This window comes from Phoenix dactylifera, chromosome 14, assembly GCF_051530095.1.
Source record: "Phoenix dactylifera cultivar Ajwa chromosome 14, Ajwa_hap1_PhDact_Kaust_v1.1, whole genome shotgun sequence".
Classification (NCBI taxonomy): Eukaryota; Viridiplantae; Streptophyta; class Magnoliopsida; order Arecales; family Arecaceae; genus Phoenix; species Phoenix dactylifera.
This window is the reverse complement of record NC_143203.1, coordinates 6,125,758-6,197,846: the sequence shown is the minus strand read 5'-3', so window position 1 is coordinate 6,197,846 and position 72,089 is coordinate 6,125,758. Positions and strand designations below refer to the sequence as shown.

The window sequence follows — 72,089 nt, the reverse complement described above, 5'->3', positions numbered from 1 at the left end:
CTGCCCCTCACGCATCTTTGCTTTCAAGAGCCTCTTGGATACTTCAAAACGAGCTGTACGACTCTACTCACCATACAACTCTTGCAGGTGTGCCAGTATGTCCCTAGCAATCTTCATATTCTCTTGCTGGCATTTGAGTTCATTGGACATGGATGCCATGATGTAGCACTTGACCCTAATGTCATCGTCTGTCCACTTTTCATGCGTCGCACGCTGATCAGCGGTCGGACGTGCTGGTAATGTGGGGATATCATTGTCGAGCACATAGCCTATTTTCTCGCAACTTAGAATAATTTTGAGATTTTTAAGCCAGTCTCTGTAATTGGTACCGGTCAGTCTGTTGGTCACAAGAATACGGATCAAAGGGTTTGAGGCTGACATTGTGATCTGTAGAGAGTAAAGATTCTAGTTAGATTTTTGTACTTGATCCTAATTTGTTGTAGGGTCTTTTAGAACAAATATACCTCTCACTATTTTCTCGAATTCCTCACACTCCCCTGGTAAGAAAATGGAAATCCTACACGACTAGGATTTCTAGTAGGTACTGCGGTCCCACCGATTTATATGCCACCTCACCTAACAGTTATTGATGACATATAAGTGGATGAGTGTACAACTCTTATACAATGCTTCTCAAGCATGTTGCAGTGCTACTTGGTCTCTAAGTCATGTAGACCTCACCTAACAGTTATTAGTCCCATTCCTTAGTTAAGTCAGACCCACCGTATAACCGTAGAAATAAAGTTGTCATTGGATCCTCACCTAATAGTTATTGGTGCCCAACCCCATCTTTATCCCTACAATATCACATGTCTATAGAGAGGTCCAGCCCCCCGATGCAATTTGCCCACTGTGTCCAGCCGAGACAAGTCAACACCAGAAAGACCTTAGCAGCTCTACTACGGTGGAAGACCTATGGACTTAATATTGGTTAATCATGTCTTAGTGTTTGCAACTTGAGCTCTTTATAAGAGGTAATCGAACAATTGGCCAGGTAAGCAGGTGGGAGGCTCCTCTTACTCATAGAGTAAGGTCCTAATTAAGTAACCACCTTCCATGCTTTTCTAGACACCAATTAAATCAATTAATCTAATATGACTCGCTCATGTTGGTTCACTCTCGACTTGATTGAGGAGGTTTTAGTTTAGGTCTCATTGGGATTGCTCTATTAGTTTGCATCATATGTAAACCTATCTACCCCACTCACATTCGCATCAAATGCAAATGGCACATCGCAGGCAGTTATAATCGCAGCAATAAATAAAGTTAAACTTTAAATAGGTGATGATCATGGATTCTAATTAGATCATATTACAAGCACATGCACGTTAACCGATTAGTTGGTCTTCAATTCTTGAATTGGTCCCGAGCCTTCTTGATTCGATCCCTGATCAACTCTTGATCCAATCGCCATCAACCACTCAGATCGCCGTTCGTCTCATGTACTGTCTTCTACTTGATCGTTGACGTACATTACATCACAGAAATACAACCAGATATAAAATAATAAATTACATCCCCTTTTAGGAGGCACGCAGGCCTCTCAAAACATCAAATAAGATGCATGCAAGCATCTGAAAAATTACATGACATTACATATCACATCGCAGGTCATTACATTTGATACCAAAAGGGTTTGAATCCTATGATCATCACAGCATGTAACAATTATAATTTTCAGATCTGAAATCTAATTGATTATCTTATGACATAGGTTGCTGATCATGCTAAACACGAATCTAAATTTTGTAATTCCATTAACAATGTAATTAGAATCATCAATTTATCACATAAAAATCAGCATGCAAAAATCAGTAACCCTGAAAAATCTGCATGCAGAAAATTTTCAGCATGCATAACCTTTTAAATTTTAGATCTAAGATGCCTATTAATAATTAATCCTTATCTTAATCTACGAAGCCTAGGCTTTGATACCACTATTAGGAACCCGCCCATGCCGCAGAAATTAAAAAAATTTCAGATGCAGCGGAAGTAGCATACGCGGGATCAATCGTTCATCTCATAAACGTTATTCAAAAACCGTTCGTAGACAGATAAGGATTAAAACTTTTAAAACATTATGAAGATCAGATCTTCACCTTGTGCGGGTAGATGATCATCGCAAACTGAAGTTCGTGGTTTAGGATGAAGGTTCGCTTGAAGCCGTACACGCGTCCGGCCTCTACACGAAGAAAAAACCGATCCAACCTTCTTTGTCTCCCCGGGGTGCTAGCTCTCTTGCAAAGATAATTTTAATGGCTGATGTCTTCCCTTTGGATCAACTCTTGATTGTGCTTGGGAGGAGGAAGAAGAAGGATGAAGAAAGGAAGAGGAACGAAGCCCCTGCAGTCTTCTTTCTTTTCCCTGCATTGGAAGAAGGAGGGGAGGAGGAGGAGGCCGCCAAGGCCTTCTTCTTTTCTTCTCCTTGCTTGCGGCTGAACCAAGAGGTGGAAGAGAGGGGGGCGTACGGCTGAGGAGGAGAGGGCTTGAATGCCCTAGGTGCTGCCCCCTCTTCCCTTTAAATAGGATGTGGAGCTCCTAACTTTTAGGAGCTCCTTGACAAATTTCCAAGAGGGGCACCAGCCCCTCTTGTGTTGCCGCACCAAGGAGGAAAAGGAGGAGGGGCGTGCGCCCCTCCTTCTTGGTTAACCTAATCCTCCTCTAAGGGAGATTAGGAGGCCCTAATGTGGTTAAGTCCTAATCTAATTAGGCTTAGACCAAGGGTGAACCAATTTTGGGTTTAATCAATGCTAGTCCTAATCTAATTAGAACTCAAATGAATTATGACTCCATTGAACTCTTCAATCCTAATCCAATTAGGAGTCATGTTAATTCATTCGATTAATAATTAATTAGGACTTAAGAAATCCTAATCCAATTAGGACTTATTCAATTTTAGTTCTAATCCAATTAGGACTCTTATTTGAATCCGAAGTCCTAATCTAATTAGAACTTCTAGAAATTCTATTCTAAGTAGGAATCCATATTAAATTCAAAATCCTAATCTAATTAGGATTGTAGGAATCCTACTCCAAGTAGGACTTCCGGAATCCTATTCCAAGTAGGATTCCCAGTCCTAATCCAATTAGAACTTCCAGAATCCTATTCCAAGTAGGACTCGTGTTTAAGTCCAATTAATTAATTCTCATTGTTCCTTCTTCAACTGATCCTCGATCGAATTGATTACTTGTGATTCATAATCACGATTCAACCATCGGATCGGTCAATGCCTCTAATGTGTGTGACCCCATAGGTTCTATTCTGACTGGTAGTGAGATATATTGCAATCTCTATCACAATATCATTGAAAACTTCTTTCAATGGGTTGGAACGATTCCAACTCAACTCATTAGGGTTTATCGACCATCGAGATATTTTTTGTGAGTCTCACCATCCACCAGTGATACCTAGCAGCATGTAGTGGCTACCCAGTAGAATGGAATAATGAACCTCTTGGTGCAGTTATTGTGTGATACAGTCCTACTATCGTGGATCCCTATAGGACGGAGGTCATGGACAACTCGTCAAACACCATCGTCTGTCATATGTCAAGATTTATTCGACTTAAGTTCGAGAGTGGAAAACTCTTTCTCCACCATTTTTACTACCCCGGCCGAGGTCTTACGAACTCAGTCTTATAAATTACATAGGATCTCTCCTAATCTACCAAGGTCGATAGATTCCATATAGGTGCATGCCCTACTCTTACAGTGAACCTATTGCAGCCAATCTACACTGCATGGACCCTTATGTCTAGAGACCATGTATACATGCCGTCAAACTACAATAACCTCGCTGTGAGTAGCCGAAGCACCGTAGGTCAAAGGACCAGTCACACTACTGCAACATCAAGCAAATCACTGACGAGTGGATGTTCAAGTGACTTCTTGTCTTGGTCACGCTCTGTACCCTTATTCTTGAACAAGCACCTGCACTACTACTTCAGTGTCCCCACACCGTGGACTCGAGTCTCGTCCATTCTCAAGAAAAGTAGTATGTGCACTGATTTCATTGGATCGATCACCGTTCTCGCGATGATCCATCGATCAGGAGCATTTAAAAATTAATCACCAATAATACATGGCTTAAATTCTTAACTCTTAAGAATATGCATCATCATCTTATTAATTTTTTGGACGATTCATGGACACATAAAAAGTATGAATGAAAAATATCTTTTATTTATTCAATAATAAATAGTCAAGTACAAAATTATGTCCTAGAATTAACAATGTATTAGCCAAATTGGCTTCTATGGCATACATCAAACAGGATGTTGGTCCTACGCCAATCTTCTTGTTCTTTATCCTGGGTCAATATACATCTCACAACTCCTAAAAATTCAAACGTCTCAATGATTTCTTCCTCTTCTTCATATTCATCTATCAAATTGGTCTCTACTTCGTAGACTTTTTCTCCATAATTCAGGATCTTCTTCTTCTACTTCTCCTATGTGTAACGCTCTAGTGGGGCATTGGCTTGCATAATGTCCTATTTTATGACACCTAAAACAAGGGACATTGTTTTCCTTTCTACCTTCAGGGGCCTTTCCTTTGTCGTCCCTACGAGTCTGTGGAGTGATAGGATTGGGTCTGTGTGATGGGTTTGGACTTGGGTTTGGCCTGCTTCCAGGGTTGCTAATCCTATTGGGTTCAGGTCGTCGAAAAATGGGTCCCCTCTGGAATCGTTCGCAGTCTCTGACAATCTAGTAGGCTTGGTCTAAATCATGAATTTTTCTTAAGAACAATTCCCTTTGAATGTCCTCCTTAAGACCAGCTCTAAACCTAGATAGGGTTACGGCTTCTGACTCGACTATGTTGCACCTTATAGCGAACTCATTAAATTTGGCAATGTACTCAGATACAGTTTTTCCTCCTTGATTTAATCTTTGCCATTGATCTAGTAACCTCTGTTCGTAGGATAATGGGACGTATTTCTCTCTTAGCTTAATTTACATCTGTCTCCATATATTGTTAGGTAGTTCTTCTCTTTGTCTAGTGATCCTCTCAATATTTCCCCAGTATAACCTTGCATATCATGTCAACCTAAGCTTGGCAAATTTGAATTTTCTTTCTTCCGACATTTCATACCACTCAAAATATTGATCCATGTTATTTTTCCAATCAATGTATATCTTAGGGTCTAGACTTCCTTCGAAGGAGGGTGCATCAAGTCTGATACTCCTAAGGGCTCGTTCATCCTGGTCTACATGTTCCTGATGTGGTCGTCGCTGATTATGTTCAGGAGTGAAAAGGTGGTGATGGGGTTGGGGTGTCGATTCAGGTAGTTTAGGTTCCACGTGGGTCTGTTGATTTTTTTTCTAGGGTTCCTAGCCTCTCCTCAACTTGATCAAACCTATTGTTCAATTGTTTGAACTCCTCAATCATAGTCCTTAGGATGGTCTCAAGATTGGGGTCCATGGCTTCAATGGGTTGTGTATGTGATGGGTTGTAGGGTGTTCCTAATCTAGTTGTCATATAAGGCTCAAGACAAAACAAAATGACTAACCTATGCTAGGGTTTGCTAAATCTAAATCAAAGACTTATCTAATCAAAATTAGTTCACCACTTGCCCAGGCTAGTTGGACCAAGAGTTCGTGTAACCGCCATTAACCATACTTAGCTGACACCAACTGCTTAACGGGGCTGGGCAGATAAGATGGTAGCCACGACCCTGATCGGAACTTTTCTAGACAGCAAGGATTTAGCCAAATTCAATTAGCCTAAAGACTCGTTGTGGTTTCTAAGTTAAGTTGGCTAGTTGAGTTTTAAATTAGGCTTGGGTTCTAGATTTACGAGGGTGGTTGTTTTGGGCTAAGGAAAGGTGATGAAATCCTTCCTTTATGTTGTAATTAGAGTGCCCTTAATATGATTTATGATGGATGCAACTATATTAAATGTCCACACAAGTTGAGATTTAAAATTTCAAATTTCAAATTTCGAATTTAAACTTTTGAATTTTGAATTTCAGATTTGAATTTTAGTTTTCAGCTTTTGAATTTCAAATTTCAAATTTGAAGTTTAAATTTCAAATTTAAATTTTGAATCTTAGATTTTTTTGGTTTCAATTTAAGTCCTCATTTTTAATTTCGAATTTTGAATTTCATATTTGGAGCCCAAACCTAGAATTTCAAATTTAACTTTGAAATTGTTAACTTCAAATCCTAAATTTGTGGAGATCAGATCTCAACTTTAATAACTGAAATTTGGAATTAAAATTTGAAATATTCAGATTTAATTCATAAACTTAATAAGGCATGCAAACTAGGATTTTAGCATCAATGAATTTCAGCAAAGGGCAGAAATTTCAGGGTTAATCAATGTACATACCTAATTAACCGGCTCTGATACCAAAAATGATGCGGGATGAATGCGAGGGATTTAAATATAAGGATTATCAGTAAGTTATGTTGATTAACTAGCCTAATTGCAACAGGAAATTCAGTCACATATGAGCTAAGAATGCATTATCATGAGTATAGTAATTTCAGGACTAGTTACCCGCATGTACTAATTCATTTAGTATTTAGAGTAATGGACCGTTGTGGTTGAGAAACCACCAGATTATGATGCTTTCTTCAATAAATCAGACCTAAAGTTGAGGCTTACCAAACATTGAACTTCTAGAATTCTTCTGGAGGAGGATCCTTGATCTCACTCTCGAGGGTTGATGATTGGATAACCAAGCTTCATCTTCCGTTGCAACAGGGCCCCCTTGCTATTGGTTTGGAAGGATAATAGACCCAATGATATGGAATACTTTAAGGACCTGGAAAGAAGCAGGGATTAGAGGTTTGGCGTGAGAGAGGAATGGAAATCACAAAAGAAAAGGGAGGCGAGAGGAGATAAGGCTGTGGTGGATGTGGAAGTGGCTTTAGGGCCTCATGCCCAACTTGGAACAAGGGCCTCACGCCCAACCTTCTCTCAAGGTGACAAAGCAAGATTGCTAAGGAAGAAAGAAGCACTTTTTATTCATTCATCAACTGCCATTACAAGATGTCATGAGGAGGTATTTATAGACTTTCCTCATGATTTGAAATTTAAACACATAATGACTGGCGCCCCATATTTAAAGGCTTGATTGCTAGAGAAAAAGAAGGAAAGTTGACCGGCTTTAAGGGAAAGATTTGAAGAGTTGTTGGCTCCCATTTGAAATTTCCTTGCATTTGAATTGTGGCCGACCTCTTGGACTTTGAATTTGGGTAACATGTCAACTTGTATGAGGTGGCATGGTGATTGGTTCTTTTGATTTTGATTCTTCCATTTGGCATTATCCTCTTGGTTGAGATGATTGCTGATGTGGTATTGAGGTGGCATCTGGTTGAGATGATTGTTTATGTGGTGTTGAGGTGGCATCCCAATAGGTGGCATATAGCATGTTGTATAGGGATTGGTTCTTCTGATGAGGTGGCATGATGTTGCATTGGTTCCTTTGATAAGATGGCATGATGTGGTAGACTCCTTATGCTTGACTTCATCCTGGTTGGCGTGCTTCCATTGGTTGGAATGGTGATGAGGTGGCTAGCTGATGTTGATGTGGATGCCGAGGTGGTGCTCCAAGGGTGTGCAAAGGTGGTGGTAGAAACCTGACTTGGCTTTCTTTCTGACTCAATGATTTTATTTACAGGACTCGATCAAATTTAAGTTAGCCACAGTGACCTTGAGTTAATTGATTGGAATCTTTTTCGGATTCTGGTGCCCGCACCACTAGCATTTGTACTCATTGGCCCACATACATCAGAATGTACAAGGGTCAATAAATCACTAGCTCGTTCACCTTTTCCGGTAAAAGGTGATTTGGTCATTTCACCAAGAAGATATAATTCACAGGTTGTCAATGATTCACAATCATGAACATCGAGGATTCCCTCTTTACTTAACTTGTTCATCATGTTCTTGTTAATATGACCTAGCCTATGATGCCAAAGGTAGACATCCGTGCATTATCTATTTTATGGTGCTTATTGAATTTATACATTACATGAACAGGCTGTGACAAAATGTAAATGCCATTACTCAGAATTCCATTCATTACAACAACACCATTCCAAATGACATTCCAATAATTCTTTTTTATTGATATTTCATAACTATTTTTGGCCAAAAGGCCTACAGAAATGATATTCAATAGAAAACTTGGACAATAGTGACAATCACTAAGGACATTTACATGAGAGCTGAATTCAAGTTTAAGAATTCCTAAAGGTAGAACTGGAACTGGTCTTCCATCTCCAACATTTAGGAACCTTTCTCTTTCTTTAAACCTCTTATTGACTTGTAGTCCCTGCAACGAATTGCAAATATTAAAAGGACTACCGGTATCCAATATGTTGGGAATTATATCCTAAATCCAATCAATTAGTGATTGTGAATGTATTTGGATCAATTATAAATAATATGGTATTTATTCATCACCAGAACATCTTCACAAACTCCGATGTGATGAAGTCCTTAGGACTGCTTTGTGTAATGAAATATGATTTTGTCACACAAGTCCTTAATGTTCATGACCGTATGATATACTATTAATAGGACGATAGTATTATCGGGCATAGGTCATTGTGTATCATAATTGTTGGTTGTCTTCCAAACCATAGAGTATAGAGATACTAGTATGGTATATAGGTGAATGGTAGTGTACGTTCACTGAACGTGACCAATTGATGGACTCTCTCTTGTCAAGAGTTGTTCCGAGTGGATATGGGTATGTATCCTTTAGACCTGAGATTGCAACCGGTGGCTTGCAAGCAACTCACTGTACTTTGGTGCCGGACTACCTAGATTTCTAATCCAGCAATGAAAGGTTTCTGGGTCCAGTCAAGTACTTGTGGTAGTCAGTTGCAAATCAAGATGGGATTGACCTCCCTTAGGAATAAGGATGAATGCCTTGTGTTTTCAATTAAGTAGTACCCTGGCCAGAAAAAGTCAAATCTCTATCACTTGACTTATTGAATTGAAACATATTTCCGGATGAATCATTTCAGGGTAGACAGACTCTGAACCCACCCTGGGCATTTTTTGGTCAAGAGGATGAATTATGCGGTAACCATAGTCCATAGGTTCTAGAATGTTGCTTTGCATCTATTCGGCCTATCTGGTCGTCGGGTCCTATTGCTAGATGGTTACTTCGATTAGTGCAGGAAGTGTTCTTGTACTACCGGCTTAGGCTCGAACCTATGAGGTCACACGCTTAGAAGTTTCTGGATTGATCAAATGGCTGATTGACAATTGAGAATCGTCTAGAGGTAAAATAGTCAATGTGATTGACTGATTGCCTTAAGCAATTGTTGCTTGAAAAAGTTAATTGGTGATTGGATCACTGATTAGACTCAATTTGCCCCCAACCAAATTAGATTTGGCTTGAGTCAAATTGGACTAGAACTTCTTTGCCCATGTGGGACCCACATACTGTATGTGGGACCCACGTCCTGCATATGTGGGACCCACATACTGTATGTGGGACCCACATACTGTATGTGGGACCCACATACTGTATGTGGGACCCACGTCCTGCCTAGGTGGGACCCACATACTGTATGTGGGACCCACATCTTGATCGCCCTCTAGGCCACGTCATCCTTTTGGAAGAGTGACACGTGGCGGAGCAGGATACCTCTTTTGCTTGCATGTGTGACATGTGGCGGGCTTGGACACCTCACACTCCTCCTGATGTCATCCATGACCTCATCTGCCTCATAAGGTCATCCATGACATCGCCCTCCAGGCCATCATGAGGTCATCCATGATTCAAAGTTGTAATGCATGCAAAACCAAGATAAGACATGAATAATGCAATACACTTAATTGTGAATTAAGTATTGATGTAAATCTTAGATTTTAAATGTGATTTAAACATCTAAGACATTGCATAAATCATGGGGATAATGGGTTATCTAATCAAATCTGGTTGGGTTAGACTCAACAGTCAAAATCAAAATATGGAACAATAACTGGTCAAATCTAATTTAAAATGTTTACTTTGGATTCGATCAAGGTATCTCTTGATGTTTGCAATAGTTGTAGTTGATTAAGTCCATGTCTCTTGATAAGACCAAATGGATGTTGATTTGGGCTCCGCGGTTGAGCACTGAGTTTTGATATTGATCGAATTGAAATTGATGAACCAGTTGGTGTCTAAGGCAACTGTTATCAGTAGGTTTTTAATTGGGAGCTACTTGCTGGGTTTCGGTCCAGTCAAGTTAATGGCATACCCTTCCGTTGATTTCACTTACCTGGCCATCTAGGTGAATCTCTTTTGATCAGATCTTTGATTAACTCTTGTTGACCCATGCCAAATAAGGAAATCGGTCGGACCAATTTAGGTGCACTGACTCAAACCTGTTCTTATTAACCTCTGATTTGAAGAAGTCAGTGGGAGGATCAAGGTTAGTCAGCTTCTCTTGTTTCATAAAAATCCTCTAAATTATCAGGTTCTTAAAAATGGTGCGGTTAATGGAAGATGACCGTGTCATAGCCTCCCATTGCGTTGAAATGATAATGAGTCCAATATGTTTATGATCCTTGGAGGTGATACACGCCTGGTGCTCATCGGCTATTGGGATTGTCACTCAATTAATGTTGAATCGGTTGCATCCATTAAATAGGTGGTCAGGTGAGCCGAGCCACACTCGGGCTTGGTCATCTACTGATGTGATGAACTTATTGCAGCAAGTTGATGGTTGGACCGGACCAGATTTTTCAGTGGAGGTGACACACACCTGTTGAAGTGGCCTATGGCAAAAGGATATTACTGGGAGTTGTTTGGTGAAACAATTGGTTATGAACCTACCCTCAGAAACATATGGGTTAGACGAGACACACTCGGGCCCATCTGTAGTCTATGTGGATTCCGGTACCTACTAAAGAATTAGGAGTAATTCTTCGGATTAAAGTAGAGGCTATTGATTCGTACAAAATGGTGGAAGGATCTTTGGACTAAAATCCAAATTTTTTGATTATATTGATTCATTTACTGATTAGGCTTTGTTGTCATTCTTTGCAAAAATGGCCACTCAATTGTCACTTAGGTCATTATTAGATAATGATAAGTTGACCGGTCCTAACTTTTCAATCTGGCTTAGAAAGCTTAAGATTGTCCTGGAACACGAGAGGACCATGTATATAATTACTGATCTGGCACCTGAATTGCCTCCAGCTAATGCATGGGTAGCAGTCCGTGACGCTTACCAGAAATGGATGAGTGATTGGATCACTGTCCGGTGCATTATGCTAGCAGCAATGAGCGACGAATTCTTGTGGAGATTTGAGAGTGCTCAGCCGAACGAGATCATTCAAGTATTGAATGAATCGTTTGGCGTCCCTGATGACGATAAAAGGTATAGTACCAGTTGCTGTATCTTCAACGCCAAACTCAGGGAAGGGGCCTCTATTACGGACCATGTACTGTACATGATCGAGTTGATAGAGCGCCTGAGCAAACTCGGCTTTTTCCTGCATGAACAATTGGGAAAGGACATGATTTTGAATTCCCTGCCTGATTCCTACCGATCATTCCTCACTCATTATAGAATGACAAAGCCTGTACTCAACTTCCATAGTCTTTTGGGGTTGTTGCAGAACTTTGAGAAGGATAACCAGCTCAGGAAAGGGCCGGTTAATGTGGTTGGTGGTGGGGCAGGACGTCGTCCCTTTGGAAAAGGGAAAAACAAAAATAAAATTAAAAATAAAAATAAAAGGAAGAGAAAGGTGCTAAGTGTCGGGACATCTTATCAGATGATAAGAAAGCGGGCTGACCCTAGAAAGGCGGTGTGCTACCACTGTCAGAAACTGGGACACTGGAAAAGGAACTATCCTCTATATGTAGCCACCCTTGATCCAAACAGGCCCAGGAGAAATGAGCAAACAGTTGCTGGGCAAGGTACTTATATGATAACTCCTTGTAATTTCTCCATATGTGATAAATTGACCTGGGTATTGGATACCGGAATTCCTTATAATATTTGCAATTCATTATAGGGACTGCATGTCAATAAGAGATTTGAGGATAATGAGAGGTTCCTAAATGTTGGAGATGGAAGGACTGTTTCAGTTCTAGCATTGGAAGATCTTAAGTTAGTTTTCAATTCTCATGTAATCGCCTTAAGTGACTGTCACTTTTATCCGTCGTTCTTAATGAACGTCATTTCTATAGGGCTTTTACCCCAAAACGGTTATGAAATATCAATAAAGAATCATTCTTGTAATATCATTGTGAATGGTGTTATTATGATTGATGGACAATTAATAAATGGCATTTACACAATATCACATCCTGTTAGTGTAATGTACCCATCAAGTAAGCGACCTAGGATAGATAATATCTCTGATACCTACCTATGGCATTGTCGGCTAGGACATATTAACAAGAACAGGATCAACAAGTTGGCCAAGTTGGGTATTCTGAATATTAATGATCTTGAATCATTTCCAACTTATGCGTCTTGTCTTCTTGGTAAAATGACCAAATCACCCTTTACTGGAAAAGGTGAGAGAGCCATAGATATTCTAGGACTCGTACATACTGATGTATGTGGACCTATGAGTACAGGTGCCAGAGGAGGGTACAGCTATTTCATTACATTTATAGACGACCTATCAAGGTACGGGCATGTGTTTCTTATGAGGCATAAGTCCGAGTCCTTTGAAATATTCAAATTATACCGTAACGAAGTAGAGAAACAAACTGGAAAGTATATTAAAATTCTTCAATCTGATCGAGGAGGGGAATATCTCTCCAGTGATTTCTTGACTTATCTGGAAGAGAATGGAATTCTGTCTCAGTGGACCCCTCCTGGAACACCTCAACATAACGGTGTATCTGAAAGGAGGAACAGGACTCTGTTAGACATGGTCCGGTCCATGATAGGTTTCGCTAGCCTGCCTTTATTCTTTTGGGGATATGCTCTAGAATCTGCCTGCTATATCTTAAATAAGGTTCCTAGTAAATCTGTAATTAAAACTCCACATGAGATGTGGACTGGGCGTAAGCCAGTGATCACTCACCTAAGAGTTTGGGGGTGTAAGGCCTATGTCAAGCATTTGAAAGTAGATAAGCTGGAATCCAAGTCTGATAATTGTTTCTTCGTTGGATATCCAAAAGAAACCTTAGGGTATTACTTCTATAATACTGATACGCAAAAGTTGTTTGTCTGTAATCGGGCTGTTTTCCTTGAGAAGAAGTTCCTTGGTGAAGGAGCTAATAGCTCTGATGTTGCACTTAAGGAAGTTCAATGTATAGAAGAACCAGTACAGACTAAAGAACCGGATTTGATTAGATCAGATCCAGAACCCATTATAGAGACATCCGTGAGACGATCCGGTAGAGTACCGTATCAGCCGGACAGATACTATGGTTTTTTGGTCTAGGACGGCGAACCTGTTGGTCTCGATGAGAACACAGAGGATCCCGTCACCTACATGGATGCTATGCAAAGATCTGATTCTGAGAAATGGTTTAATGCCATGAAATCCGAAATGGAGTCCATTGAGGTCAATGATGTATGGACATTGGTTGACCCACCTGAAGGAATCAAACCCATTGGGTGTAAATAGATCTTCAAGAGGAAGAGAGGCGCAGACGAAAATGTGGAAACCTACAAAGCCCGTCTGGTTGCCAAGAGATTTCGCCAACGTTATGGCATAGACTATGACAAGACGTTTTCTCCTGTGGCAATACTGAAATCCATTCGGGTCATGCTTGCGATAGTTGCACATCTGGACTTAGAGATTTGGCAGATGGATGTTAAAACCGCTTTTCTGAATGGAGATTTAGAGGAGCAGGTGTATATGATACAGCCTGAAGGTTTTATTTCTACAGATGAATCTAAGGTATGCAAGCTTCAGAAGTCCTTATACGGACTGAAGCAGGCTTCTCGGAATTGGAACAAACGCTTTGATACGGTGATCAAGACGTATGGCTTCGTTAGGAATGGAGAGGAACCTTGCATATTGATAAGTGCTAAATAATACATAAATTAATATCTTACTCAAAGCACTTATCATTATTTTTACGCATATATTTTAAATTTAAACATAAGAAAATTCATTATTGCATTTTAATAAATTATTAGAAATAATTCGAGTTTGACTGATTTTATTGGTCGAATTTAATCTATGCAGGTCGAGTCGAACTCATTTGGGATAATTTCTGAATCCAAATCGCATGCACCCCGCGAATTAGATCTTCTCAGATTCAGCCATTCATCCCAACTCATCGGCACCACATCTTAGCCATTCACATCCAATTTCTTCACACATTCACCCATCAAAAATAGGTCTTCTCACGTGTCCAAAGTCCCCAAATTAGATCAAAAAGTATGTGGCCATCCCAAGTTCACATGACCGTATCCCCTGTTCCGCCGATTCCTTCCATATCCACGAACAAAGGCTAGATCACCTCCTAACCGTATCATTCTTCCTCGGATTTCCTCCCAGCAGCTTCATCCTCTCCACGTCCCAGCACCCCACGTATTATCTCCATCTTCTCTTCTTCCGGACATCTCCCAGCTTCTCCCGCGATGCAAATCTTTCCAGCAGCTCACATATCTTCTTCATCTTCATCTCCCATACTTCCGATTCTTCTTCCCAAACTTCACGGAAACAGAACACAGCAGCCAATGGATTAGACCTTCAGCCACCCACGTATCCCCTCTTCCAGCTTTCCGTGAGCCAATCCACATCTTTCCCAGCTCCTTTCAAAGCAACTCCCAGCTTCTTCCAAATCTCCTCCCAACCGAACTAGCCTTCCATCACCTACGGATAAGCCCAGATTAGCTCCACTTCCAGCCGTTCCTTCCATCTTCCCGGGATAAACTCAAATCCCATCCCCTAGCCGTGAGCATCACCCATGCATCCGAGATCTCCCCTCAGCGAAACAAATCTTAGGAGCTCGTCTTCATCACCTACCGAACTCAGGATCATTCTCCCAACGTCCAAATGCATCTTCCCCTGTTTCGGAACTAATCCCAGCACTCCTTCTCCCCGAGCATCACGGAAGAGCTCTCTCCCCTGCATCGTGGATATTCTTCTTCTTCCGCGATAAGATCCAGCTCCTCGCGGCCGTGTTCATCTTCCAGCCTTGCATGCGCTCCCAAGCCACGTCCACAAACAAACTCCTCTGTTCATACTCCTAGCTGTTCGACCCACCTCCTAGATTTCCCCAGCCGCATCTCAACCGGATCAGCTTCATCCACCCACGCCTCGTTTCACGAGCTTCATCTTCCAGCCTTGCACCCTTATCTCTTCTTCGGAACAGCATCCCAGCCGTCCGCCTTATTCAAACTTCTTCCCTGCTGCAGTATCAATTCGAATCCAGCATCAGAACCAAATCTTAGCATCCGGAGATCAAGCCTCATTCCGCTTTGACCCATCCTTATCTCAACGTGAAGTAGGGAAGAGGAGGAGGTATGCAGTCTATAAAAGGGCCACGCATGAAACAGAGAAGGCATTCCTCCTCTTCCCCACCGGGGGACTGCTCCCATTCCTCCTTCTTCCCCATCGAAGGATCAGCAATCTTTTCTTAGGTGACTTCCCACAGAGTGCATGAGAGAGATAATAGTTTGGGCATTTTGGGAATAACTTTCCATATAAAAAAATGAACTGCTGAGAGGGAGTTTTCTTCGATGGGAGTCGCCGGAGGAAGAAAGAAAGAAGAGCTGGTCGTGATGGAAGCCTTCTCCACCATTGCTGCTGTTGCCCACGACTCCATGGAAGGCTGATCTCCTCTCCAGGGCCGGATGCAGCCCTAACAAAGGGGTAAGGATTTTGTATTATTGATTTCTATCCTTGGAGTTGTATAAACTTTATTTTGTTCTTAATGAATATTTTATTTCATCTCATATTTAATTTCTGTGATTTTAAATATGACGTTTATACAACTGTTCTTCATGATCACTAAGTTAATAGAAGATCCCCATGCTTAGGGAAGATGCAGTGTCCTGCCACATTAGTTTAGGGTAGACATTTCATGCCAACCGAAGATAGATGTTCCTAAATTACTTTTGTGAGATTTTTATTTGAATGCTTATTAGGCTTGTAGTCAATTTGCATGTTAATCCAAGAATAAATTAAAATATAATTAACCCTTGTTCCGATGTTAGTGGTGAATTTCTTGCCCTAGGTTTCTCCCAAACTGATATCATTTTAATTGCATTTCTTATTAAATTGCTTAGTTTAATAGTCTTCACAAATTTTCCTTTTCAAATATTTTTTAAAAAGAAAAACAACTATATCCCAATCCCTGTGGATCGATACCCGTAATCACTATCCTACCAGATACGTGCTATTGCGTGGTCTTTAAAGTTGACTATCAATTTTTGGCGCCGTTGCCGGGGATTGTTAGCATAGTTATTTTTCTTTTCATATATATATATATAAACTCTTTAAAAAAATATATATATATACATATATATCTAAAATAAAATAAAAATATTTTCTATTTTTGTTACTTTACTTATCCCTTTTTTCTCTCTTACTAATTCTTGATTTTTCGTTTGGTATTATTCGATCAGGAATCAAAGAGGAAATTTGGGTTTTGGGACGATCAAAAAGAGAACTACTGGAAAAGAAATGCTGTAGAGGTTTGCTTTAAAAAAACTGCTGGAAAAATTCTCTTTGGTAACATCTGAATCTTTCTTATTTAAGTTGATTCCCAATTAGCTTAAAATTTTGTGGTGATTGTTTGATTTTAATTTCAGTAAAAGTATGAATGCATGCTTGATACACATACACCAATTAATCCGCACATAGTAAGGGCAATCACCCCAACAAGATAAGAACTGGATTTCATCACCAGATTGTCGCCCAAATTAGGTGAATCAATTCTCACATAGCTATCACTTTAATTAAAATCAATTAGATGTTGGCTCCTAGGGACATTCGAGCTCAATAGGACGAAGATCACTGAAAGTTGCACCAATTTCGCTCTGTGACTCAGTTGATATCTAGGCAAGCTTTGTCCCAAGGGAGACAGTTCATCTGTTCGAGGCAAGTGGTTTTTATGTGGGACCTTTGCGAACGCATCGTGACCCCCCCCCCACTTACCTAGGAGCTTACCTGGTTAACTCAGTCATTAGATCGGATTGGAGGCTTAGGTGCCCTCTTCAAACCAGTTAGGAGCTGTTTAGTGATTTTAGGGCAAACATATGGAATTGATGTGTTTTTCTTTTAATGCATGCTTGACCGCACTTGAATGATTAGAAAAGTATTAGTGTATGCTAGGGTGTCATTCCAGATCTCCTGAATTAGTACATTTTGATTCTGAGATAGAGCGTTCTATTAGGGCCCTTCGAGCTGAAATCCGCATCTATAGAACCATAGGATCTACACCACCTGTCGAGATGGCTGAAGAACAACCCAAGTTGTTAAAGGAGTACTTTACTCCTTCCATTCATACCTCTCCATCTTGTATTCGACTACCTGATACCACCGCTGCTGCACAATTTGAAATTAAGTCTAGTGTCATCCAAATGCTTCCCTCTTTTTATGGACTTAACAATGAAGATCCATACAAACATTTAGATGAGTTCCTTGAGATTTGCACTACTGTCAAAATTCAGAACTTCACTGATGATGCTCTGAAACTTAGGCTGTTTCCTTTCTCCCTTAAGGATAGAGCTAAGCAGTAGCTCCATTCATTAGAAGCTAATTCCATTCTTTCATGGGCTCAAATGCAACATGAATTTCTGAAAAAATATTTTTCCATAGGAAGAACGAACCAATTTAGGCGTGTGATCACGAGCTTCTCCCAATCTGACGGGAAAGAATTTCATGAAACTTGGAAAAAATTTAGAGATTTACTTCGAAAATGTCCGCATCACCAAATACCTAAATGGCAGCTAGTGAAGTGTTTCTATGATGGATTGACCGAACGAAACCGTCAGATGATCGATGCCGCATGCGGGGGAACTTTCATGCTTAAGAGTGAGCATGAGGCATGACAGTTGTTTGAAAACCTTAATAAAAATTTCCTCCACCATGCCTCCTCCGCTCGTCAAGCACCCTCGAGTTCTCAAAGAAAAGGAACCATTTATGAAGTTAGCCAGTCCATAGGTCTATCTGACAAAGTAGATGCACTATCCCGCAAGTTGGACCAGCTAATGTCTAGAGAACAGCTTCCAAACTTTTCCCAAGCACAAGTGTGTGCTCTCTGTTCTAGCCCGTCTCATCCTATTTTTGAGTGCCCTTCGGCAGCTCAATTCCCTGAATTTATACAAGAACAAGTTAATGTTGCCCAAACACAATCTCGACCGGGTAATGATCCATATTCCAATACATATAACCCGGGATGGCGTAACCATCCAAATTTTTCTTAGAAGCAGCAAGCTTCGAATACTGCCCAACCCTACTCCCAAAATTTTCAAAACCCTCAGAATTTTCAAACCCCACAAAATATTTATCCCTACCGTCCTTCGACTCAATTTCAACACACTCCTCCTCCATCCCATAGAAACACAGCCTTTGAGAAGAAAGTGTTGACCTCCCTTCAAAGTTTGGAAACTGTTGCCCAAGACGACAACCCAAGAGGGGGGGTGAATTGGGTTTGGATTAATTCTCGACCAATTAAAAACTATGATTAGTAATTAACTAAATCTATTGCAAGCAAATTAGTTAAGTTACTAGATGAAGTGAATGAAGAGAGAGGGAGGACAGTAGCCAATACAAACACAAACCAGTTTATAGTGGTTCGGAGCTAACCCTTGCTCCTACGTCCACTCCCCAAACTTCACTTGGGAGTTCACTATAATTTCTTGGATTACAGCCGGTTGTTTTACAAGTTCACAACTCAACTTGTTGTTTTCGCGAGATCACAACGAACTCGGTCGGTTTTCATAGGCTCACCGACTAGAACCACTTGATTGTTTTTCCGGGATCACAATCGAACCCTTACACCATTGGTTTTAACTTCAGCTCACCAACAAAGCTTACAACCCTTGATTCAATCCCCTGATTGAATCAAGTAAGAAAATAGTTTGGGAAAAGATACAAGGAAAGCTTCTTAACAAGCAAATATGAATCAATATGAATAGAGTAAAGTTAGAAGCCCTCAAACAGATTTTGGAAGAGGAAGAAAGGGCTTCTCGAACTCTGAGTCTCCTTTTTGAGTGCACTGAAGATCTGATGTCAGAGGAAGAGCCTTGAATGCAAAGGGAAGACTTCTAGGAATGTATTGATTGCGTTTCTTCCTTCTTTTACTTGTCTTTTCTGTCAATAGACTCTTGGTAGTTGGAAAACACTTAATGCACAGATGGAGTAACTCTCTTAATGTCTACTACTGTTCACTCTGGCTATTTAAGCAGTCTCCCTTGAAAAATAGCCGTTAGACACTGATTTGTGGCCATTCTGCACAGTCTGCACCTCCTGACAATGTATCCGTTAGGGTCGGAGTCGACTTGCTCGATCTGGAGTCGACTCGGCTGTTGCTGGAGTCGACTCATGCTTTACTGGAGACGACTCGCCCACTGTTCAGGATTTGAATTAAAGTGCTGTCCCGTCTTGGAGTCGACTCGGGCCAAACCTGGAGTCGACTCGCCAAGATCTAGAGATGACTTGGCATTTTGGAGACGACTCGTTCTCAGGATTCCAGAGATCTATTTTTTTGCATTTCTTTCTCGAGTCGACTCGGATCATCTTGGAGTTGACTCGGCTCTCATAGCCCGAAAACTGATCCCCTGTCTTTTGAGTTGAACTGCCTCGAAGTCGACTCGGATTATCTTGGAGTCGACTCGGCTCTCAGAGCCCGAAAACTGATCCTCTGTCTTTCGAATTGAACTGCCTCGGAGTCGACTCGCACTTTGTTGGGGTCGACTCGGCTGACTTGGGGTCGACTCTCGTATTCTCGGAGTCGACTCGTTCACAGAGTCACTTTGTTTGGTTTTCTGCCTTTCAGTCTGCTTTCCTCTGAGAGTCGACTCTTGCATGTTTAGGAGTCGACTCACCAAACGTTGGAGTCGACTCGAATCCTTCTAGAGTCAACTCGATAACAGGGTCTTAAAAATACTTCTCTGTCTTTCTGTCTGTTACTCCTTGGAGTCGACTTGGAACCGTCGGAAGTCGACTCGGCAAGCATCGGAGTCGGCTCGAAATCGTCGGAGTCGACTCGGTGACAGGGTCTGAAATTCATCTTTCTGTCCTTCTGTCTGTTCTCAGTCGGAGTCGACTTGTAGTGTACCGGAGTCGGCTCGAGCTTGTGCCAGAACCTCTGAAACACTTAGAGTCAACTCGCAATCTTCCGGAGTCGACTCGAGCTTCAGACTTTGGCTTAATTATGTTCAACACTTAGCCAAATGACTTTGAACAAAAGCTCGATGCTCTTAAAGATAAATTCACATATATTTGTCTGAAACACTAGATTGAATTCATTAGTACAACATGAAATATACTCAAATATTTTGAGCTCATCAAAATCAAATAGGGGTATAACCAATCACTCCACAATCTCCCCCTTTTTGATGATGACAAAACATTGAGTATTTGTAAAGTGAATTGCTCAACCAAAAGGTGATTTATAGTAAATTTTTGAAATGAATTCAAATGTCTAGTCATTTAATTTATCCAAAATTAAAGGGTATGAATCAGTAATCCTGAAATTAGAGCTCCCCTTTTCATTTGGAATTATATAAGTCTTCATATCATGCAATCAATTGTTTGGCTTATATGTGTTTAATGAATTTGCTTTCTTAAGATTTCAGATTCTTTCCCTCAACATATGCATTCAATTTTGTTTAGGTTCTCTGAATTTTCTTTTAATGTCTTGAAGATTTTGAGCTTAAATTCTTACTTTCAGAGAGAAAATCTGTTAATTTGTTCTTGAGTATGATTCAACTAATCTCCGAATATTCCTTGAATAGATTCTGGAGATTACTCCTTGAGGAGCCCCAACGGAAAGATAATGAGCCTCGAGGTATCGAATCCACTAAGAACAAATTACTTTTTGCTTTAAGAATTTTCTTTTTAGTGATTTCTTTTACATTTCAATTCATAATATTTTCTTCCCCTTTTTGTCATCATAGCAAAAAGGCACAAAACACAGAAAAGTATGAGAACTCAAATTGCACAGTTTTGAAAGAAAATTTCTACTCATTGTATTAAAGTCAAATTTGAGTACAAGTATGATTACATAACAGAAAAAGTCCTCAAGGGACTATACATCATAAAAAAATACACTAGGATTTCTTTGTAGTGGAGGATGTGACTCCCATACTCAATCTAGTATGTTTGATGACCAAGCTTATCCCCTCAGAGACGTTCCCTAGTTGTTCGATGATCTCCGAGGTAGCCCTAGACTGTATCGAAGTGAGCTGGGTCGCACTTTCTTGGAGGGTGTCAAGTTTGGAGATCAAGGCATTTGCTAGCCTTTCTGCACCCTGACTCTGGCTACCTAGCTCGTTTTTGATGCTATCTTGCATCTTCCTCGTGTCATCCTTTACGTCGCTAAGATTCCAGTATTGAGTTTGGACTAGGCTCCTTATGTTGTAGATTTTTTCCTTCAGATCTGCTACCATCTTGGACACGGCTGCTAAGGAGGGAACGACATCAGAGGAGGGAGCACTCAGTGGACCTCGGAGCTCTCTCAATAAATCATCTCTCAGCTCCCTCACGATCTCCTGTCTCATCTTCTGGAGCTGCTCAGTGCTGATCCGGACTTCTAAAGGTTGCTGAGGTGGTGGAGCTGTAGATGGTCCAGCAGAAGTAGATGGGAATGAAGGACCAGAAGTGGAAGAAAAAGTGGGAGGAGCTGTGTAGTGGTCCTGGTCATGATCAGGACTAGGTGAGTGATGAGTGGTAGGGTCGGATGGTGTGGATGAAGATGTTTTTCTAATCTAGACATTCGACTTTATGGAACCCCATTTGGTGGAGAGTTCCCTCACCCATGTGATCAGTATTTCGAAGTGAACAGAGGGTTTCCCCTCAGGGATAGGGACCTCTAACTCCCTAAAGAAGAGTGTGAATAGCATGCCATAAGGGAGACTCAACTTAGGTTTATCTAGGGGTTCACAGATATATTTGTAGATGAGTTTGGGGAAGTTGATGGGAGTATCTTGGAGAATGTGGAACATCAATGCTAGGTCTCTCTCGGAGATGAAGTCAAACCTACCAGTTTTGGAAAAGAGAGTCCTAGAAATGATACTTAGGAGGAGCCGTATTTCAGCTGAAAGCTGATTTGCAAACACCTCCTCTATAGGGGATTGAGGTGGGCTCCCTAAGATGGCCGTAAGGGCCTCAGTCCTATCATGGGGATGAGTGGAAAAAATCCCCTCTCGGGAGAGATGGAGGACTCGAGCAATGAAGTCCTCCGAGATGAAAATAGGGACATTCGCTACGGTCCCCTAGATACCACCGCTACCTCGTGCGACAGTCCCATAAAATTTTCTAACCCACCCTGGGTAGGTAGGGAGGTCTAGTGAACAAAAAAACTCTAAGCCCTGGGCCCTAAGACGATGCCCTAAGGTGAATCCTTCCTGGGAGAGGAAGTCAAAATTGACTTTCCTCCCGGTAGAGACTGCCCTCCCGGCGCACGGATGCGAGGGAACCTGCCTAGGCGGGGAAGGAACCGGAGGTGGTGGCCTCACGGGTTTGTTCCATGCCTTGGACCGTCGCTCGGCGCCGCTCGCGGAGAGAGGTCTCTTCCGGCTCGGGACAACGGCTTTCCTAGGCATTTTAACCTAAAACCCGAGGAATGGACAAGAAAAATAGAAGAAAACTCGAGGGAAAGGACCTAAAATGGGTCGGAGACGAGGTCGGAGACGACTCTAGGGTTTTGGAACAGTGGCGGCCGAAAATAGAAGTGAAGAATAAACGTTTCAATTAGGGTTAAAAATCGGATTTCCGACCTCGAGTCGATTCTGGTATGTCGCAAGTCGACTCGACCTCGAGTCGACTCCTAAATATGCGCGAGTCGACTCGCCCACGAGCCGACTCTAAAATCTATTCGAGTCGACTCGAACTCTGGCACATAACCAAAGAACTCAGTTAATTCCGAGCCAAGGAGAGAGATATGGGAATCTTTATAACTTAAGGAATGATTTAATGACCATAGACGTGAAATCCTATATCCAATATAAGCTAATCATCAAAATCAATGAATTATAGGAGAGTATCACAAGAATGGATCAATCACTCCTAACCCTCTTCTAAGAATACAAAATCGATCCTCACTTAAGGGTTTTGTGAAGATATCAGCAAGTTGATTATCAGTGCAAACAAATTCAAGCATTACATCACCATTTAACACATGATCTCTTATGAAGTGATGTCTTATTTCAATATGTTTAGTTCTTGAGTGTTGAATTGGATTTTTAGTTAGATTTATGGCACTTGTATTATCATAATTTATGAGAATCTTATTTTGTTTAATGCCATAATCTTCAAGTTGTTGCTTGATCCATAAAATTTGAGCACAACAACTCCCGGCAGCAACATATTCGGCTTCCGCCGTAGATAGTGCAACCGAGTTTGGTTTCTTGTTAAACCAAGAGATTAAGTTTTCTTCTAAAACTTGGTATGACCCGCTAGTGCTTTTTCTATCAAGTTTACAACCAGCGAAGTCAGAATCAGTGTACCCTATTAAGTTTATGCTTGATTCTTTAGAGTACCATAAACCTATGGTTTTTGTTCCTATTAGATATTTAAAAATTCTCTTTACTGCAATTAAGTGTGATTCCTTAGGATTAGATTGATACCTAGCACACATGCATACACTAAACATAATGTCAGGTCTACTTGCTGTAAGATATAATAATGAACCTATCATACCTCTATACAGCTTTTGATCAACTGACTTACCTGATTCATCTTTGTCTAATTTGCATGATGAGCTCATGGGTGTGCTGATTGACTTGTTTTCATCCATGTCAAACTTCTTTAGCATTTTCTTGATGTATTTAGCTTGATTGATGAAAATCCCTTCCTTGTATTGTTTGATTTGAAGTTCGAGGAAGTAGTTCAATTCTTCCATCATGCTCATCTCAAATTCACTCTGCATTAACTCAGCAAACTCTTTGCAAAGACGATTGTTAGTAGCACCGAAAATAATATCATCTACATAAATCTGCACTACTAACATATTTTTGTTTTTCTTTTTCAAAAATAGAGTTGTATCAATATTTTCTCTAGAAAATTCATGGTCTAATAGAAATTTGCTAAGTCTTTCATACCATGCTCTAGGGGCTTGTTTTAGACCATAAAGTGCTTTGTTTAGTTTATAAATATGATTGGGGTATTGATGATTTTCAAAACCAGGAGGTTGTTCTACATAAACTTCCTCATTAATATACCCATTCAAGAAGGCACTTTTTACATCCATTTGGAATAACTTGAAATCTTTATTGCATGCAAATGCTAGTAACAATCTAATCGCCTCAAGTCTAGCTACAGGAGCAAAAGTCTCATCAGAATCTATACCTTCTTCTTGATTATAGCCCTTTGCTACTAGTCTAGCCTTGTTCCTAATCACAATTCCATTTTCATCAAGTTTATTTTTGTATATCCATTTAGTTCCTATTATTGAGTATTCAATGGATCTTTCAACTAAGTTCCATACTTTATTTCTTGTAAATTGGTTAAGTTTCTCTTGCATAACATTTATCCAATTTACATCACTTTCAGCTTCTTCTATATTTTTAGGTTCTAAATGTGAAACAAATGCAAGATGATTATTTAAGTTCCTAAGAGAGGCTCTAGTTCTAACAGGTTGAGATGGATCATCTAAGATTAATTCTTTACGGTGACCATGAGCATACCTCCAAGCCTTAGTAAGCCCATGATCAACAATTACCTCTTGGTTTGTTGATGTATCTCCAATCTGCTTCGGTTCATTTTCTTGTAATATCATGTCATTCATTTTTTCCTCAAGTATCCCTGCATCATCATCAAGAGCTACTCTCTTGCTAGAAGAGACATCATTAGTATCATCAAAAACAACATGTATAGACTCTATAAGCTTTACTTGATGTAGAATATCCCAAAAAGATACCTTCATCAGATTTGGAATCAAATTTGCCTAAGTTATCTTTGCCATTATTATGAATGAAACACCTACACCCAAAAATATAAAAATAGTTTACTTTGGGCTTTCTATCTCTCCAAAGTTCATAAGGTGTTTTCTTTATAATTGGTCTCAATAAAATTCTATTTAATATATGACATGATGTGTTAATGGCTTCTCCCCAAAAATACTTAGGGAGGTTACTTTCACACAACATGGTTCTAGCCATTTTCTCTAGGGTTCTATTCTTTCTTTCCACAACTCCATTTTGTTGTGGTGTCCTAGGTGCAGAGATATTATAAGTTATTCCCTTTTTACTACAGAATTCATCAAATAGATGATTTTCAAATTTTGTTCCATGATCACTCCTAATAGCTATAACTGAAGCATTTCTTGAGTTAGTTACTTCCTTATGAAATTTCTTAAATACTGAAAATGCTTCATCTTTATGAGCTAAAAACATGACCCATGTGTACCTAGAAAAATCATCTACAATGATAAGACCATACTTGTTTCCACCAAGGCTTGTGGTTCTAGTTGGTCCAAAAAGATCCATGTGAAGTAGTTCAAGGGGTCTAGCAGCAAAGACACAATTTATGAATTTAAAGGAACTTTTAGATTGTTTGCCATATTGACATGCTTCACAAATTTTATTTTTCTCAAATTTTAACTTTGGCAAACCAATCACAGAATCTCTTTTAACTAATTTTGATATTGTATCCATACATGCATGACCTAATTTACGGTGCCATAACCAACTTGCATCATTGACTTTAGAATCACTAGCTACTAGGCAACGACTATTATTGGTGAGATCTTCAAGATCTACTACATAAACATTGCCACGTCTTATTCCTTTGAATACTAAGCTATTGTCAATTGAGTTGGTTATGATGCATAGAGATGGCTTAAACAGAACATCAAAACCTCTATTACATAATTGACTAACGCTAAGTAAGTTATGCTTAAGACCATCTACAAATCGTACATTATCAATGAAGGTTGAAGAGGTGATTTGTACTTTACCTATGCCAACGATGTGACCTTGGTTATCGTCTCCAAAAGTCACAGCACCTCCCTTTTTAGGCTCTAGGGTAAAGAATTGCTCCTTGTCACCCGTCATGTGTCTTGAGCAGCCACTATCCAAGTACCAATAGTTTTTTTCGACCTTGGCTGCAAGACACTCCTACACAAGGAAATCATACAATTTTAGGTACTCAAGTTTTCTTGGATCCTTCAAGGTTAGCTATGTTGGTTCCTTTTGGAATTCAAACCTTTTCAATTTTTCATTTAGCTTCTATTTTCCTATGGTCATACACATTAACTTTATGTCCTACTTTTATACAGCAAAAACAGGTTATATTTTTAGTTTTACTTTTTCCAGCTTTTACAAAAAAGTTTTTAAGAAACTTTTGCTTATTCTTAGGCTTATACCGTAAACCAGCTCTATTAAACACAGCTCGTTGATTGTTAAGAATCATCTTCAATTTTTCAGAACTATATGTAAACTTTTCTACAATAGGTTTGTATTTTTTAAGTTCTTTTGTTAACTTCAGTTTTTCTAGTTTTAGTAAGTTTAAGTCTTTTGTAAGATTATCTTTTATAGTTTGGTTACTGTTTTTAAGTTCTGAAACTTCCTTAGTTAGTCTTTTGTTATCTTTAATTAAGGTATTAGTTTTTTGAGTTAGCAATTGGTTGCTTGTTTTAAGTTCTAAGTTTTCTTTGATGATAGAGTCCTTGTCCTTAATTAATTTATCGTACATAATAAGATTGATTAGTTAGTTTCAATTCTTTATTTTTAAGGTTTATTGTCTTATATTCATCCATTAGTTTATTAAAAGCATCATATAATTCATCAAAGGTAAAATCTAAATGTGTTTCAGATATTACCTCATTATCATTTACCATGAAGCAAAAATTTGCTTTTTCCTCTTGTTCTTCATCCGATGATTGATCGGAGTCTGTCAAGGTGGAGACAAGAGCTTTCTTCTTCTTGTATTTGCTGCCCTTCTTCAGCAAGGGACAGTCGATTCTGAAATATCCCGGCTTCTTGCATTCATAGCAACCGATTCCCTCACTTTTCCTTTCCTTACCCTTATCCTTGTTGTAAGAACTTGAGGAACCTCTCCTCTGATGAAAGGACTTCTTCTGGTTGATGAATTTTCTGAACTTTCGCACGAGAGGAGCCTCATCTTCATCTGTTGGAAACCCGCCCATGCTGCAGAAAATTAAAAAAAAATTCAGATGGCAGCGGAAGAGGCATGCGCGGGATCACACGTTCATCCCATGAACGTTGTTCAAAAACCGTTCGTAGATAGATTAGAATTAAAAACTTTTAACTACATTAGGAAGATCAGATCTTCACCTTGTGTGGGTAGATGATCACCGCAAACTAAAGTTCGTGGTTTAGGATGAAGGTTCGCTTGAAGCCGTTCAAGTGTCCGGCCTCTACGGGTATCCACACGAAGCAGAGATCCGATCAAAGCTTCCTTGTCTCCCCGAGGTGCTAGCTCCCTTGCAGAGACTACTTTAGGTGGCTGATCTCCTCCCTTTTGATCAACCCTTGATTGTGCTTGGGAGGAGGAAGAAGAAGGATGAAGATTGAAGAAGAAACAAAGCACCTTTGAAACCCTTTCCTTTCCCTTGCGTTGGATGAAGCAAAGGAGGAGGGAGGAGGCCGCCAAGCTTCTTTCTTCTCCTCTTCTTGCTTGCGGCTGAACCAAGGAAAGGGGAGAGGGAGGCCACGGCACAAAGGGAAGAGGGCTTCTAATAAAATGCCCTAGGTGCCTCCCATAGCCCTTTATAAGCAAGTGGAGCTCCTAACTTTTAGGAGCTCCTTGATAACCTTCCAAGAGGGGCGCCGGCCCCTCTTGTTTGCCGCACCAAGCAAGGAAAAGGAGGAGGGGCATGTGCCCCTCCTTCATGGTTAATGTAATTCTCATTAAGTAAGGATTGGGATGCCCTAATGTGGCTAAGCCCTAATCTAATTAGGCTTAGTCCAAGGATGAACTAATTTTGGGTTGGATCCATGCAATGTCCTAATCCAATTAGAACTCAATGAATTATGACTCAATTGAACCCTTCAATCCTAATATAATTAGGAGTCATTAGATTAATAATTAATTGGGACTTAAGAAATTCTATTCCAATTAGGACTTATTTAATTTTAATCCTAATCCAATTAGGACTCTAATTTGAATCCAAAGTCCTAATCTAATTAGGATTGTTGGAATCCTATTCTAAGTAGGAATCCAAATTGAATTCAAAATCCTAATCTAATTAGGATTGTTGGAATCCTATTCTAAGTAGAACTCCCAGTCCTACTCCAAGTAGGATTTCCAGTCCTAATCTAATTAGGACTTCCGAAATCCTACTCCAAGTAGGATTCATGTTTAAGTCCAATTAATTAATTTCCATTGTTCCTTCTTCAACTGATCATCAATCAAATTGATTACTCGTGATTTATAATCACATTTCAACCATCGGATCGGTCAATACTTCTAGTGTGTGTGACCCCATAGGTTCTATTCTGACTGATAGTGAGATATATTGCGATCTCTGTCACAATATCATTGAAAACTCCTTTCAATGGGTTGGAACGATTCCAACTCAACTCATTAGGATTTATCGATCATCGAGATATTTCCTGTGAGTCTCACCATCCACCAGTGACACCTAGCAACATGTAGTGGCTATCCAGCAGAATGGAATAATGAATCTCTAGGTGCAGTTATCGTATGATACAGTCCTTCTACCGTAGATCCCTATAGGACGGAGGTCATGGACAACTCGTCAAACTCCATCATCTGTCATATATCAAGATTTATTCGACTTAAGTTCGAGAGTGAAAAACTCTTTCTCCACTGTGCATACTGCCCCGGCCGAGGTCTTACGAACTCAGTCCTATAAATCACATAGGATCTCTCCTTATCTACCAAGATCGATAGATTCCATATAGGTGCATACCCTACTCCTACAGTGAACCTATTGCAGCCAATCTACACTGCATGGACCTGTATGTCTAGAGACCATGTATACGTGCAGTCAAACTATAATAACCTCACTGTGAGTAGCCGAAGCACCGTAGGTCAAAGGACCAGTCACACTACTGCAACATCAAGCAAGTCACTGACGAGTGGATAAACATCCAAGTGACTTCTTGTCTTGGTCACGCTCAGTACCCTTGTTCTTAACAAGCACCTGCACTATTACTTCACTGTCGCCACACTGTGGACTCGAGTCTCGTCCATCCATAAGAAAAGCAATATGTGCACTGATCGGATCGATCACCATCCTCGTGATGATCCATTGATTAGGAGCATTCAGAAATTAATCACCAATGATGCATGGCTCAAATTCTTAACTCTTAAGAATATGCATCATCATCTTATTAATTCGTGGACGATTCATAGACACATAAACAATATGAATGAAAAAGATGCCTTTTATTTATTCAATAATAAATAGTCAAGTACAAAATTATATCCCTAGAATTAACAATGTGTTAGCCAGATTGGCTTCTAGGGCATACATCTAACAATCTCCCACTTGCACTAAAGCCAATTGGTCATATATCTTAGTCTCATCTTCTCAAGGTGGGCTTCAGTCTTTTGCTGACTCAGCTGCTTAGTGAATGGGTCTGCCACGTTGTCCGCGGAGTCTACTCTCTGCACCTCGACATACTTCTTCTCAACATAGTCGCGTATGAGGTGGAAGCGCCGCTCTATGTGCTTGGACTTCTGATGAGACCTTGGCTTCTTAGCAAGAGCTATGGCGCCATTATTATCGCAGTAGAGTGTTATGGCATCTGATGTCATCACGTCCAACTCTGCAATGAATTTCTTGAACCAAAAGCCTTCTTTAGCAGCTTCAGAGGCGGTGATGTATTCAGCTTCCATAGTAGAATCAGCAATGATCGGTTGTTTAGAACTTTTCCAATTCACCGTACTACCATTGCACAAGAACACATATCCAGATGTTGACTTCCTATCATCGCCATCAGTCATGAAGTCTGAATCTGTGTACCTTTCTATCTTTAACTCTGATGATCCTCCAAAGATCAAGAATAAATCTTTAGTTCTTCTCAAGTATTTAAGAATATTCTTCACAGCTGTCTAGTGTTCTTCACCTGGATTCGACTGATATCTGCTTGTGACACTCATAGCTAGGGCTATATCAGGTCGTGTACATAACATGGCATACATGAGGCTCCCTATTGCCGATGCATAAGGGATCTTGCTCATGCGTTGAATCTCTTTAGATGTGTTGGGGCACATCTTCTTGGAGAGATGAATTCCATACCTTAGGTGTAAGAGACCCCTTTTAGAGTTTTTCATGCTGAACCTTTTCCGCACTTCCTCTATGTACATCTTCTGTGATAGGCCAAGCATCCTTTTAGATCTATCTCTATAGACCTTTATCCCCAAAATATAAGATGCTTCCCAAGATCTTTCATGGAGAACTCTTTTGACAACCAGACCTTGACCGAGGTTAGCATGGGAATATCATTCCCTATCAGGAGGATGTCGTCCGCATACAGTACGAGAAACACGACAGCACTCCCACTAACCTTCTTATAGTCACACGGTTCCTCTTCGTTCTTGATGAAATCAAACGTTTTGATTGCATCATTGAAACGAGTGTTCCAACTCCGAGATGCTTGCTTTAGTCCATAAATGGACCTTTGCAGCTTGCAGATCTTGTGATCTCCATCACTGGAAGTGAAATCCAAGGGCTGCTCCATGTAGATATCTTCATCAAGATATCCATTCAGAAAAACTGTTTTCACATCCATCTGCCAAATTTCATAATCATGAAATGCTGCAATGGCAAGTAATGTTCGGATGGATTTCAGCATGGCTACAGGTGAAAAGGTTTTCTGATAGTCAATGCCTTCGCGCTGACTATACCCTTTTGCCACCAGCCTTTCCTTATAGGTCTCTACCTTTCCATCCGAACCTATCTTCCTTTTATAGATCCATTTGCATCCAATAGGTACAATACCTTCTCGTGGATCCACTAAAGTCCAGACTTGGTTGGAATGCATGGAGTCTAACTCTGACTTCATAGCTTCCAACCATTTCTCGGAATCGATATCTGATATCGCCTCGTTGTAGGTTTTGGGATCCTCTATGTGTTCCCTATCTCCAATGAGGAACATTTTCTTAGTATCCTTTTCAAGCATACCTAAGTATCTATCAGGAGGATGGGAGACCCTACTAGATCTGCGAGGTGGAAGAACAACATGTACTGGCTCTGTATGAATGGGTTCTATAGGATCCATGACTCGTTGCTTTTCAGAGACTTTCTCTTCAAGCTCAATTTTTCTCCCACTGCCTCTACAAGGATAAACTATTTTTCTAAGAAGATGGCATGTCGGCTCACAAATACATTGTGATCCTCTGAGACGTAAAAATTATATCCTAATGACTCTTTAGGATATCCTATAAAACGAGCACTTATGGTCCTAGCCTCTAGCTTGTCCGTATGTAGTCGCTTGACATGGGCTGGATATCCCCAAATCTTGAGATAACCAAGATTTGGTTTCTTACCATGCCATATCTCATACGGTGTGGTAGGAACGGATTTAGAGGGAACTCTATTCAGTAGATAAATTGCGGTAAGTAAAGCATCTCCCCAAAGAAACATAGGTAAATCAGTGAAGCTCATCATGGATCAGACCATATCCAATAGAGTCCGATTTCTCCTCTCTGACACCCCGTTGAGTTGAGGTGTACCCGGAGGAGTCCATTGTGAGACTATGCCATTCTCTTTGAGATAGTCCCGAAATTCCCCACTAAGGTATTCTCCTCCTCGATCTGATCGAAGAGCCTTAAGGAATTTTCCAGTTTATTTTTCTACTTCATTTCTGAACTCTTTGAACTTTTCAAAAGATTCAGATTTGTGTCTCATAAGATACACATACCCATACCGTGAATAATCATCGGTAAAGGTAATGAAGTACAAATAACGTCCCCTGGCTTGCACATCGAATGGGCCACACACATCTGTGTGTACCAGGGTAAGTATTTCAGTGGTTCTCTCCCCATGTCCTACAAAGGGCAATCTAGCCATTTTTTCTTGAAGACAGGACTCGCAAACTGGATATGACTCGGAAGTCAATGAGCCGAGAAGCCCATCTTTATCCATTTTGTTCATTCTGTCTTCTTCAATATGGCTGAGGTGCCACAAATATTTTTGGTTTATCTCATCCCTGGATCTTTTGGATCCTTTGGCACTCACTTCTTGCTCAGACACATTTACAGAGACTGTCAATTATAAAACCACGTACGACTATTTTATTTCTGAAATAAATAGAACAGCAGTCTTTGTCAAATGTAAAAACATGACCTTCCTGTGCTAGACATGAAATAGAAATCAAATTTCTGCTAGCAGCAGGTACATAATAGCAGTCTCTAAGAAATAAACTAAAACCAGACGGTAGTCGCAGATGGTAGGTGCCCACAGCCACAGCAGCAACTTTTGCCCCGTTGCCAACCCAAAGGATTACCGCACCTTCCGCCAGCCTTCTACTTTCCTTTAGACCCTGCATAGTAGTGCACAAGTGAGCACTAGAACTAGAATCTATAACCCAACTAGAAGTAGAAAAAACCGTTAGATTAGTTTCAATTACGAGCAAGTCTATACCTTCTGAAGGTGTGTCAGCCTTCTTGTTCTTCAGGCTCTCGAGGTATAAAGGACAGTTCTTCTTCCAGTGGCCGTCAACATTGCAGTGGAAACATTTTCCTTTGTCATTAGCCTTTTTCTTTTGAACTTCCTTCTTTAGCTTCTTGTCTTTCTTCTGCTTCTTTGCAGGCTTCTTTTTCTTCCTAGACTTTCTCTTGGAACCAGAAGTCAGCTCAGCAGCAAGGACGTTGCCCCTTGAACCTTTCAAGGCTCCCTCAGCAGTTACCAACATGTTTAACAGTTCAGTCTTAGTGTATTTAATCTTATTCATGTGGTAGTTTACTATAAACTGTCCAAATGAATCAGGAAGGGATTGAAGGATCAGATCTACTTGCAATTTCTTGTACATGTTCATACCGAGCTTCTCAAGCTTCTCCAGGTTCTTGATCATAGTCAGACCGTGATCATGGACAAACAGCCCCTCGCGCATCTTTGTTTTGAACAGCCTCTTGGACACTTCAAAACAAGCTGTGCGACTCTGCTCACCATGCAACTCTTGCAGATGTGCCAATATGTTCCTAGCAGTCTTCATATTCTCATGCTGGCATTGGAGTTCATTGGACATGGATGCCATGATATAGCACTTGACCCTAATATCATCGTCTGTCTACTTTTCATGCGTCGCACGCTGATCAGTAGTCGGACGTGCTGGTAATGTGGGGATGTCATTGTCGAGCACATAGCCTATTTTCTCGCAACTCAGAACAATTTTGAGATTTCTAAGCCAGTCTCTGTAATTGGTACCGGTCAATCGGTTGGTCTCAAGAATACGAGTCAAAGAGTTTGAGGCTGACATTATGATCTGCAGAGAGTAAAGATTCTAGCTAGACTTTTATACTTGATCTTAATCTGTTCTAGGGTCTTTTAGAACAAATGTACCTCCCACTATTTCCTCAAATTCCTCACACTCTCCTGGTAGGAAAACGGAAAACTTACACGACTAGGGTTTCTAGTGGGTACTGCGGTCCCACCGATTTACATGCCACCTCACCTAATAGTTATTGGTGACACATAAATAGATGAGTATACAACTCTTGTACAATGCTTCTCAAGCATGTTGCAGTGCTACTTGGTCTCTAAGTCATGAAGACCTCACCTAACAGTTATTGGCCCCATTCCTTAGTTAAATCAGACCCACCGTATAACCGTAGAAATAAAGTTGCCATTGGATCCTCACCTAACAGTTATTGGTGCCCAACCCCACCTTTACCCAACAACATCTCATGTCTATAGCGAGGTCCAGTCCCCCGATGCAACTTGCCCACTGTGTCCAGCCGAGACAAATCAACATCAGAAAGACCTTAGCAGCTCTACTACGGTGGAAGATCTATGGACTTAATATCGGTTAATCAGATCTTAGTGTTTGCATCTTGAGCTCTTCATAAGAGATAATTGAACAATTGGCCAAGTAAGTAGGTGGGAGGCTCCCCTTACTCAGAGAGTAAGGTCCTAATTAAGTAACCACCTTTCATGCTTTCCTAGACACCAATTAGATCAATTAATCTAATATGACTCGCTCATGTTGGTTCACTCTCAACTTAATTGAGGAGGTTTTAGTTTAGGTCTTATTTGGATTGGTCTATTAGTTTGCCTCACATGTAAACCTATCTACCCCACTCACATTCGCATCACATGCAAATGATACATCGCAGGTAGTTATAATCGCAGCAATAATTAAAGCTAAACTTTAAATAGGTGATGATCATGGATTCTAATTAGGTCATATTACAAGCACATGCACGTCAATCGATCAGTTGGTCTTCAACTCTTGAATTGGTCCCGAGCCTTCTTGATTCGATCCCTGATCAACTCTTGATCCAATCACCATCAACCGCTTAGATCGCCGTTCATCTCATGCACTATCTTCGACTTGATCGTTGACGTACATCACATCACAGAAATACAACCAGATATAAAATAAAAATCATAATAAATTACATCCCCTTTTAGGAGGCACGCAGGCCTCTCAAAACATCAAATAAGATGCATGCAAGCATCTGAAAAATTACATGACATTGCAGATCACATCGCAGGTCTTTACAATTGATACCAAAAGGGTTTGAATCCTATGATCATCACCACATGCAACAATTATAATTTTCAGATCTGAAATCTAATTGATCATCTCATGACATGGGTTGCTGATCATGCTAAGCATGATTCTAAACTTTGTAATCCCATTAACAATGCAATTAGAATCATCAATTTATCACATAAAAATCAGCATGCAAAAATCAGTAGCCTTGAAAAAATCTGCATGCAGAAAAATTTCAGCATGCATAATCTTTCAATTTTCAGATCTTATATGCCTGTTTAAAATTAATTCTAATATTAAACTACGAAGCCTAGGCTCTGATACCACTGTTGGAAACCCACCCATGCCGCAGAAAATTAAAAAAAAATTCAGATGGCAGCGGAAGAGGCATGCGTGGGATCACACGTTCATCCCATGAACGTTGTTCAAAAACCGTTCGTAGATAGATTAGAATTAAAAACTTTTAACTACATTAGGAAGATCAGATCTTCACCTTGTGCGGGTAGATGATCACCGCAAACTGAAGTTCGTGGTTTAGGATGAAGGTTCACTTGAAGCCGTTCAAGTGTCCGGCCTCTACGGGTATCCACACGAAGCAGAGATCCGATCAAAGCTTCCTTGTCTCCTGGGGTGCTAGCTCTCTTGCAGAGACTACTTTAGGTGGCTTATCTCCTCTCTTTTGATCAACCCTTGATTGTGCTTGGGAGGAGGAAGAAGAAGGATGAAGATTGAAGAAGAAACAAAGCACCTTTGAAACCCTTTCCTTTCCCTTGCGTTGGATGAAGCAAAGGAGGAGGGAGGAGGCCGCCAAGCTTCTTTCTTCTCCTCTTCTTGCTTGCGGCTGAACCAAGGAAAGGGGAGAGGGAGGCCACGGCACAAAGGGAAGAGGGCTTCTAATAAAATGCCCTAGGTGCCTCCCATAGCCCTTTATAAGCAAGTGGAGCTCCTAACTTTTAGGAGCTCCTTGATAACCTTCCAAGAGGGGCGCCGGCTCCTCTTGTTTGCCGCACCAAGCAAGGAAAAGGAGGAGGGGCGTGTGCCCCTCCTTCATGGTTAACCTAATCCTCATAAAGTAAGAATTGGGATGCCCTAATGTGGCTAAGCCCTAATCTAATTAGGCTTAGTCCAAGGGTGAACCAATTTTGGGTTTGATCCATGCAATATCCTAATCCAATTAGAACTCAATGAATCATGACTCAATTGAACCCTTCAATCCTAATCTAATTAGGAGTCATTAGATTAATAATTAATTGGGACTTAAGAAATCCTATTCCAATTAGGACTTATTTAATTTTAATCCTAATCCAATTAGGACTCTAATTTGAATCCAAAGTCCTAATCCAATTAGGACTTCTAGGAATCCTATTCTAAGTAGGAATCCAAATTGAATTCAAAATCCTAATCTAATTAGGATTGTTGGAATCCTATTCTAAGTAGGACTTCCAGTTCTACTCCAAGTAGGATTTCTAGTTCTAATCCAATTAGGACTTTCGAAATTCTACTCCAAATAGGATTCGTGTTTAAGTCCAATTAATTAATTTCCATTGTTCCTTCTTCAACTGATCATCAATCAAATTGATTACTCGTGATTCATAATCACATTTCAACCATCGGATCGGTCAATACTTCTAGTGTGTGTGGCCCCATAGGTTCTATTCTGACAGGTAGTGAGAACTATTCTGACTGGCCCCATAGGATCTCTATCACAATATTATTGAAAACTTCTTTCAATGGGTTGGAACTATTCCAACTCAACTCATTAGGGTTTATCGATCATCGAGATATTCTTTGTGAGTCTCACCATCCACCAGTGACACCTAGCAGCATGTAGTGGCTATCCAGCAGAATGGAATAATGAACCTCTAGGTGCAGTTATCGTATGATACAGTCCTTCTACCGTAGATCCCTACGGGACGGAGGTCATGGACAACTCGTCAAACCCCATGGTCTGTCATATGTCAAGATTTATTCGACTTAAGTTCGAGAGTGGAAAACTCTTTCTCCACTATGCATACTGCCCCGGCCGAGGTCTTACGAACTCAGTCTTATAAATCACATAGGATCTCTCCTTATCTACCAAGGTCGATAGATTCCATATAGGTGCATACTCTACTCCTACAGTGAACCTATTGCAGCCAATCTACACTGCATGGACCCGTATGTCTAGAGACCATGTATACATGCAGTCAAACTACAATAACCTCACTGTGAGTAGCCAAAGCACTGCAGGTCAAAGGACCAGTCACACTACTGCAACATCAAGCAAGTCACTGACGAGTGGATAGACATCCAAGTCCATCATTCAGAAATTAATCACCAATGATGCATGGCTCAAACTCTTAACTCTTAAGAATATGCATCATCATCTTATTAATTCTTGAACGATTCATAGACACAATATGAATGAATGAAAAAGATGCCTTTTATTTATTCAATAATAAATAGTCAAGTACAAAATTATGTCCCTAGAATTAACAATGTGTCAGCCAGATTGGCTTCTAGGGCATACATCTAACATCATCTTCCTCATTGTCTTCTTCTTCGCTGCTGCTACTGCAAGAGGAATCCTTGTTAGAAGAAGTAGACTTAAGGACAATTACCTTTTTCTTGTGGGAGGACTCTTCTTCACTGTGTTGCTTCATTGTGAGCTCATGTGTCATCAAAAATCCAAGGAGCTCCTCGAGTGCCAGCTTGTTCAAGTCTTTGCCTTCTTGGATCGCCGTTACTTTGGCTTCCCATGACCTTGGTAAAGATCGAAGAACTTTCCTGACAAGGTCACTGTTAGTATAACTTTTGCCAAGGCTTTTTAGGCCATTGAGACAATATCAATAAATCTAGTAAACATGCAAGTGATAGTTTCATTAGATTTCATTTTAAATAGTTCATACTTATGAACTAGCATGTTTATTTTGGATTCCTTGACTTGATTCGTGCCCTCGTAGGTCACTTCAAGTCTGTCCCATATCTCTTTTGCAGAATTGCAAGTAGAGATTCTATTGAATTCATTATGGTCTAAGGCACAATAAAGTACATTCATTACTTTGGCATTTAGTTATGCTTTCCTTCTATCATTGTCATCCCAATCTTTTTCAAGCTTAGATATAGTAATGTTATCTACATAAATAGAAGGAATGTATGGTCCATTAACTATGATGCTCCAAACATCATAGTCTTGGGATTGGATAAATATCCTCATCCTAGCCTTCCAATAGGTGTAGTTAGTTCCGTTGAAGAATGGAGGCCTATTGGTGGATTGCCCCTCACTAAGAGAAGATCCAAAAGGGGTTGTCATTTTGATCTTTTACTCTTTTAATATAAGTGCTCCGGCTCTGATACCACTTGTTGCCCAAGAAGACAACCCAAGAGGGGGGGGTGAATTGGGTTTAGATTAATTCTCGACCAATTAAAAACTATGATTAGTAATTAACTAAATATATTGCAAGCAAATTAATTAAGTTACTAGATGAAGTGAATGAAGAGAGAGAGAGGACAGCAGCCAATACAAACACAAACCAGTTTATAGTGGTTTGGAGCTAACCCTTGCTCCTACGTCCACTCTCTAAGCTTCACTTGGGAGTTCACTATAATCCCTTGGATTACAGCCGGTTGTTTTACAAGTTCACAACCCAACTTATTGTTTTCGCGAGATTACAACGAACTCGGTCAGTTTTCACAGGCTCACCGACTAGAACCATCCGATTATTTTTTCGGGATCACAATCGAACCCTTACACCGTTGGTTTTAACTTCGGCTCACCAACAAACCTTATAACCCTTGATTCAATTCCCTGATTGAATCAAGTAAGAAAATAGTTTAGGAAAAGATACAAGGAAAGCTTCTTAACAAGCAAATATGAATCAATATGAATAGAGTAAAGTTAGAAGCCCTCAAACAGATTTTGGAAGAGGAAGAAAGGGCTTCTCGAACTCTGAGTCTCCTCTTTGAGTGCACTGAAGATCTAATGTCAGAGGAAGAGCCTTGAATGCGAAGGAAAGACTTCTAGGAATGTATTGACTGCGTTTCTTCCTTCTTTTGCTTGTCTTTTCTCTCTTGGTAGTTGGAAAACACTTAATGCACAGATGGAGTAACACTCTTAATGTCTACTACTGTTCACTCTGGCTATTTAAGCAGTCCCCATTGAAAAATAGCCGTTAGACACAGATTTGTGGTCGTTCTGCACAGTCTGCACCTCCTGACAATGTATCCGTTGGGGTTGGAGTCGACTTGCTTGATCTAGAGTCGACTCGGCTGTTGCTGGAGTCGACTGATGCTTTACTGGAGACGACGCGCCCACTGTTCATGATTTGAATTAAAGTGCTGTCCCATCCTGGAGTCGACTCGGTCCTAACCTGGAGTCGACTCGCCAAGATCTGGAGATGACTTGGCATTTTGGAGACGACTCGTTCTCAGAATTCTAGAGATCTATTTTTCTGCATTTCTTTCTCGAGTCGTTGATCCGAGTCAACTCGGCTCTTAGAGCTCGAAAACTGATCCTCTGTCTTTCGAGTTGAACTGCCTCGGAGTAGACTTGGATTATCTTGGAGTCGACTCAGCTCTCAGAGCCCGAAAACTGATCCTCTGTCTTTCGAGTTGAACTGCTTCGGAGTCGACTCGCACTTTGTTGGGGTCGACTCGGCTGACTTGGGGTCGACTCCCGTATTCTCAGGGTCGACTTCCGTATTCTCAGAGTCGACTCATTCACAGAGTCACTTTGTTTGGTTTTCTGCCTTTCAGTCTGCTTTCCTCTGAGAGTCGACTCTTGCATGTTTAGGAGTTGACTCGCCAAATGTTGGAGTTGACTTGAATCCTTCTAGAGTCGACTCGGTAACAGGGTCTAGAAAATACTTCTCTGTCTTTCTGTTTGTTACTCCTTGGAGTCGACTCGGAACCGTCGGGAGTCGACTCGGCAAGCATCGGAGTCGGCTCGAAATCGTCGGAGTCGACTCGGTGACAGGGTCTGAAATTCATCTTTCTGTCCTTCTGTCTGTTCTCAGTCGGAGTCGACTCGTAGTGTACCGGAGTCGACTCGAGCTTGTGCCAGAACCTCTGAAACACTTAGAGTCGACTCGCAATCTTTCAGAGTCGACTCGAGCTTCAGACTTTGGCTTAATTGTGTTCAACACTTAGCCAAATGACTTTGAACAAAAGCTCGATGCTCTTAAAGATAAATTCACATATATTTGCCTGAAACACTAGATTGAATTCATTAGTACAACATGAAATATACTCCAATGTTTTGAGCTCATCAAAATCAAATAGGGGTATAACCAATCACTCCACAGAAACCATTACACAATTGGTGCACTCTCACACGCAATCTATCGCCAAGCTAGAATCCCAAATGGGGCAACTAGCTAATGCATTGAACAAGCGAGAGGAAGGAAAGCTTCCAAGCCAACCAGTGAGTAATCCTAGGGGACAATACATGGCTCAAGAAAATCAACTAAATACAATTCATCGTGAACAAGCCAATGCTTTGACTATCCTAAGGAGTGGACGTGTAGTAGACAATAAGATTGGGGAGGGTAACAATAAGGAAGGTAAAGAGGAGGAGAGAAATGTATCACATGAAAATCCAAAACCTTCTTCTTCCTCAGTTAGTCCACCTTCTGCCAAAACTCACATTCCAAAAGTTCCATTTTCTGAAGCACTTAATGCACCCACTCCCTTTGGCTAGAAAGGAACTTCACTAGAGGAGATGATGGAGGTTTTCAAATAAGTTAAAATCAACCTCCCACTCCTTGATGCTACTAGACAAGTTCCCTCCTATGCCAAATTTCTCAAAGACCTTTGTACCGAAAAGTAAAAATCTAGGACACATGTGCCTAAAAAGGTCTTCCTAACTGAGCAAGTGAGTTCTATTCTCCAACACAACACCGCACCGAAATTTAAAGATCCTGGTGCTCCCACCATCTCATCTGTCTTAGGAAATAATTTCTTTGATCGAGCACTCTTAGATCTAGGGGCAAGTGTCAACCTTTTACCTTACTCAGTTTATGAGAAACATGAATTAGGTGAGTTAAAACCAACCTCGGTATCCCTTCAATTGGTTGATCGATCTATAAAAATACCACATGGGATAATTGAAGATGTTCTTGTCAAGGTAGACAAATTCTATTTTTCAGTAGATTTTATCGTCCTTGATATGGAACATGAGCCTAATCCTAAGAACAAATCTCCATAATCCTTGGACGCCCCTTTTTAGCAACAGTCAATGCATGCATCAATTGTAGAACGGGGGTAATGAACATATCATTTGGGAACATGAAGGTAAAATTAAATGTGTTCAATACGGCCGACCAACCCGCGAGGAAAGTTGAGTGCTTCCTAATAGACAAAATGGATGATCTTATAGGAGAAACACTTCTCTATATTTTGGCAGATGACCCTCTGAAAATATGCTTGGCCCATTTTGATTTTGATATAGACAAGGCCATAGAAGCAGTCAACTTCTTGCCCGATAATCAGTTTTTCATAAATTTTCTTCCTTGGAGAACTCGGCATGAACCCGGTATGCTTTGATAAGGATGCGCTGCGTCTGGCTGAAGACGTTAAACTTAACGCTTGTTGGGAGGCAACCCAATTTTCGTAGTTCGTTTTTGCATTTTTCAATGTTTACCAGGATCCCTCATATTACTGATGCAACTACAGTAAAATGCTTCTATCCTCCATATGCATCATATTTTCATCCAAAATAAAAATAATAAAAAAATAATAATAAATAAAAAAAATATAATATTAAAAAAAATATTGAGGACAATGTCTGATCTAGGTTGGGGGGTATAGGATTCGAATTTCTGAATAAATTTTTCATATTTTTAAATAAGTATCTCAAAAAAAAAACCTAATTTCTATGCTTTAGTGCTGAAATGATAAATACACAAAGTATATAAAATTTAAAAGCCCAATGATTAGTCAGGAGTAAGACAATTTGAGTTCTTTTCATTAAAAGTTCTTTTAGTGACTTGTAAAATAATTTTTACTTTGGAATTTCACAACACACATGGCCTGCACTTCTAAGGGTTAGGTTCAACATTATGTTGTTAAGTCTGGTAGCAACCTTGAGTCCTGATGAATTATCTAATTCACCATGATCTCATTAAAAAAAATGAATTTAGTCAGGTACATCGAAAAGGGCTACCTATTGTCAAAGGTCAGCGGGCTTGTATGAGGAACCCGAGCATAGGTCCGTAGGGGAGTCTTAATGCCCAACACCTTATGCCATCTGCTGTGGGAGTTGTTGACTGAATGCTCGCTACACGAAGGAATCGTTACAAGAGTAAAAGTGCATAATTTATTTATAAATACAATAATAATAATAATAATAATAATAATAATAATAATAATAATAGTGATCTTGAAAAAAGACGACAGAGTGAAAGCCGTCGTTGTAAAAATTCGAGTAAACTGGAATATTATAGATAAAGCCCATGAGGTATTAAAGTAAACATCCACAACTCTTGGAATCCTGCAAGATAGGATGATTTTGAATCAGTGATTAGGTCTTATCGGACCAATTCTTGGAAACTACTAGCTTTAGTAGTATTTTGGAAAATCTAAAGCCTTAGCTTGTGTAAGGTCCAGATATCATGAGCATCCAAGTATAAATAAGTCTTACAACTCTCTAACAGAAACTTAATGACTTCAACTTAAATTGCATACTGACCTAGGATTTGGGCTGACTTAGTAATTAAAATTTTGTGTGTTTTTGAAATTATTGACACTTATGCATTTGAAATTAGATTTTATAAAATAAATTCTTTAGACAGCAGTTTGTGGGTATCTGAGTCAGAAACTCTCACGAGACAAAACTCGTCCACTAGAGCCACCTAGGGGTTTAAAGCATTATTGCATACGGTAAATGCAATCGTGATTCCTGCGAAAGTGAGTTAGTTTTATTATTTTGCTCGAGGACTAGCAAAATATAGGTTTGGGGGTGTGATAAGTGCTAAATAATGCATAAATTAATATCTTACTCATAGCACTTATCATTATTTTTACGCATATATTTTAAATTTAAACATAAGAAAATTCATTATTGCATTTTAATAAATTATTAGAAATAATTCGAGTTTGACTGATTTTATTGGTCGAATTTAATCTATGCAGGTCGAATCGAACTCATTTGGGATAATTCCTGAATCCAAATTGCATGCACCCCGCGAATTAGATCTTCTCAGATTCAGCCATTCATCCCAACTCATCGGCACCACATCTTAGCCATTCACATCCAATTTCTTCACACATTCACCCATCAAAAATAGGTCTTCTCACGTGCCCAAACTCCCCAAATTAGATCAAACAGTACGTGGCCATCCCAAGTTCACATGACCGTATCCCCTGTTCTGCCGATTCCTTCCATATCCATGAACAAAGGCTAGATCACTGTTGCCCAAGGTGACAAGCCAAGAGGGGGGGGGGGTGAATTGGTTTCTCTTAATTTTAACTATCTTACTTATGTCAATTGATGAGTTAGTGGAATTAAACAAAGCACAATACAAACAACAAGAAGTATAGTGGTTCGGTGCTCTCCTAAGCACCTAAGTCCACTCCCCAAGCGACCCCTTGGGAATTCACTATAATCCCGCGGATTATAGTTGGATTGTTTTCCGGGCTCACAATCCAAAAACCTTTACACTTTAGTTTTCCGGGTTCACCAAAAACCTATGTTGGTTTTACGGGCTCACCAACGAAACTATGTTGGTTTTCCGGGCTCACCAACGAACCTATGTTGGTTTTCCGGGCTCACCAACGAACCTATGTTGGTTTTCTGGGCTCACCAACGAACCTTTACAATTGGTTTTACGGGTTCACCAATCAACCTATACCGTTGGTTTTGCGGGCTTACCAACTAACCTTTACAAGGAGTTTAATAAACGAAGTAAGAAGATTTAAGCTCCTAGATGAGCAAATATAACAATATAATCTACAAAGAAGAGTTTAGAGAATAGTTACCGCTTGATGTGACTTCTCTCTTCTTTGTCAAGGATGCTTCACTCTTTAAGGGTGGATGGAGCTCTTAATGACTTTTAGAATCTGCTCAACCACTTTCTTTTGACTCTTGAATGAAGCACTTGGATGAAGAAGATTAGGGCACTTTGTCTTTCTTGTGTACTCTTTGATATTTTGTAAAAGTATTATCTCTCTGATGAATAGTGCCACTTTAAATAGTTTCTTTCATCCATTGGACAAGCCCCAATGGTTAGAATTCAAAAACTAGCCGTTACTCACTGTTGGAAGGACAAAAAGTACTTCTGTAGAACTAGCCGTTATGCTTCTGCCCGTGCTTGGGTCGACTCAACCTTTCCTTGGGTCGACCCAACTTTCACTTGGGTCGACTCAGCCTTTCCTTGGGTCGACCCTCTCAGAACCACAGAAACTTGCAATTCAGCCTTCCTTCACTTGGGTCAACTCAACATTTCTTTGGGTCGACTCAAGGTTCAGTTGGGTCGACTCAACTTCCACTTGGGTCGACCCTCTCAGGATTTCCAGAGAACCTATTCTGTCAATGTATTCTGTCACTGCCTTTGGGTCGACCCTCTCAGTGTTTGGGTCGACTCAAGCTTGGGTCGACTCAACTTCCTCTTGGGTCGACCCTCTCAGTGTTTCCAGAGAACTGTTTTCTTGAGGTTTTGAGAGGCTTGAGGTTTGGGTCGACTCATGCTTTCCTTGGGTCGACCCAACTACTGTTCATCCGTGCCATTTTTTGCAGAAGTGTGCCAGATGCTTTCTTGATGTGCCGGGGTCGACCCAATCAACCTTGGGGTCGACTCAAACCACACTTTGCTGCAACTCAAGGTTAGATTCATCCATATAAACAATAAAATACATTTTTATATAATTATACGAATATACTGAGAGTAACAGACTTATAAATGAAGTATCGAATTAACTTGTAACATACTCTTGATTATTGCTTGTTAATCATCAAAATACCACTATCATCCTCAATCTCCCCCTTTTTGATGATTACAAAATATAGAGTATGAGCCTATTGATACTTATCTTAAAATCAGTTTTAAAATGGCTCAATTTGCTGAATTTTAGCTTTTCAAATATGAGAGTGAAGTCTCCCCCTATTTCATCCAATGTTTCCAATTTGACTTTTTGAATTGCTCCCCCTTTCTTTTATATTTCATTAAAGATGAAACTTCAAAAATTTGAGATAAAGCATGAGTTTCAGATTATGTATCGAGGTGTGAAAGGTATGTGCCAAATTCTGAAATTCTATGTGCCAAATTCTGAAATTCAATAGAAATTTTAGATTTGATCATTTTTATTGTTACAAACTGCTCCCCCTTAAATGTATATGCTTTCCTATTGTAATTTTCAACTTGTTTGACAACTTATTTCTCTTTTCTTGCTCAACTCATTTCTCTTTCCTTACTTCTCCCCCTTTTTGTTATCATCAAATAGGTGCATAGACACAATAATTAACAAACATTTAAACTTCATTGATCAAAAAGGAATATTTTAGTTCAATAATGCCAAAACAAAAACAAATACAATGTTCCTCAATCAAAGTTCAAAATACATGATCAACACAAAATACATATGAGAACTAGATACATATCTTAGGCTCTAAACAGAAATGCTAATATCAGCCTAGAGAGTATCTAATGGCTGTGATCTAGTCCTCATCCTCCTAGTATAAGTGGCGAGGGGAGGTCGAGCCTGATGAGACTGAGTCTGGCGTGGAGCTTGGTGAGCTGGATGACTCTGTACCAAAATCTCTGACTCAGCTGCCTGTGGCACAGATGGTCCATGAACCTCTCTCTCTCTCCGTAGAGCTCCTATCTGCTCTCTAAGATCACTGATCTCAGCAGTCATGATATCTAGTCTGCTCGTCAGCCCATCAGTGATAGTCCTCGCCTGAGCTGACATAAGCTCAGTCATCCTACTCCAGAACTCATCTGTGTCTCCCGCAGGAACAGATGACGAAGGTCCAGCCTCTGAAGGTGCAGTAGGATGATCCGCATGCTCTACATCCTCAGGGATAGGGTCTCCAAAATTTGGTGCATCACCCTCTGGTGCATCACCCTGAATCCCTGCTCCAGTACGTACCCACTGCCCGTTCACCTTCTCATAACCCATGCGAATAAGGGATCGTGCAGTGTATGTGTCAGTATGGAGTAGATGCCTGGAGATCTCTCCCTCTACAGATATATCGTGCTGTCGGAAGATCAAGGTGAGTATCATACCATAAGGCAGGAAGACTCTGGAGTTGCAGATCACCTTCCTCATCTGCCTCAGTATCATGGCCGGAAGATTCAGGGGAATACCCTGAATAATATGCTCCATCACAACTAGATCTCGCTCTGAAATGAGATCAAATCTCCCGCTCTTCGGAAAAAGAATCCGACCAATGAAGTTGTGCAACAACCTCATCTCTGCAGAAAGAGAGCTCGCTATAACTTGCTCCGAGTAGTCGAAGTCTTCATTCTCAAGAATTAATTGCAGGGCTCTCAACTTGTTTTCTGGCTTTTCTAGAGTTGCTCCTTCGCAGGGGAGATGAAGCAACTCACTCAAACTCTCTTCGGAAACTCGAACCCTAACTCCTCGAACTTTCGATATGAGCCCTCCCATCCCAGTTTTGAGGAAGGCATAGAACTCCCGAACTAGTCCGGGGTAGATCACCGCATCTAGGGAGCAAAGATACTCCCAACCTTGCCTTCGGATCCATTCCCCTAAACGGAACCCTTCTTGATCCAAGAACTCGGAATGGATCCTTCTTCCCGTTGTAACCGGTCTCCCCGCAAACTTTGCAAGTTGTACTGAAGGGGAGGGAGGAGGAGGTGGCTCTACACGTGTCTCACCTTGTGGAGACACTGTAGACGGCTCTGTAGCTTCCCTTTCCGCACGTTGGATCCGTGAGACTCTCCCGGATCGCTTGGCTACGGCTCTCTTGGGTCCCATTTCTCCAAGATCTTGAAGTAATCTACTGTTTGGAGATGATTGGAGGAGATTTGAGAGTGGGGAATAGGGTTTTCGGAAGAGGACAAAGTGAAAACAGTGCCCTAGATAGCTCACGGGTCTCCCTTTTAACAGTGGGGTCCCGACGTTGGGTCGACTCAAGGATTTTCTTGGGTCGACTCAACGTTGGGTCGACCCTATTCTGGGTTGGGTCGACCCAAGTTCAGAATTTTTTCCTTTCTCTTCCTTTTTCCTTCTAAAAATTTTCCTTGCTTCCAATCCTTACAAATTCTTTCTGGGACAATGATACATGAGTAAGGAATCTATAGATGACAAGTTTGACTCATGTTTCATGGGTTTTTAGAAATGGGAGGAGTGTATCATGAGACTGCTTGCTCCCTTTTATATCTTTTCAATAAAAAGGATCACATATGCCTAATTCCCTCTTAAGCGTGCAGAATCTATCTTCACTCAAGGGTTTTGTGAATATGTCAGCTAATTGTTTCTCAGTACATACATGCTCAATGCATATGTTTTCATTTTGCACATGATCTCTAATAAAATGATATCTTATTTCAATGTGTTTGGCTTTAGAATGCTGAACCGGATTTTTAGTAAGATTGATGGCACTAGTATTATCACACTTTATAGGAATGTTATCTAGCTTAACTCCATAGTCCTCTAGTTGTTGCTTAAGCCATAGTACTTGAGCACAACAACTGCAAGCAGCTATATATTCAGCTTCAGCTGTCGACAGTGCCACTGAATTCTGCTTTTTGCTAAACCATGATACTAAGTTGTTTCCTAAAAATTGACATGTTCCACTAGTGCTCTTCCTATCTAATTTGCATCCAGCAAAATCAGCATCTGAGTATGCAAGCAAATCTAGACAGGAGTCTCTTGAGTACCATAATCCTATTTTTGTAGTTCCTCTTAAATATCTAGGGCTCGTTTGGTTCGCGGAAAGCATTTTCCTTCCTAGGAATATGATTCCTGGAAAACAAATTCTTAGGAAGAGGATGCCTAGGAAAGTACTTTTGGCATGTTTGGTTGACCATGGGAAAGTGACAAATTTCCAAGGTGCTTATGTTTGGTTGGCCATCCACTTTCTTAGGAAAGTTATATATAATTCCTATTATGCCCTTAATAAAAATTAGGTTTTTAATGCCTCTTTAATGCTTCTTTAATGCTGAAGGGACTTTTTGGGAAAAAGTAAAAATGGAGTGATTCCCGCCTCATGGGAAAGTAACTTTCCCATGAAATGTGGGAATCACATTCCCATGGAAATACAACTTTCCCTTCTCTCTCCTTTGAAAACTCCAACCAAACAAGAGGCATCTCATTACTTTCCCGTTGACCACACTTTCCCCCCTTCTTTTCCCGCGAACCAAACGAGCCCCTAAGGATTCTTTTAACAGCACTTAAATGTGACTCCTAGGATCTGATTGGTATCTAGCACATATTTCTACACTAAACACGATGTCTGGTCTAATAGCAGTAAGGTAGAGCAAGGATCCAATTAATCCTCTATAAAGCTTAATATCAATACTCTTTCCTTTCTCATCTTTGTCTAGCTTACTAGTAGGATTCATTGGAGTGCCTACTCCCTTATTATTTTCATTCCCAAACTTCTTTAGTATTTCCTTTGTATACTTAGTTTGATGAATGAAGATACCTTCTTTAGTTTGTTTGATTTGTAATCCTAGAAAGAAACTTAGTTCTCCCATCAAACTCATTTCGAATTCTCCGTGCATTAAATCAGCAAACTCTTTGCAAAGAGTATCATTTGTGGCACCAAAGATTATGTCATCTATATATATTTGTACCACTAGTAGATTTTCGTCCTTTCTTTTGAGAAACAGTGTTTTATCTACATTTCCTCTACTAAAGTCATTATTTAGTAGAAATTTGCTTAATCGATCATACCAAGCCCTGGGTGCTTGCTTCAATCCATATAATGCCTTATGTAGTCTAAACACATGATTTGGCAATTCATGATTCTCAAAACCAGGAGGTTGCTCTACATATACTTCTTCCTCTATAAAACCATTTAAGAATGCACTTTTTACATCCATTTGATACAATTTGAAATCTATGAAACATGCAAAAGCTAGAAGTAATCTAATAGCCTCTAATCTAGCTACAGGAGCAAATGTTTCATCAAAATCTATCCCTTCTTCTTGATTGTATCCCTTAGCTACAAGTCTAGCTTTATTTCTTATAACTAACCCATTTTCATCTAATTTATTTCTAAAGATCCATTTTGTTCCAATTACAGAGTTATGCTTTGGTCTTTCAGTTAATGTCCATACATTACTTCTTTTGAATTGATTTAATTCTTCTTGCATAGCATTTATCCAATTGGTATCTTTTTCAGCTTCTTCATAAGTCTTAGGTTCTAACTGTGAAACAAAAGCAAGATAATCATTTAAATTTCTAAGAGAGGATCGAGTTCTTACCCCTTGAGATGGATCACCAATGATTAAGTCTTTAGGGTGTCCATATGCATATCTCCATTCCTTTGGCAAGTTTTGAGATTGTGGTGGCACGCAATCATCTCCCTTATCTTGAATTGGCACGTCATCAATATTCAACTTTTCAAAGTTAATAATTTCTGTATCATCATCAAGAATATTTTCTTTCCTAGCAGACTCACTATCAGACTCATCAAATATGATATTAACTGACTCTTCGACTATAAGAGTTCTTTTATTGAATACTCTGTATGCCCTGCTAGATGTGGAGTATCCTAAGAAGATACCTTCATCTGACTTGGCATCAAATTTACTTAGATCCTCCTTGCCATTGTTTAAAATGAAACATCTACATCCAAATACTCTAAGATATTTAGCGGTTGGTTTCTTATTCTTCCAAAGTTCATAAGGAGTTTTCTTGGTTATTGGTCGTATTAAAACTCGATTTAGAATATAGCAAGCAGTGCTTATAGCTTCAGCCCAAAAGTACTTTGGAAGATTTGACTCGCACAACATCGTGCGTGCCATTTCTGCCAATGTCCTGTTTTTTCTTTCAACAACCTCATTTTGTTGAGGCGTTGTAGGTGCTGAAAATTGATGTGAGATACCGTTTTTATTACAAAATTCTTCAAAGTGTTGATTTTCAAATTCAGTTCCATGATCACTTCGAATTGCTACTAAGGTGAGCTTCTTTTCATTTATGATATAATTATAATGTTTCAAGAATTCTGAAAATGCTTCATTCTTATGTGCCAAAAATGAAACCCATGTATATCTTGAAAAATCATCTACAATAACTAGTCCATACGTCTTCCCTCCTAGACTCGCAGTTCTAGTGGATCCAAATAGATCCATGTGTATGAGTTCAAAAGGCCTAGTTGTTGATACTATATTCTTTGATTTGAAGGATGATTTAGTTTGTTTTCCTAATGAGCATGGTCCACAGATTTTGTCCTTTTCAAAAATCAATTTTGGCACATCTTTTATTAATTCCTTCTTGACTAGTTTTGATATTAATTCCATACTAGCATGTCCTAGTCTACGATGCCAAAGCCAACTTATTTCATTTTTCTTTTCTTCATTAGTAATTAAACATAATCCATTTTTCTTGCCTAAATCATGAAGATCTACCATGTAAATATTTCTTTGTCTTTGTCCTACAAGTACAATGCTATTATCTTTAGGATTTGCGACTATGCATACTGATGCTTCAAATGTGACTTTAAACCCTTTATCACAAAATTGATTTATGCTAAGTAGGTTATGTTTTAAACCATTAACTAATAAGACATTTTCTATGAAAGTAGATGGAGTAATGAAAATTTTACCCTTTCCAATGATATACCCTTTTCTATTGTCTCCATAGGTTACTACTCCACCCTTCTTAGATTCCAAGGTGACAAATTGGTCTACATCACCGGTCATGTGTCTTGAACAGCCGCTATCTAGATACCATCGTTTTTCCACTTTATTAGCTACAAGACACCCCTGCAATCAAGATCAAGAATGAGTTTTAGGTACCCAAACTATGTTGGGTCCTTTAGAGTTAGTACTTGATGTTCCTTTTGGAATCCAAACTTTCTTGAATTTAAGCTTATGATAATTACACAATTTGTTTTGACTGGATTTTCTATAGTTACATTCATATGCTTTATGTCCTAATTTATTGCAGCAATGACAAGTAATATTTTCATTTTTAGCTTTTACAAAAATGTTCTTTAAGTATTTTTGTTTCCTATTTGTTTTATATCCTAATCCAGCCTTATCATATACAGCTTTTTGACTATCAAGAATCATATTTAATTTAGTTGAACTAAGTGTAAACTTATCTACTAAGAATTTATATTTTTCAGCATCTTCTTTTAACTTGACATTTTCAGCAATTAGATTCTTGGTTTCATTTGTGAGTTTCCTACTTAATGTTTCATAGTTATGAGATAGTTTTAACTTATCTTTGATAAGAGATTGATTTTCTTCTTTTAGAACTTTATTTTTATTGATTAGTTTTTTATGTTCTTCCATGAGTTCTAAAAATGCATAATGTAATTCATCAACAGTAAAATCACATTGAAGTTCAGAATCTACCTCATCGTCATTGGCCATATGGCATATTTGGGCCGTCTCTTGATGATCTTCTTCTTCCGAACTTGACTCCTCACTTTCACTCCATTCAGCCATGAAGTTCTTCTTTTTGAGTTTTCTTGCCATCCACTTTAATTCCGGGCAATCTATCTTATAATGCCCGGGTTTGTTACACTCATAACAATTAGGTGTTTCTTTTTCCTTTTCTTTGTCCTTACTCTTTTCTTTGCTTGAGCTACCTTTGAAGAAGGGTTTCTTTTTATGAAATCTATTCTTACCTCTCATAAATTTTCTGAATTTTCTTTCAAGCATAGCAATTCCTTCTTCATCAAATTCATCATCATCATCTGAATCTTCCGACTCAGTTTGTTGTTTTGGAGTGGTAGACTTTAGGCCAATGGTCTTTCTTCTCTTGACCTCATCTTTTGAATTTTGCCTCATGGTCAACTCATGGGTCATGAGTGATCCTAGAAGTTCCTCTAATTGCTGTATTGAGGTCCTTAGCTTCCTGAATTGCAGTTACCTTGGCCTCCCAAACTCTTGGTAGAGACCTGATAATTTTTCGCACCAATTCAGAGTTAGTATAAGACTTTCCTAAACTCTTTAGCCCATTTATAATTTCAGTAAAACGAGTAAACATATCAGTTATGGACTCAGTGGATTGCATTTTAAACAATTCATACTTATGTACTAATATGTTTATTTTTGACTCCTTAACTTGATTAGTCCCTTCATGTGTGACCTCAAGTTTGTCCCAAATTTCTTTTGCAGAGATGCATGTAGATATTCTATTGAATTCACTTACATCTAATGAACAGTAAAGTACATTAATTGCTTTTGCATTTAATTGTGCTAATCTTCTATCACTTTCATTCCAATCCATTTTTGGTTTGGGTATGATAGTGCCCTCTATACTAATTGTGGGTGTGTGAGGTCCTCTAGTAATAATATACCACAATTCATAGTCTAGAGCTTGAATGAATATCCTCATCCTAGCTTTCCAGTATGTGTAATTTGTGCCATTAAATAGAGGAGGTCTATTTGTGGATTGCCCCTCACTCATAGAACATCCCACTTGGGTTGTCATGATCTTTAACTCTTAATTGTGAGATCAATAAATACTATTGGAGCACCTTGCTCTGATACCACTTGTTGCCCAAGGTGACAAGCCAAGAGGGGGGGGGGGGTGAATTGGTTTCTCTTAATTTTAACTATCTTACTTATGTCAATTGATGAGTTAGTGGAATTAAACAAAGCACAATACAAACAACAAGAAGTATAATGGTTCGGTACTCTCCTAAGCACCTACGTCCACTCCCCAAGCGACCCCTTGGGAATTCACTATAATCTCGCGGATTACAGTTGGATTGTTTTTCGGGCTCACGATCCAAAAATCTTTACACTTTGGTTTTCCGGGTTCACCAAAAACCTATGTTGGTTTTACGGGCTCACCAACGAACCTATGTTGGTTTTCCGGGCTCACCAACGAACCTTTACAATTGGTTTTACGGGTTCACCAATCAACCTACACCGTTGGTTTTGCAGGCTTACCAACTAACCTTTACAAGGAGTTTAATAAACGAAGTAAGAAGATTTAAGCTCCTAGATGAGCAAATATAATAATATAATCTACAAAGAAGAGTTTAGAGAATAGTTATCGCTTGATGTGACTTCTCTCTTTTTTGTCAAGGATGCTTCACTCTTTAAGGGTGGATGGAGCTCTTAATGACTCTTGAAATCTGCTCAACCACTTTCTTTTGACTCTTGAATGAAGTACTTGGATGAAGAAGATTAGGGCACTTTGTCTTTCTTGTGTACTCTTTGATATTTTGTAAAAGTATCATCTCTCTGATGAATAGTGCCACTTTAAATAGTTTTCTTCATCCATTGGACAAGCCCCAATGGTTAGAATTCAAAAACTAGCCGTTACTCACTGTTGGAAGGACAAAAAGTACTTCTGCAGAACTAGCCGTTATGCTTCTGCCCGTGCTTGGGTCGACTCAGCCTTTCCTTGGGTCGACCCAACTTTCACTTGGGTCGACTCAGCCTTTCCTTGGGTCGACCCTCTCAGAACCACAGAAACTTGCAATTCAGCCTTCCTTCACTTGGGTCGACTCAACATTTCTTTGGGTCGACTCAAGGTTCAGTTGGGTCGACTCAACTTCCACTTGGGTCGACCCTCTCAGGGTTTCCAAAGAACCTATTCTGTCAATGTATTCTGTCACTGCCTTTGGGTCGACCCTCTCAGTGTTTGGGTCGACTCAAGCTTGGGTCGACTCAACTTCCTCTTGGGTCGACCCTCTCAGTGTTTCCAGAGAACTGTTTTCTTGAGGCTTTGAGAGGCTTGAGGTTTGGGTCGACCATGCTTTCCTTGGGTCGACCCAACTACTGTTCATCCGTGCCATTTTTTGCAGAAGTGTGCCAGATGCTTTCTTGATGTGCCGGGGTCGACCCAATCAACCTTGGGGTCGACTCAAACCACACTTTGCTGCAACTTAAGGTTAGATTCATCCATATAAACAATGAAATGCATCTTTATATAATTATACGAATATACTAAGAGTAACAGACTTATAAATGAAGTATCGAAATAACTTGTAACATACTCTTGATTATTGCTTGTTAATCATCAAAATACCACTATCATCCTCAATCACCTCCCAACCATATCATTCTTCCTCGGATTTCCTCCCAGCAGCTTCATCCTCTCCGCGTCCCAGCACCCCACGTATTATCTCCATCTTCTCTTCTTCCGGACATCTCCCAGCTTCTCCCGCGATGCAAATCTTTCCAAGCTCACGTATCTTCTTCATCTTCATCTCCCATGCTTCCGATTCTTCTTCCCAAACTTCACGGAAACAGAACACAGCAGCCAATGGGATAGACCTTCAGCCACCCACGTATCCCCTCTTCCAGCTTTTTGTGAGCCAATCCACATCTTTCCCAGCTCCTTTCAAAGCAACTCCCAGCTTCTTCCAAATCTCCTCCCAACCGAACTAGCCTTCCATCACCTACGGATAAGCCCAGATTAGAAGGCATTCCTCCTCTTCCCCACCGGGGAACTGCTCCCATTCCTCTTCTTCCCCATCTTTTCTTAGGTGACTTCCCACAGAGTGCATGAGAGAGATAATAGTTTGGGCATTTCAAGAATAACTTCCCATATTAAAAAATGAAGTGCTGAGAGGGAGTTTTCTTCGATGGAAGTCGCCGGAGGAAGAAAGAAAGAAGAGCTGGTCGCGATGGAAGCCTTCTCCACCACTGCTGCTGTCGCCCACGACTCCATGGAAGGCTGATCTCCTCTCCAGGGCCTGATGCAGCCCTAACAAAGGGCTAAGGGTTTTGTATTATTGATTTCTATTCTTGGAGTTGTATAAACCTTATTTTGTTCTTAATGAATATTTTATTTCATCTCATATTTAATTTCTGTGATTTTAAATATGATGTTTATACAACTGTTCTTCATGATCATTAAGTTAATAGAAGATCATCCATGCTTAGGAAAGATGCAGTGTCCTGCCACATTAGTTTAGGGTAGACATTTCATGCCAACCGAAGATGGATGTTCCTAAATTACTTTTGTGAGATTTTTATTTGAATGCTTATTAGGCTTGTAGTCAATTTGCATGTTAATTCAAGAATAAATTAAAATATAATTAATCCTTGTTCCGATGTTAGTGGTGAATTCTTTACCCTAGATTTCTCCCAAACTGATATCATTTTAATTGCATTTTTATTAAATTGCTTAGTTTAATAGTCTTCACAAATTTTCCTTTTCAAATATTTTTTAAAAAGAAAAACAACTGTACCTCAATCCCTGTGGATCGATTACCTGTAATCACTATCCTACCAGATACGTGCTATTGCGTGATTTTTAAAGTTGACTATCACATATATCAGTGGATAAATAGTTCAGTAGTGATGTTTCTTGTACTGTATGTGGATGATATTCTTTTAATAGGGAATGATATTCCTGCACTACAGGGAATAAAGATCTGGCTATCATGACAGTTCTCCATGAAAGATCTGGGAGATGCATCCTACATCCTAGGGATGAAGATCTATAGGGATAGGTCTAAAAGGTTGCTTGGGTTATCCCAATCCACGTACATAAATACTGTGCTGAAACGATTTAGCATGGAAAATTCCAAGAAAGGCTATCTTCCGATAGATCATGGAATCACTCTTTCTAAAGGAGATTGCCCAACAACTCCCCAAGAAAGAGAGCGTATGAGTAAAATTCCATATGCCTCTGCTGTGAGATCTATTATGTATGCTATGACATGTACTAGACCAGATGTGGCGTATTCACTAGGAGTAGTGAGTAGGTACCAATCTGACCCAGGAGAGAGCCACTAGAAAGTTGTAAAGACTATCCTCAAGTATTTGAGAAATACTAAGGATAAGTGGCTTGTTTATGGAGATACTGAGTTGAGACTTGTCGGTTATACCGATTCAAGTTTTCAATCAGACCGTGATGATAGCAAGTCTGTGTCTAGTTATGTGTTTACCATGTTAGGTGGAGCCGTGTGGTGGAAAAGTTCCAAGCAGCATACCGTGGCAGACTCTGTATGCGAGGCTGAATATATTGCTGCATCTGATGTCGCCAAAGAAGCTGTCTGGTTACGAAAGTTCATTGCTGAGCTAGGAGTTACACCCTCCGCTGATGGACTAGTCCCACTATACTGTAATAGCACTGGGGCCATCGCTCAAGCTAAGGAACCAAAGGCACACCAGCGCACCAAGCACATTCTGCGCCGGTATCACCTTGTTCGTGAGATAGTAGAACGAGGTGACGTTGATCTTCAAAAGATTGACGGGAAGGATAACTTAGCCGACCCCTTCACTAAGGCCCTCAGTGTAAAGGAGTTTGACCATCATTACTTGAAGATGAGTATACGATAGCGTACTGATTGGCTTTAGGTCAAGTGGGAGTTGTTGGGAATTATGTCCTAAATCCAATCAATTAGTGATTGTAAATGTATTTGGATCAATTATAAATAACATGGTATTTATTCATCACCAGAACATCTTCACAAACTCCGATGTGATGAAGTCCTTAGGACTGCTTTGTGTAATGAAATATGATTTTGTCACACAGGTCCTTAAATGTTCATGACCGTATGATATACTATTAATAGGATGATAGTATTATCAGGCATAGGTCATTGTGTACCATAATTGTTGGTTGTCTTCCAAACCAAAGAGTATAGAGATACTAGTATGGTATACAGGTGAATGGTAGTGTACGTTGACTGAACGTGACCTATTGACGGACTCTCTCTTGTCAAGAGTTGTTCCGAGTGGATATGGGTATATATATCCTTTAGACCTGAGATTGCAATCGGTGGCTTGCAAGCAACTCACTGTACTTTGGTGCCGGACTACCTGGATTTTTAATCCAGCAACGAAAGGTTTCTGGGTCCAGTCAAGTACTTGTGGTAGTCAGTTGCAAATCAAGATGGGATTGACCTCCCTTAGGAATAAGGATGAATGCCTTGTGTTTTCAATTAAGTAGTACCCTGGCCAGGAAAAGTCAAATCTCTATCACTTGATTTATTGAATTGAAACATATTTCCAGATGGATCATTTCAGGGTAGACAGACTCTGAACCCACCCTGGGCATTTTCTGGTCAAGAGGATGAATTATGCGGTAACCATAGTCCATAGGTTCTAAAATGTTGCTTTGCATCTATTCGGCCTATCCGGTCATCGGGTCCCATTGCTAGATGGTTACTTCGATTAGTGCGGAAAGTGTTCTTGTACTACCGGCTTAGGCTCGAACCTGTGAGGTCACACGCTTAGAAGTTTCTGGATTGATCAAATGGCTGATTGACGATTGAGAATCGTCTAGAGGTAAAATAGTCAATGTGATTGACTTGCCTTAAGCAATTGTTGCTTGGAAAAGTTAATTGGTGATTGAATCACTAATTAGACTCAATTTTTCCCCAACCAAATTAGATTTGGCTTGAGTCAAATTGGACTAGGACTTCTTTGCCCATGTGGGACCCACATACTGTATGTGGGACCCACATCCTGCATATATGGGACCCACTTACTGTATGTGGGACCCACGTCCTGCCTAGGTGGGACCCACATACTATATGTGGGACCCACGTCCTGCTTAGGTGGGACCCACATACTGTATGTGGGACCCACATCCCGATCGCCCTCCAGGCCACGTCATCCTTTTGCATGAGTGACACGTGGCGGAGCAGAACACCTCTTTTGCTTGCATGCGTGACACGTGGCGGAGCAGGACACCTCTTTTGCTTGCATGTGTGACATGTGGCGGGCCTGGACACCTCACACTCCTCCTGATGTCATCCATGACCTCATCTGTCTTATGAGGTCATCCATGACATCGCCCTCCAGGCTACCTCACCCCTTTGTATGCGTGACACGTGGCGGAGTAGGACACCTCTTTTTCTTGTATGTGTGACATGTGTCCTGGCAGGACACCTCATAGGAACACCTCATCCTCATCTTGACCTATAAATAGGCCACCCCTCTTCCTTCTTCTCTACACAAAAAAGAGCACTAGAGAAAGAGAGTGAAAGGAGAGAGTAGCTCTGAAGGTGAAAGCCCAAGAAGGAGTTCTTGAGCTGTGAAGGTCCATCTTCTTCCTTCTCCCTTTCAGCCAACCTTCTGCCTCCCTGCGAGCTAGCACTCCCCGGGAAGCTGATCATTCCGGAGCTTCGCGTGGACGAGTCATCGAGGCCGGATGCTTGTGCGGCTGCGAAGCATCCTTGAAAGAACCCCCTTCCAAAGGTAAGAGATCTGATCTCTTTTATGGTTGAGATATGATCTCAATCTTCAAATCACAAGAAGTTGTGATTTATGCATATTTATTTAAATCACACAATCCTCGGGATCTGAGGGCTTTGTGATATATGGTGTCAAAGCAAAGGATTAGTGGAGACTATCTGATTTCCGGAAACTCTCACGCGTGATCGTGTGACGAAGCGTGGCTCTCCACCCGGGAGCTCATATGATGAGTGCTTTGATAGGCACGCGCGAGTGTCACCCTATGTATTGAGACTGAGCCCGCGCCACATATGATGTGCAGTTGAAGACTGTATTCGACTAGTACCAGAGTCAAAAATATCTAAAATATCAAGCATGTTTTAGGTTAAAATGTTTAACCCATTCTTTCCGCATAAAATTTTCTAAAATTCATGCTTAACCCTCTGCACGCATACTATCACAATACCCAGGTCGAATTATCACAAATAAAAAAATTGCAAGGTGTTATCATATATGTACCTTGATTGGCAACTGATTGCCCACTTTTTTTAAGCCGGTTCGGATCGAGGGATGCAATGTAAAGAGGACAGTTCCTCTTCCAATGTCCTTGCTTCTTGCAGAAAAAACACTCCACCTTGCTCTGATCAGCCTTTTTATTCTTTTTCTGACTAGGCTGAGCATGGTGCACTTGTTTCTTTTGGATTTTTTTTTTTCCTTTCTTAAAGGGGCAACCCTTGGATGAACCTTCCACTAAGTTCACCATCTTCTTAAGAAGTTGGTGATTGATAAGTGCTAAATAATGCATAAATTAACCTCTTTTTAGTAGCATTTATCATTATTTTCATGTACATATTTTGTAAATATAACTAGAAATGATGTATTCCCCTTCATCATTGCATTTCAATAAATTATCAGAAGTAACTCAAGTTTGATTGATTTTGTCATATCGGTCGAGTCTAATGTGTGCAGGTCCAGTCCAATAGTTCCTAAGTCATCCACTATGGTTTAGTTTCTTCCGCATCCAATTGAGTTCAACCTCTCAAGATTAGTTTCATCCTCTCCACGTTGCACTATTTGAACCCATACCACGATCGTAGATTAGCAATCATCCCATTTGTGATCAGCCACTCAAAACCCCACATCCAAACTAATCCAGTTTTTTGTAATTCCTCTCACGTATCTAGATTGACCCCAGCCGATTCACAGCTTCAAGTCCAACAAGCCTCCCATGCTAGTCTTCCCCTGTTCCACGACATTCATCCAGAACCGCTAGATCCCCTCCACGGATAAGCTCTCAACAACGTCCACAAACAGAATCCCCTATTTCAAGATTGCGATTCACCCTCATCCTTTCTCAGCCGTGGGCAACATTCTAACTTCTGGATGAACTCCACCATCCGCGATTCATCTTCATCTCCCCTGCTTCCGAATCTCCCAGATTTCTTCTCAGCCACATCCAGCCAACGGCGACATCCCCAAACTTCCGAATTGAATCCCACGTCCACGTCCCCTCCTCATCTGCGGATGAGCTCACAGCCTTCAACTACTTCGGAACAGAGTCCTAACATCCAGATTCACTTCGGCACTTTCACTCCTTGATTTTCATCTAACGCCCGAGTTGCCGAATCCCGTGGATCATCTCCCCCAATTTCCTCTCTTGGCGCATGGAGGAAAGTCCAGCCATTCCGAGCATCACGGAAGAGTTTTTCCGCTCCCAGCTCATCTTTCCTTCATCCCATTGTGATCCATCCTTATCCACGGATTCGATCTAAGCTTCAAGTCCCAGCTGCCAGCCGTCCCAACTTCATCTCTGCCGAATTCCAAGTTTCCTTCATTCCATTCCGCTCCCATCCACGGACGAGTTCATGCGTCTTCTTCCGCATTCCCTGCTCCGCGTATCCGGATGAGATCCATTCCAGCATCCTATCAACCGTCCGTGTGGATCCAAATCATTCTCATCCCTCCGAGATCCTCTCAACATTCACATCCCCTGCTCCTAAATCTGCTCCTCTTCATCACGGATTAGAACAACAGCTTATCACGGATGAGCTCCCCAACATCCCAGCCGTCTACCACATTCAAGCTACTCCCCTGCTTCAGGATCAGTTCAAATCACCGCATCCCAGCAGCGTCCAATGAACCTCCCATGTGTTGAAGAAGCTCGGCTCCTTCATTCCCTGATTGCGCGTCAACAGGATATGTTCCAACTCCGAGAATCACCCCAGCTTCAACCGCATTTCGCTTCATTTCATCCTTATCCCCTTCGAGATAACAAGGGGCAGAAAGCTATAAAAAGGGAAGCTCCACCAGGAGGGAAGCAAGCGGAGCTCACAGGTCGAATACCATAGAGTTCAGGAGGGAGAGAAGACTTTGGGTATTTTGGGAATGATTTTCCAAAGGAAGAAATAATGAAGTAGCCGTTCTCAGGGGAGTCGCCAGAGGAAGAAAGGAAGAAGAGCTAGTCGCGATGGAAGCCTTCTCCACTGCTGCGGCTGTTCAATTCTCCATGGAAGTCTGATCTCTTTACTAGGGCTGGATGCAGCCCTAACAAAGGAAGACGGGTTTTTTTTTATTTAATTTCATGTTCTTGAAATTGTATAGACATTCTTGTTCTTAATATGAAGTCTATACAAGTATGAAGTCTATACAAAAATTTTTTATGATCATTGAAGTAAAAATAAGATAGTTCATGCTTAAGGAAGATGCGATGTGCTGCCACCTTAGATTAGGGTAGACATTTCATGCTAACTAAAGATGGATTATGCCTAAATTACTTTTATGAAAATTGATTCGAATGCTTATTAGGCTTGTAGCCAATTTGCATAATAATCCAAAAATGAAATAAATTACAAATAATCCTTATTCCTATGTTAGAGGTGAATTCCTTGCCCTAGGTTTCCTCAAACTGATATCTTTTTAATTGCATTTCCTGTTAAATTATTTAGTTTAATTTTCTTCACCAATTCTCCTTTTTAAATATTTTTTAAAAAAACCACTGTATCCCAATCCCTGTGGATCGATATCCGTAATCACTGTCCTATCAGATACGTGCTATTGTGTGGTCTTTAAAGTTGACTATCAATTTTTGCCGCCGTTGCCGGAGATTGCTAACATAGTTATTTTTCTTTTCATTAAAAAAAACCTTTCAATATATATATATATATATATATATATATATATATATTCTCTATTTTTGTTACTTTCCTTATCTCTTTTTTCTCTCTTACTAATTTTTGATTTTCTTTTGATATTATTTGATCAGGAATCGAAGAGAAAATCTGGGACGATCAAAAAGGAAACTGCTGAAAAAGGAATGCTGTAGAGGTTTGCCTAAAAAAATAAAAAAAATTACTGGGAAAATTTCTTTTGGTAACCTCTAAACCTTTCTTATTTAAATTGATTCCCAATTAACTTAAAATTTTGTGGTGATTGTTTAATTTTAATTTCAGCAAAAGTGTGAATGCATGCTTGATACACATACACCAATTAATCCGCATATAGTAAGGGCAATCACCCCAACAAGATAAGAACTGAATTTCATCACCAAATTCTTGCCCAAATTAGGTGAACCAATTTGCACATAGCTATCACTTTAATTAAAAACAATTAGACGTTGGCCTCTAGGGACATTCGAGCTCAATAGGATGAAGATCACCGAAAGTTGCACCAATTTCGCTCCGTGGCTCAGTTAATGTCTAGGCAAGCTTTGTCCCTTAAGGGAGACAGTTCATCTATTCGAGGCAAGTGATTTTTAAGTGGGACCTTTGCAAACGCATCGTGACCCCCCCACTTACCTGTGAGCTTACCTGGTCAACTCAGTTCATTAGACCGGATTGGAGGCTTAGGTGCCCTCTTCAAACCAGTTAGGAGCTGTCTAGTGATTTTAGGGCAAATACAAGGATTTAATGTGTTTTTCTTTTATTGCATGCTTGACTGATCAAGTATTAGTTTCTGCAAGGGAGTCGTTCTAAAGTGCGTGACCTATTACCTTTTGACCCTAAAATAGAACGGATTCTTAGGAATATTCGAGCTGAGATCAGAACATTAGAATTATCCCCACCTCCTGAGATGGCTGAAGAACAATCCAAACTCCTGAGAAAGTACTTTACTCCCACCATTTATACTTCCCCATCTTGCATTCGATTACCTGAGGTAGCAGCCGTACAATATGAAATAAAGTCTAGTGTGATTCAAATGCTCCCATCTTTTTATGGGCTCACCAACGAAGACCCATATAAACACCTAGATGAATTTCTTGAGATTTGCACCACTGTCAAGATTCAGAACTTCACTGATGATGCTCTGAAACTTAGATTATTTCCCTTCTCCCTTAAGGATAGAGCCAAGCAATGGCTAAATTCTTTAGAAGCCAATTCAATTCATTCCTGGGATCAAATGCAATAAGAATTTCTTAAAAAATACTTTCCCATGGGAAGAACGAACCAGTTTAGACGTGCCATCACAAGCTTCTCCCAAACTAAGGGAGAAGAATTTCATGAAACTTGGAAGAGATTTCGGGATCTAATCCGTAAATGCCCACATCATCAAATACCTAAATGGCAGCTAGTGCAATGTTTCTATGACAGATTGATTGAACGAAACCATCAGATGATCGATGCCGCATGTGGAGGAACTTTCATGCTTAAAAGTGACCATGAAGCATGGCAATTGTTTGAAAATATCAATGGAAATTTCCTCCACCATGCCTCCTCCGCTCGTCAAGCACCCCCGAGTTCTCAGAGAAAAGGGACCATAAATGAAGTTAGCCAGTCCATAGGTCTATTTGACAAAGTAGATGCACTATCCCGCAAGTTGGACCAGCTAATGTCTAGAGAACAGCTTCCAAACTTTCCGCAAGTATAAGTTTGTGCTCTCTGTTCTAGCCTGTCTCACCCTATTTTTGAGTGCCCTTTGACAGCTCAATTCCCTGAATTTGTGCAAGAACAAGTTAATGCTGCCCAAACACAGTTTCGACCAGATAATGACCCATATTCCACTACTTATAACCCGGGATGGCACAACCATTCAAACTTCTCTTGGAAGCAGCAGACTCCCGACACTTCCCAGCCTTATTTCCAAAACTTTCAACCCTTCCCGAATGTTCATCCGAACTGTCCTCCTACTCACTATTCACAATTCCAGCATGTCTCTCCTCCAGCACCTTAAAGAGATATGGCTTTTGAGCAAAAAGTTTTGACTGCGCTTCAAGGACTGGAAGCCAATGCACAACTGTTGCACTCACATACCCAGTCTATTGCCAAATTAGAAACCCAGCTAGGGCAGCTAGCAAGTGCACTGAATAAGAGAGAGGAAGGCAAGCTTACAAGTCAACCAGTGAGTAACCCGAGAGGGCAGTACATGGCTCAAGAGACCCACCCGAATGATGTTCACCATGAACAAGCTAATGCCATGACTACTTTAAGAAGCAGACGTGTAGTGAACAATAAGGTTGGAGAAAAAGAATACAAGGAAAATGAAGATAGGAGTATGACTGTGCCTAAAGAGAACCCAAACTCTTCTATGTCGCCATCAAACCCATTATCGACCATACCTTTTACACCGAAGGCCCCTTTTCCTCAATGTCTGAATGCACCTTCTCCTTTTGGCATGAAAGGAGCTTCATTAGAAGAAATAATGGAGATCTTCAAACAAGTAAAAATCAACCTCCCTCTCCTTGATGCCATAACAAGTTCCATCCTATGCCAAATTTTCTCAAAGACCTTTGTACCCAAAAACGAAAATCTAGGACACATGTGCCTAAAAAGATCTTTTGAACTGAACAAGTGAGCTCCATCCTCCAACACAAAACCCCTCCTAAGTTCAAAGATCCTGGTGCCCCCACCATCTCTTATATCGTAGGAGATAATCTTATTGATCAGGCACTCTTAGATTTAGGAGCCAGTGTTAATCTTCTTCCTTACTCAGTTTATGAGAAATTTGGACTAGGTGAATTGAAGCCTACTTCGGTGTCTCTGCAATTGGCTGATAGATCTATAAAAGTACCATGAGGAACAATTGAAGACGTTCTAGTCAAGGTAGACAAATTTTATTTTTCAGTCGATTTTATCATCCTTGATATGGAGCCTGTGTCTAACTTTAAGAAACAGATCCCTATAATTCTAGATCGTCCCTTTTTAGCTACAGCCAATGCGTGTATAAATTGTAGAACTGGGGTGATGAATATATCTTTTGGGAATATGAAGGTCAAGTTAAATGTATTCCGTGCCTCTGATCAACCCGCAAAGGAAGTTGAGTGCTTCTTAATAGATAAAATGGACAATCTTGTAGAAAAAGCCCTTCCCTATATTTTGGTAGATGACCCTCTGAAAACATGCTTGGCCTATTTTGACTTTGATGTAGACAAGGCCATAGAAGCAGTCAACTCCTTGCCCGACAATCAGTCTCCCACAAATTTTCTTCCTTGAAGAACTCGGCATGAACCCGGTATGATTTGATAAGGATGCGCTGCGTCTTGCTGAAGACGTTAAACTTAGCGCTTGTTGGGAGGCAACCCAATTCTCGTAGGTTATTTTTGCATATTTTCTTGTCGTATTTTTTTTCAGGATTACTGATGCAACTAAGGTAAAATGCTTCTATCCTCCATATGCATCATATTTTCTTCCAAAATAAAATAAAATAAAATAAAATAAAAAAATAATATAATATTTAAAAAAACCTAATTTCTATGCTTTAGTGCTGAAATGATAAACATACAAAGTATATAAAATCTAAAAAGCCCAATGACTAGTCAGGAGTAAGTCAATTTGAGTTCTTTTTATTAAAAGTTCTTTTAGCGAGTTGTAAGATAATTTTTACTTTGAAAATTTCACAATACACATGGCCTGCACTTCTAAGGGTTAGGTTCAACATTATGTTGTTAAGTCTGGTAGCAACCTTGAGTTCCGATGAATCATACCTATCTGATTCACTATTATCTCATATTAAAGAAAGAAAAAAAAAGAAAAAAGAGTGAATTTAGTCAGGTACATCGAAAAGGGCTACCTATCGTTAAAGGTCAGCGGGCTTGTGATGATGAAACCGAGCATAGGTCCATAGGGGAGTCTTGATGCCCAACACCTTATGCCATATGGTGTGAAAGTTGTTGACTGAATGTCCGCTACACGGAGGAATCATTACAAGAGTAAAAGTGCATAATTTATTTATAAATACAAAATAAATAAATTAAAAAAAATAGAGAAAGAGAAAATAATATTGACCTTGAAAAAGATGATAGTGTGAAAGCCGTTGTTGTAAAAATTCGAATAAACTGGAATATTATAGATAAAGCCCATGAGGTATTAAAGTAAACATCCACAACTCAGTGATTAGGTCTTATCTGACCAATTCTTAGAAACTACTAGCTTTAGCAGTATTTTGGAAAATTTAAAGTCTTAGCTTGTGTATGGTTCAGATATCACCGAGCACCCAAGTATAAATAAGCCTTACAACTTCCTAACGGAAACTTAATGACTTCAACTTAAGTTGCATACTGACCTAAGATTTGAGCTAATGTAGTAATTAAAACTTTGTGTGCTTTTGCAATTTTTTGCATTTATGCAGTTGAAATTAGATTTTATAAAATAATTAAATAAATTCTTTCGACAGTAGTTTGTAGGTAGCTGCGCCGGAAACCCTCACGAGATAAAACTCGTCCACTAGGGCCACCTAGGGGTTTAAAGCCTTATTGCATATGGTAAATACAATCGCGATTCCTGCGAAAGTGAGTTAATTATTTTTATTTTTTTATTTTGCTTGAGCACTAGCAAAATGTAGGTTAGGGGGCGTGATAAGTGCTAAATAATGCATAAATTAACCTCTTTTTAGTAGCATTTATCATTATTTTTATGCACATATTTTGTAAATATAACCAAAAATGATGTGTTCCCCTTCACCATTGCATTCAATAAATTATCAGAAGTAACTCAAGTTTGATTGATGTGTTCCCCTTCACCATTGCATTCACCATTCCATTCCGCTCCCATCCATGGATGAGTTCATGCATCTTCTTCCGCATCCCCTGCTCCGCGTATCCAGATGAGATCCATTTCAGCATCCTATCAATCGTCTGCATGGATCCAAATCATTCTCATCCCCCCGAGATCCTCTCAACATTCACATCCCCTGCTCCTAAATCAACTCCTCTTCATCATGGATTAGAACAACAGCTTATCACGGATCAGCTTCCCAGCATCCCAGCCGTTTGCCGTGTTCAAGCTGCTCCCCTGCTTCAGGATCAGTTCAAATCACCGCGTCCCAGCAGCGTCCAATGTGTTATATATGCCCTAGAAGCCAATCTGGCTGACACATTATTAATTCTGGGACATTATTTTGTACTTGACTTTATTATTATTGAATAATAAATAGGCATCTTTTTTATTTATTGTTTATATATCTATGAATCGTCCAAGAAATTAATAAGATGATAATACATATTCTCAAGAGTTGAGAATTTGAATCATGTATCATTGGTGATTAATTTCTAAATGCTCCTGATCAATGGATCATCACAAGAACGGTGATCGATCCGATAAGATCAGTGCACAGATCGCTTTCCATATGGATGGATGAGACTCGAGTTCACAGTGTAGAGACACTGAAGTGATAGTGCAGGTGCTTGTTAGAGAACAAGGGTACTGAGCGTGACCAAGACAAGAAGTCACTTGGATGTCTATCCACTCGTCAGTGACTTGTTTGATGTTGCAGTAGTGTGACTGGTCCTTTGACCTGCGGTGATTCGACTGCTCACAGTGAGGTTATTGTAGTTTGACTGCACATATACATGGTCTCTAGTCATATGGGTTCTTGTAGTGTAGATTGGCTGCAGTAGGTTCAATGTAGGAATAGGGTATGCACCTACATGGAATCTATCGACCTTGATAGATGAGGAGTGATCCTTTCTGATTTATAAGATTGAGTTCTAAGACCTTGGCCAGGGCAGTATATACAGTGGAGAAAGAGTTTTCCACTCTCGAACTCAAGTCGAATAAATCTAGACATATGACAGATGATGGGGTTTGACGAGTTATCCATGACCTCCGTTCTGTAGGGATCTACGATAGAAGAACTGTATCATACGATAACTGCACCTAAAGATTCATTATTCCATTCTACTGGGTTGCCACTACATGCTGCTAGGTGTCACTAGTGGATGGTGAGACTCATAGAGACTATCTTGATGGTCGATGATCCCTGGTGAGTTGAGTTGGAATTATTTCAACCCATTGAAAGGAGTTTTCAATGATATTATGATAGAGATCACAATATATCTCACTACCAGTCAGAATAGAACCTATGGGATCACACACATTAGAAGTATTGACCGATCCGATGGTTGAATTGTGATTAGAAATCACAAATAATCAATTTGATTGATAATTGGTTAATCCGCTAAGAGTTAGTGAGTTGAAGAAGGAATAATTGCAATAGGATTGTAATTTAATTTAATTAATTAAATTAAATTAATTGGACTTGATCACGGTCCTACTTGAAGTAGGATCCTTGGAGTCCTAATTGGATTAGAATTTCAAATTAAATTAGAGTTCTATTTGGAGTAGGATTTCTAAAGTCCTAATTGCCTTAGGGCTGAAATTTAATAAGTCTTAATTAGATTAGGATTTTCTTAAGTTCTAATTAATTTTAATTTTAATCTAATTAATTAAAAGACTCCTAATTGGATTAGGATTTAAGAGTTCAATTGAGTCATGGTTCAATTAAATCCTAATTAGATTAGGATTTGGAGGAAATTGAAATGGGTGCAAATCCTATTTTGAATAGGATTGAATCCTAGCACTTGGACCCAACCCTCCTCACTTAATTAGATTAAGTGGGGGCTAACCAAATGGAAGAAGAGGGAGGGGCGTAGGCCCCTCCCTTGGCTGGTGGCATGAAAGAAAAAGGAGGGGCCATGCCCCTCCTATTTTAAATTCACAAAGGGATAAAGATGAGCTCCTAAAATTTAGGAGCTCATCTCTATCCACACACCATAAAAGAGGGGTTCAAAGGGGCTCTGAATTTTTCATAATTTTTCTTGGGATTTTTGGCAGCAAGGAACCTCCTTCCATTCCTCCTTTCAGCCACAAGGAAGCAAGGGAAAGGAAGCTCTTGGCGTGGTCTACTTCATCCCCTTCCTTGGTTCCAACGCGAAGGAAAAAGAAAAGGCTGCGGGTTTTTGTTCTCCTTCCATTGAACCATCCTTCTTCTTCCTCCTCCCTTAGGCATTCTAGAGTTGATTGATAGGAAGGATATCAGCCATCAATAGCCATCTCTGTAAGGGAGCTAGCACCCCGGAAAGATCTAAAAACTTCGATCGGTGCTTTGCCTCGTGTGGATACCTGTAGAGACCGGACGCGTGTATGGCTTCCATCGAACCTTCAACAAATCCACGTAAATCAGATTTGCGGAGACCATTTACCCGCACAAGATGAAGATCTGATCTTCTTATTGATTTTTAAATGGCTTAAAAGAATTTAATCCTAATCTATCTACAAATGGTTTTAAAATACGTTCATGCGATGAGCGGGATCTGCGCACCCTTCCGCTGCAGATCTAAAAATTTTTGAAATTTTTCTGCGGCATGCATGATCTCATCAACACAATGAACCTCCCACGTGTTGAAGAAGCTCGGCTCCTTCATTCCCTGATTTCACGTCAACAGGATATGTTCCAACTCCGAGAATCACCCCAGCTTCAACCGCATTCCGCTTCATTTCATCCTTATCCCCTGCGAGATAACAAGGGGGAGAAAGCTATAAAAAGGGAAGCTCCACCAGGAGGGAAGCAAGCGGAGCTCACAGGCCGAATACCATAGAGTTCAGGAGGGAGAGAAGACTTTGGGTATTTTGGGAATGATTTCCTAAAGGAAGAAATAATGAAGTAGCCGTTCTCAGGGGAGTCGCCAGAGGAAGAAAGGAAGAAGAGCTAGTCGCGATGGAAGCCTTCTCCACTACTGCGGCTGTTCAGTTCTCCATGGAAGCCTGATCTCTTCACTAGGGCTGGATGCAGCCCTAACAAAGGAAGACGGGTTTTTGTTTGTTTAATTTCATGTTCTTCAAATTGTATAGGCATTCTTGTTCTTAAATATCCTTTTACCTCATGCTTAAATTCTGTGATTTCCAATATGAAGTCTATACAAAAATTTTTTATGATCATTGAAGTAAAAATAAGATAGTTCATGCTTAAGGAAGATATGATGTGCTGCCACCTTAGATTAGGATAGACATTTCATGCTAACTAAAGATGGATTATGCCTAAATTACTTTTATGAAAATTTATTCGAATGCTTATTAGGCTTGTAGCCAATTTGCATAATAATCCAAGAATGAAATAAATTACAAATAATCCTTATTCCTATGTTAGAGGTGAATTTCTTGCCCTAGGTTTCCTCAAACTGATATCCTTTTAATTGCATTTCCTGTTAAATTATTTAGTTCAATTTTCTTCACCAATTCTCCTTTTTAAATATTTTTAAGAAAACAACTGTACCCCAATCCCTGTGGATCGATACCCGTAATCACTGTCCTACCAGATACGTGCTATTGCGTGGTCTTTAAAGTTGACTATCATTGATCATTCTCAAATATCTGTAGTAACCCCAACAATTGGTGATAATTCACTACAGGTTTCGTCATATGAAAATGAGTAAGAAAAGGACGGTATGATCTAGGTACTGAGTTTAGTATGGCATCCTTCCCCAATTGATCATGAAGAGAAAAGCCAAGAGAGCTTAGAAGCTCGATCAACTCAATCATGTATAGTACATGATCAGTTACTGAGGTTCCATCTTTCATTCAGGCACTGAATATGGCACAACTAGTTTTGTATCTCTCAACGTCGTCAGGAACGCCGAATGATTCATTCAACACTTGAATGATATCTTCCGGCTGCGTATTTTCAAAACGCCTACTAAACTCATCACTTATTGCTGCCAACATGATGCATCGAACAGTGATCCAGTCACTGAGCCACTTCTGATAAGTGTCTCTGGCCGATCTTGATGCATTAGCAGCGGGCTGCTCAGGTGCTTGATCTGTTATCATATAAAGGATCCTCTCATGCTCTAGCATTATTTTTAGTTTTCTATGCCAATTATTGAAATTTGGACTAGTCAACTTGTCATTGTCCAACAATGAGCGAAGTGACAAATTAGTGGCCATTTCTGCATTAAAAAAATTTGGCTATTAGTATATGAATTGACTAAACTCAATAGACTTGGACTTTAGTCTAAAGGTACTTCCACTATTTTATACAAATTGGTAGCCTCTACCTTTAATTCAAAAAATTACTCCTAATTCTTTAGTGGGCACTAGAACCCAATAGATCGCATATAGGCCCGAGTGTGGCTCAGCCAACCCTTATGCACCTATTGGTAGGTTCCAAACCAGTTGCTTCACCAAGCAACTTCTAGTGATAATTTTGCCCTAGGTTCTTCGGCAAGCATGTGGCGCCTCCACCGAATACCCTAGTCAGGTCCAACCATTAAATGATAGGGTTAAGTCTAATCATCTAATAGATGACCAAGCCCGAGTATGGCTCGACTCACCTGACTGTCTATTGAAAGTACACTTAACTCATCATATATTGAATGACAATTCCAATGCTTGATAAGTACCAGGCGTGTGGCGCCTCCAATAATTATCAAAACATTGGACCCATTATCACCCTACTTAATGGGAGGCTATGACCTAGTTATCCCCATAACCATTTCATTTTAAGGACCTAATAATTTTAGAGGATTTCATAATTAGGATAAATGAGAAGATCTGGTTTGTCTAATTTCTCCCACTGACTTCACCAAATCAGATTAGACTCAAACCGGTTAAGGAGGCACCTAAATCAGTCAAACTGATTTTCCTTATAGGCATGGAATAACTCGAATCATTAAATGATCCAATCAAAATATGATTGACCATGTCGACCAGGTAAGTGAGATTGGTGGAAGGGATATGCCATTAACCCGACAAAGACGAATCAGTGCGAGTAGCTCCCAATTAAAAACCACCGGTCAAAACTGCCAAACTTACCTTAGACACCGACTGGTCAATCAATTTCGATTTGATTACTCAAATGACTCGGGCTACACCTCTGAGCCTAAATCAAGTTCCATCTTGGTCTAATCAAAGACATGGACTTGATCCATCTACAACTATTGTAAATTGACCTAGAATTTTCTTGACCTAATCTAGTTATTACTTAATTAGATTTAATCAATTAATTCTGTTTGTCCATGTATGATTCTAACCTTAGGTCTAACCCAATCCTAAGAACTTGATTCAAGCTAACCCATATGCCCAAAGAATTATGCAATGTCAATTAATTGAGTTACAATTCTATTTCATAACACTTAATTCTCAATTAAGTTTAGACTTATGAAAGTTTTGATCATTGCATATTTCTTTTTAATTACATATTAATTACAATCTTTCAGTTCTTAAAACATATTTTCAGATCTGAGTTTTTGTAATTAATCACATGTAATCAGATTTAATTCATGTTTAAGTCATTATGTTTTATGTTCATGCATCACATATACATAACAACATGAATTAATACAAACAACATACATCTTATGTATTTGTTTTTTTACTTTTATTTTCAGATCTGATTTGTTCATTAAAATCAGAGATCATATGAATCATAAACTTTATTTAGATCTAATCTAAATAATATTATGATTTCATATTTATTCATGTTACTAATCCTAATACAAACATGCATCATATGCATCCAAAATGTCAGATCTAGTTAATCATGCATAATCAGCAATTAAATCAATCATAAAAAGTACTTTAGATCTAACATAAACATGTTAATGATTTCAGATTTAATTTCAAAAATTAAAACAAAAAAGTTTAAACATGAACCTAGCTCTCATACCACTGAAAGTTATTCCTAGGTTCTTCGGTGTTTAGCATGCTGAATTTTTTTTTCTAAAAAACCATGGCTGAACCTGATCGGGTTGCCTACGTACCCCTTCACAAGGAGGATCAAGCCACACGTAGTTCTTTTTAAGTTTCAAAAATGCAGCGAAAAAATAAATCAAACAATTTAATTCATACATGCTTACAAGATCAAATCTATAAATCAGCACATTAAGAACACTTAGGATTATGCCGGAATCATTTAAACAATTATACTAAAATTTTTATGCATGATTAACTATCAGATCTGAAACTTAA

General features: G+C 39.9%; 1 long non-coding RNA gene and 1 other non-coding gene across 2 annotated transcripts; one reads left to right on the top strand and one right to left on the bottom strand.

The window, feature by feature from the left end:
• The first annotated feature begins 15,285 nt into the window (after nt 1-15,285).
• On the top strand, nt 15,286-65,443 carry LOC149751318 (uncharacterized). Its single transcript, XR_016398319.1, has 4 exons — nt 15,286-15,752; nt 16,508-16,613; nt 20,846-20,898; nt 61,178-65,443. It is a non-coding gene; the product is annotated as an uncharacterized LOC149751318 (long non-coding RNA).
• LOC149751319 (small nucleolar RNA R71) lies at nt 62,360-62,465 on the bottom strand. Its single transcript, XR_016398391.1, has one exon. It is a non-coding gene; the product is annotated as a small nucleolar RNA R71 (small nucleolar RNA).
• Nucleotides 65,444-72,089: the final 6,646 nt, after the last annotated feature.